Genomic DNA, 72,089 nt, shown 5'->3' with positions numbered 1-72,089 from the left:
AGAATTGTTTCAAAATACAATGAGGGTATATTTGGCATGAAGCTTTTAGGAGCTTTTAGGAGCTTCTAGCTTAAAGCTTTTAAGAAAAAGCTCCTACTTAATAAAAAGTCTTGTTTGTTTGAAGGAGCTTTAAGCTTTTAGGTTCGGAGCTTGAAACTTTTGGTTGAACGCTACTACTAGTAGCGTTTAGAATGAGCTACGCTTTTAGGGAAAAATGACTATTTTAACCTCTCAAAATAAGAAACTTTTTAATGCACCAACTTTCTAAATTTTTAGTTATGTCCATTTTGGTAATTTTATACATTTTATTAAAAGCTTCAGCTACTCTACCAAACACCAAATATATCTAAAAAGCTACAGCTACTAGCTACCAGCTTCCAGCTACCAGCCACCAGCTAGTTTTGCCAAACATACCCTGAATCTTCAATATTTTTCACCCTTTCTATAGCCGTCATCTAACAACAAATAAAGATCATAGAATTTACACAAACTACGTACAGAAAAATGTTTTTGAAACACAGTTCAATTACTACAATGTATGAAAAGGTCAAATGTAACACAAGTTATTTAAACTGAAAGCCAACCGTCATAAGCCTACAAAATCTCGATTTAACTTCAAAAAATAAAGCTAGAAGGACTCGAACCCGCGTCCCCAATATAACGAAAGGCACGCTCAACCATTTGAGTTGCATCTATAATATTGTTTTCTCTTGTTGGGCCCCCAATAATTTTAGACTTTGTGCGGTTGCACACCCTTTAATATGGGCCTGCAGCCTGTTGAGAACAAATGAGTGGGTTGCTTACATTAGAAGTAATGGTTGTGAGTGATTATGAGTGAAAAAGAGATAAAATGTTATTATTCATCTATAAAAAATATATAAGAAATCATTTTTTTAAATTTCGAGCCCTCCGAAAGACTAGGTCTCCGGTTGGTTGCCGGATCCGCCCAGCCTCAAAACCGGCCCTGAAACTCCCTGGAATTCGATGCCTTAAGTTAACCTATTACAAAGACAATACATATTACTTGGGGGTTGAAAGTGATAATGAAGCCGACATATAAATACTCACGAATGGACTTTAGATCCCTCATCCAAATTAGCCCAAGAACTACTACGAAAAGAGAAAAAAGCCCATCTGCAAAATATCCAATTACGTCTTTATTTGGAAAAGATTCACTTTGATCTCCCATTTTATTGGAGTCAATTATTTATTTGTTTGTTTATTATTTATGTCTTCCCGTTTATTCAAATTTTAAAATAAGTACCTTAGGATGCAAGCAGTGGCGGACTTATAGTACAAATAGGGGTAGCACGGGCTACCCCTCAACCCCGTCTCCGTGGTGTAAAAATACCCCTTAACTTCATTTCTGTAGTGTAAAAATCAGAGCTGGCCTTGGGGTGGGCGGGGAGGACCATTGGCCAGGGCCCGATATTTCGGAGGGCACGCTATTTCTAGAAAAAAAAACCCGATATGTATATGTAAAAATTTCTTTTTTAATAGGGTATACCTATACAAACACCAATATACGCTCACTTACAAAATTATTCTTATACTTTAGATTAGTTATTAGCCAATTGACATTAGGTTTAGATCTTTATTGAGTTCAATACCCAATTTCGTTAATGCCTAAGGGCACGTTTTTGAAGCTCGAACAGGGTACACAAATTCTTAGGACCGGCCCTGGTAAAAATACCTCTCAACTCCGTTTCTGTTATATAAAGGATACCCCTGATCATAAAAAAAATTAGAATACCCCTAACTTTTTAGGCTAGTTCCGCCACTGATGCAAGTTACGTTAAATATTAAATATATATATGTAACCTTGTTTAGTTCGATTTGTTCATATTATCCATCACCTTAGCCATCAACAAGAGTCTCTTTCTAGCGATTCCTAACGCGAAAAAGGTTCAATCTCAGTAGTAATATTATTTTACTTCTTTTTTTTTTTATGCATTGGCCATGAGTAAGAGTAAGACATCTGAAACTTGCTACTTGATTCAGGTTGTGTTAAATTTACTGTTTGCGATTTCGAATGATGCAACATCCGTCAAGAACAGTGAATATGACTCGGAAAAAACTAATGGAGCAGGACTTGAGCAAGCTGGATGTAGCCTTGCTACATCCGCTTACTCCGGAGGTTATATCTCGCCAGGCTACCATTAATATTGGTAAATATTTTTGTTGGGTCTAATTTGCTCATCTATCAATGTCTATCTTTGTGTACATGTGAATCTTACATTGTTCGTCTAAGCTTATTAGGCTGGTGGGTGTAGAGGTGTTGGTGATGGAGCATCGCCGAGGAGCCATCACCTCACCCAAGTGATGGCCTAAGGTGTGGGTGATAAGCCTCCCTCGTATTTTTATTAATTAATTTAAATGCTAAAATTAATAAGATAACTTACATTACATTAAAAAAAACCTAAACTTAAAAAAAAACTTAACTTAAAAACTTAAAAACAAAATACAAGATTGCCTAAATTTAAAAAAACTAAGAACTCCATTTTTATGGATGAGTTGGTCTAAACAAATGGGTATGAAAATATGTATATATAGTGATAAAATATAATTTATTAAAAAAAAAAAAAAAAAAAACTATCCGCTGTAACGGCTATATTTAACTAAAGGGGCTTGTCACTTTCGTGGGTGAAGCAATGGAGGGGACCAGGAGGGGGGCGGTGCAGCCGGTCCTTGGCAGGCCTCGACGACGGCTCCCATATCCACCAGCCTGATGTTAACCAACCTTAACCCAAAAAAGTTAACAAAATAAATATTGATCTTTTTGTTGGTTCAGGCCAAGAAAACACACACTATTTGGGACTCTTTTTTGTTTATATGACACTAAATGATTTACACTCACTAAATGTTGAACCGTAACCTGTTGACCCGTTTGACTCTCTGACCTGTGACTGGTGAATAAACCGATTAACCCAACACTTTTAGTTTCATACGAAAATAGACAAAAGCATCTCAGACGGCTAATATTTAACCCACGTTACATGTGGCATCTTTTTATTTGCTTCAAATAATAACAAAATAAACATTGACTTTTAGTTTCATACCAAAGTCGACAAAAGGTCTTAGACAACTAAAATTTAACCCACACTTTATACGTTTCAAGGCTAAAATTTAGCGGACGCTTTTTTACATGACGGGCTAAAAAGTGTGTATTTTGATTGTTTTTTGTGGACCCACTACACTTTTTTAATTAGTATTTTTGTGGACCCGGTCGCACTTTTCAATGTATTTTGTGTTGGCAAAAATTTACCCCACCCTTTACTATCTTAGCCGACGGTGCTTATTTGTTATCTCCTGATTGGTTTTATTAGATACGTTTATTTTTGCAACCGCTAATATTCAATGTTTATTTTCTGTGTGTTTAAAAGGTACTATTGGTCATGTGGCTCATGGCAAGTCAACAGTTGTAAGAGCAATATCTGGTGTACAGGTATGAGAAGCTAGTTGTATAGTATGAAAAGCGTTTAAATAACCTCAACTGTCACCATTTATTTCAGACTGTTCGGTTCAAAAACGAGTTGGAACGTAACATTACTATTAAACTTGGGTACGCCAATGCGAAGATATACAAATGTGAAGACGAAAGGTGCCCTGCACCCGTGTGTTACAAGTAAGCATACAAAGAAAGCTATATTATTGTAGCGTCGCATTTAGTATCACCTAGCAGCTAGCGCGTTATTAATAAAAATGTTTATCGAATTTTCGCAGGGCCTATGGAAGTGAAAAAGAAGATAGCCCTCCTTGTAATGCGCCTGGATTTGAAAACAACAAGATGAAATTGATGCGGCACGTATCGTTTGTTGACTGTCCGGTAAGCATTCAATGAAGAGTTAATCATAATGGTTCGGGTAAAATTGTGGGACGAGATAAACGGAAGGAAAAGATAAAGATAAAGATGGGTGAGATGATAAAGAGAATAAAATAATAAATATTAGTTTGGTGTTTGGAGATCAGGGGCGCAGCTTAAGTAGGGTGGGAGGGGGCGGCTGACCCCCCGAACTTTTCGCTCAGTAGTGGAGAGTATGTAGTTTTCGTATAGAAATTTTTGGGTAAATACGTTTTCGACCCCCCCGGTTCTATAGAAATTTTTTGGTGTATACGTTTTCGAAGCCCCCCCCCCCCCCCGGGTCGGAAATCTCAAGCTTCGCCACTGTTGGAGATAATTATTAGTTTGAATTAATAGGTTTATCTAGTTATTTAATATATTGGTAAATTAAGTGTTAGAGTTCGTATTGGTTTAAGATAGCTTGTTTAGTAAGTAATTAGTTTAGTATAAATAGATGGGTTAGGTTATATAATTATTTGGAAGTTTTGCTTTGTTATTTATAATATATAAAAAGTGTCGTGAGGATTTCTCACAAAACCATTGTGTTGCTGCGTTTTTGATCCGGTTGATTCCAACATTCAACACGTCTTACAAATTATTTTCGAACCATTTTATGTAAGGGTGCAAACGAGCCGAGCCAAGCTTCATTAACTTATGAGAGCTTGAGCTTTGTTTTCGAAGCTCGGGCTCGGCTCATTTGTTATCTATTAGTTAATATAAATAATAGACTCGTTTAGGCTCATGAGCTCAATAAGTGAAGCTTGGGCTCGCCTGGTTTACTAAACAACTTTAAATAAGGGGTAAATTATTAAATATTAACTAAACTAATATTATACTAAGGCTCGACGAGCATGACGATCTTCACATGCCAGGCTTGAGCTCGGGCTCGATTATAAACGAGGTTTGTTTTAAGCTCAAGCTCAGCTTGCTTCGAGCCGATCTAGAGCAGCTCGATTAATATTTCTTTTTGTTGTATTCACAGGGGCATGATTTTCTAATGGCCACTATGCTTAACGGAGCAGCAATCATGGACGGAGCGTTACTTCTGATAGCGGCAAATGAAAGTTCGCTCCAACCGCAAACTTTCAAGCACTTGGCTGCTGTCGAGATTATGAAGCTAAAACATATTATCATTCTTCAAAATTTAAGGTTGATCTTGTTCAAGAAAGTGTCGCCATTAACCAACATGACACGATTCAGAAATTTATCCAGGTTGGTTATTTCTATGATCCCTTTTGTTCATTACATTATTGAAAGTATAAACTAAATATATATGTTTAAGTCTAGTATGTAGATATGTAAAGTCTAGGGGTCTGTATGTACTTATTTCAAAGTCAATCATATTATGACATGACCCGCTAACCTGACCTGAACCCGACGCAAAAAAAAAAAAAAAAGTTTTGGTCGACTAACACGACCCGTTTAAGAAAAACGGGCCGGTTCGGGTTGACCCGTTTAACTGGTTAGAAAAAAAAACTTTTACATTTTTGTTTTTTCCGTTTCTATCAGTCATAACTCATAAGTCATAATAATGTTAGTTTTGACACATTATACTATTTACTTGTCACACTCATACTCATCACTAAACATGTTATCGATAATCCGCCTAAAACCAACAACTCACTTATAAATCGTCAACTTGTATGACTCGTTTAAAAATACGGGTTAAGCGGGTCGGGTTCGGGTTGACCCGAATTTATATGTGTGCAAGTTAGGGTTGAAATCTTTGACCCGAATAATAATATGGGTCGGGTTTGGGTTTAACATTTTAACCCACCAACCCGTAACCCGTCAACCCGACACAGTTGCTACCAATAATGTATGTATTGAACAATTTCACAAATTCATTATTGTTCTTTCACTTTCTTTTATGATTACCAACATACATGTAGTAAATATGAATAGAAAAAAACCCGTTTGACCCGAATCCGTTTTAAACATTACTTTTTTGTATCTAGTAGTTTTTTTAACGAAAGCGTTGATGATATGATATCAGGGAACGGTTGCTGAGGGTGCACCAGTGATCCCGGTCTCAGCTCAGCTCGGGTATAATATCGACGTGGTGTGTGAATACATTATCAAACGGATTCCCGTGCCAAAGAGAAACTTCATTTCACCTCCGAATATGATAATAATTCGTTCATTTGACGTTAACAAGCCCGGATCCGAGGTTGATAAGATTAGAGGTGGTGTCGCTGGTGGAAGTATCCTCCAGGTTTGTTCTTCTTTCATTTCGCATTTATGTTGGTTCTAATATTTTTGTCTCTAACTTTTCAAAAGTACACAGATGGTCCTGTGGTTTGCACTTTGTAACGTATTTAGTCCCCAGATTTTTCAAAAAGTACATGAATGGCCCATGTGGTTTGCAATTTGTAATGCATTTAGTCCCTAACTTGGACATGCTAAAACCTTTAGATTTGTTAGTTGGGGACTAAATGCGTTTAGGGGTGTAAACAAGCCCAGAGGCTCGAGAGCTACTCGTGATCCGCTTGGTTAAAAGCTCGAACGAGCCGAGCCTTAACGAGCCCGAGCCCGAGCTCGAGCCTGAAATATAGCTTGTTTTGTTATCGAGCCCGAGCTCGAGCCTGAAATACAAAGCTTGTTTAGGCTCGCGAGCCTAAACGAGCCCATACAAAATTTTAATTTTTTTTATATATAATATATTAATAATGATGATAACATTGATGAGCCGAGCTCGAGCCGAGCTTGGGCTCGTTTAAGCGATGTTGAAGTGAGCTCGAGCCAAGCTTTTAGCTCGTTTAAGGTTGTTCTCCAAATAGTTCGAGCCGAGTCGAGCCGAACTCGAGCTTTAGGTTTTACTCACAAGCCGAGCTCGAGCTCAAAGAAGCAGGCTCGAACCGAGCCGAGCTCGAGCTTCATAAAAACCTAACGAGCCGAGCTCGAGCCTGGTCAAGCTCGGGCTCGGCCTGGCTCGTTTACACCCCTAAATGCGTTACAAAGTGCAAACTACAGGGGCCATCCGTGTACTTTTGAAAAGTTGGGAGCAAGTACAAAATTTTAATAAACTATAGTGACCATCCGTGTACTTTACTCTAAAATGTAAATAGAAATCTAATATTGCTTTATAAAGGGTGTGTTGAAGGTAAACCAGGATATCGAGGTCCGTCCAGGGATCGTTGTTAAAGATAAAAGTGGTAACATCAAGTGCACCCCGATTTACTCAAGAATAGTGTCGTTGTACGCCGAACAGAATGAACTTCAGTTTGCTGTACCTGGAGGTCTTATCGGGGTTGGAACAACAATGGACCCGATGTTGACCCGTCGTGATCGGTTGGTGGGTCAAGTTCTTGGTGAAGTTGGGTCTCTTCCGGAGGTTTATGTTGAGCTTGAGGTAAGCACAGTTGTACTTGTACGATTTTTCATTCGTTTTTTTGGTCGGGTTGATATTTCATCGTTCTATTTAGAGTGGCGTTTTAACTCATTTACCTGAAAATGAAACGGGTTGATTTTGGGTTGTGTTTAATTATTTTAGAGTACACAACCCAAAATCTAAAGGTTTTAGCATGTCCAAGTTAGGGACTAAATGCGTTAAAAAGTGCAAACCACATGGACTATCTATGTACTTTTGGAAAAAAAAACTAGGGACTAAATGCGTTACAAAGTGCAAACCACAGGGACCATTTGTGTACTTTTGGTAAGCCAGGGACCAAATCCAAAATTTGGTCAACCACAGGGACCATCCGTGTACTTTACTCAAAAATCAGTAAAATATGTTTATAGGTCAACCCAACCCTTTGACCTCATAATGACCGGTTTTGACTTGACCCAAATCCGTTTGCGGCTTTTTGTAGGTGAGGTTTACTCTTATGCGTTGGCTGCTGGGTGTGAAGACAGAAGTAACGGAAAAGAGAGGCGAGGTATCAAAGTTGTTACAAGCGGAAATACTGATGCTGAACATAGGATCAATGTCGATGGGGGCGCGTGTTTTGGAAGTTAAGAAAGGTGTAACAAAACTACAGTTGACATCACCCGTGTGTACGAACATAGGTGAGAAGATTGCTTTGAGCAGGAGAGTGGAGAGGCATTGGCGGTTAATCGGTTGGGGAACAATTCAAGCTGGTTTGACTCTTGAGATCCCATCCCGGCCGATTTAGAGTTTTAGATACGTGTTTGAACAAATATTTTGCATGGTGTTTGTGGTCTGTGGAGAGGATCATAAACATGTACCTTATACATTTAAATGTTTTAATGATTGTCCTTTCAAATGTACTAGTCGGAAACCCGCGCGTTGCCACGGAGGTGACAATATGGGGCGTGAACATACCACCAACTTTCCATCAACACTTACCATCTACAATAACATGGCCGGCCCTGAGGGTGGGCGAGGAGGACCACCGGCCAGGGCCCGATATTTCGAGGGGCACGTTTTTTTTTTTCTGAAAAAAACCCGATATGTATATGTAAAATATTTTTAATAGAGTACACTCATACAAACACCAACATAGGTCCCCTTACAAAACTATTCTTATGGTTTAGATTAGTTATTAACCCCTTTGCCATTAGATTTACACCTTTAGTGAGCCCAATACCCAATTTCGTTAAAGCCTACGGACACATTTTTTCGAGCTATTGATCCCCTTAAATTTTCCATTGATAGAGTTAGCAAAGTATATACAGAAAAATCTATTATAATGTGGCAGTTATTTTTTTTTTTTATTTCATCAACACTTGAAATAACGTATATACACACAAGAAAATCACCAAAACATGTAGACATAATTAAGGACACTGTCCCACGGCAACTGATTTGGGATAGTTTGGAGGGTCGAGGGCTACCTAGGAAGTATATAGACATAATTAAGGACACTTACGATAGAACGGAAACTAGTGTTCGCACGCCTGTAGGGGATACAAACTTCTTTCCTGTGGAGGTAGGACTCCACCAAGGGTCTGCATTGAGCCCTTTTCTTTTTGCGGTGGTCTTGGATGAGTTGTCCAAGTTGATTCAGGAGACAGTTCCGTGGTGCATGCTTTTTGCAGACGATATTGTGTTGATTGCAGAAACCAAACAGTGCCTGAACGCGAGGGTAGAGGAGTGGCGAGTCGCTTTAGAGGGCAAGGGCCTAAGGATAAGTCGATCTAAGACTGAGTATCTCCACTGTGATTTCAGTGGTGTAGCCGATGACAGTGACATCCAAATCACCATTGAGGATCAATTGGTCCCGCAGGCAACTAAATTTAAATATTTGGGCTCGTTTGTACAAAGGGATGGTGACATAGATAGTGATGTTACCCATCGCATACAGGCTGGCTGGTGTAGATGGAGGGCAGCCAGAGGAGTATTGTGCGATAGGAGGTTCCCAACTAAACTAAAGGGGAAATTTTACAGGGTAGCAGTTAGGCCAGCTATGCTATATGGTACAGACTGTTGGGCTATCAAGAAGACGCAGGCACGCAAGATGGAGGTAGCAGAGATGAGGATGCTGAGGTGGATGTGTGGACACACGAGGTTGGATCGGATAAGAAATGAGGTTTTTAGGGAGAGATTAGGAGTGGCTAGTATATCGGACAAGATTAGGGAGGGGAGACTGAGATGGTTTGGGCATGTGAAGCGGAGGCAAACGACAGCACCAGTTAGAGTAGTGGAAACTCTTACTGTGGAGGGGAGGAGAGGAAGAGGCAGACCCAAACTGACATGGGAAGAGCAGATTAGGCATGATTTACTAGAGTTGCATCTTTCTGAGGACATGGTCCAAGATAGGACTTTGTGGAGGCGTAGAATTAGGGTTAAGGACTTCTAGAGGAAATTGCAGTACGGTCTTAGGTGTTTTTTTAGAGACGTAGGTTTTTCTTTTTCTTTAAGTGACTTTACCGGTGATTGACTTCTTATGTATATGCCCGAATGATATTGTATGCTATTATACATTATTTACATTATACTGTGTTACTCAGATCCCTTTCTTAGTATAGGTGAATTCTTTTATCTATATTCTATTTTTCTATATTCTTTGACTTGATGTGTTGGTTTGTTGTTCGTTTTGGAGCTGAGGGTCTCTTCTGGAAGCAGCCTCTCTATCCCTAGGGATAGAGGCAAGGTCTGTCTACATCCCACCCTCCCCAGACCCTATGAGTAGCTTTGCTATTTGTGGGATATACTGGGTAGGTTGTTGTATGTATATGTTATATACCTATATGTAGTACAATTTCATATAAATAGCCACGAAATAATGAGTATGTTATACCTACATGTTATGTAATACAATTTCTTATAAATAGCCATGGAATAAGCAACTTCATAGTCGTGTGTATCTGCTTTTACTCGTGATATGATTGTGTATCTGCTTTTACTCCCAATATGATTTGAAATAGCCGGCCCTGGGGTGGGCGGGGAGGACCACCGGTCAGGGCCCGATATTTCGCGGGGCACGTTTTTTATGAAAAAAACCCGATATATATATGTAAAATATTTTTTTAATAGGGTACATCCATACAAACACCAATATAGGCACCCTTACAAAACTACTCTTATGGTTTAGATTAGTTATTAACCCCTTTGGCATTAGGTTTAGACCTTTAGTGAGCCCAATACCCAATTTCGTGAAGACCCAAGGGCACATTTTTTGAGCTCGAACAGGGTACACGAATTCTCAGGGCCGGCCCTTTGAATACAATGAGCTTAAAGAAGATTAACATAATTGATTCATAGTAATACCCTTAGACCACACGGTGTGGGCGTGGAAAAGTGGCGTAGTGGCCTTTCTATGCCGGGAACACCACCCCTTGTGGTGGCGTGGTGGTGAGGGCGGGGAGTTTTCCACCGGCGTGTGGGGCATTTGGGTTGTGAGGTGGAGGCTCTTGATTGGTGGGGTGGATTTTGAGTGTGTTTTAATTGGTCGATGTTTATTTATAACACGATAAACACTACGATATAAACGCGTTTAACTTATTTTTAATAAAAACGCCACTAACCACGCCCCGTCCCACTCCTCCCGTGTTTGCACCACGCCACTTTTCTAACGCGTGCTGACGTGGCGTCCACATATTGCACAACGCCCCCTTTTCAAGCCCCGCACAGTCTTACTAAGAGTTTAAATAATATTTTGTAATAGACTTTAAATTCATGTATCCATAAAATGCCTTTGTGTCTTCCCGTATTAAACGTCCGGTCGTCCCCCATAACTCGTGACTTAAAAATAGACACATGACTTTTAAACGTATTACGTATAATAGATACTTGTATAGCATTGCGTCTCTACAACCTCAAATTAACATAAGGTAATTCTTGTTATATGCCTTTAACCCCCAAAATCATTTGTTTAGTTTTTATTTTTTAAAATGACAACTTATACACTCTCAAATATTACTATTAAACTACATATTTTTTGTCCACCATGGTTCATGGAGACTGAATCAGTGGCGGATCTAGCCTATTAATCAAGGGATCCAAAAAAAAAATTATCGCATACTCATACAATAAGGAAAAAAAACACGATAATAAATAAATGTAGTTCCACTACTTGATAAACCAAAGGACAAAACTATGTTTGGGTTAATTATTATACAAGTTTGAGGTTGTAAAAGGTTAATTATTATATAAGTTTGAGGTTGTAAAAGGTTTGGGCTTATAAAAAGTTGGGATTTTAATAATGTCAATTATTCTATTTTTCTGTCAAGAATATCATCGTATTTGTTCAGGTGTGTCCTTTATGTAAAACCGAAAAAACTTACACTACGAAGTCGGGGTTGAGCCGTAGCCCGTGCGACCCCTACGAACACATTACCTCTGCCCCTGGACTGAACCCCCGTCACTCCAAAAGAAAAGAAAAAACATCATCTAACACCTTGATACCGCTAGGCTAATGACTCTCTAGTATTTGTTTAAATTTATCTAGTAAATACAATAAAAAAAATCTTATGGGGTGTAATTATGATTTATATATAGTGTAGGGCGACAGTTTCCAAAATCAATAGAAAACTTGACCCTTAGCGGTATATATACACATTGTTTGTCTCTATGCATGCCACATGAAGCATCCGAACAATTTACTCTTTTACTCATGGTTGTAGAAATCTCTAATCGCTAGTCAGTCAGTGGGGTGGGGGCTAACGATTAATCGGGATTAACCGGGGATTAATCGGACATAATCGCGATTAATTGTAATTAATCAGAAATTAATCGAGATTAATCGGCGATTAATCGAGGATTAATTGGCGTCTAGTCGGGATTTTTACAACCATACTTTTACTTAAGAATGTTTCGACATAAACATATCAATATTATCGAAACCGGTATTTATTTTTATGATATTCGCTTTTATTTCAGTAGCTATAACAAGTGTTTGTAACGTAACAAACCAAACCAATACTGATCGAATTTCTACACATGTAGCGCAGGGTAATCCCACAAGTTATGATTTATATATAGCGTAGGGTGACATCTTTCCCCTTCAAAAATCAGTGGGAAACTTGATTCTTAATGGTATACATAATAATATCTGTCTCTATGCATGCCACAAGGAACATGCGAACAATTTACTCTTACTTAGAAACGACATTAACCAATACATGTATTAGTGTTATCGAAACCGATATCAACATTCATCTTTATAGTTTTCAATTCTATTTCAGTTGCTATAACGAGCGTTTATAGCATAACAAACTAAACAGATACCGATCGAATTCCCGCACACATAACGCAGGGTACTCCCACAAGTTATGATTTATACATAGCCTAGGGCGACATCCTTCCCCTACAAAAAATCAATGAGAAACTTGACCCTTAACGGTTAATACAAAAATATTTGTCTCTATGCATGCCACACGGAGCATCCGCATCCAAACAATGTACTCTTTTACTTAAAAGCGTCTCGACATTAACTATCAACATCGGTACCAGTAATCATCTTTGTAGTTTTCAATTTTGTTTAACTTGCTAGAGAAGTGTTTGTAACTTAACAAACTAAACTGATACCGATCGAATTCCCATATAAAAAGAAGTGTTTGTAACGTAACAAACCGAACTGATACCGATCGAATTCTCGCATCCGTCACACTCTAATCCCACAACCTATGATTTACATAAAGTGTAGGGCAACATTTTTCCCCTGCAAAACCGGTGGTAAACTTTCTAGACCCATAACGGTACATACATATAGATACACAACATCTGTCTCTATACACGCTACCAAACAAACTCCACTACACTTGACCTTTAACGTACGCACATTTTTCGGCTAATATCATCATCTAGATCTGCGCTTCTTCATTTTCTCTCATCTCCACAGATTTTCTTTTCTCAATTTTCAGGTTTGTTACATTATTACTTCACATAATCGATTCATATTCTAACTTGTTTCTATTTCAAATCGTAAAGTTTTCGATAGGTTTTGTGTGGATGTGGTAATCGATTGTCGTAGTTTTGTTTGTAGGTGTGAGATTTAGTTTTTTTTGGTTATGTAGAAATGATTGTGCGTTAGGTTTTGGTTTTTGATCTCTGTTTTGTTACTTTATTATGATCCGGATTGATGTATGGATGGAGTTTAACATGTTTTTTGTGAATATTTGGGGAAATGATTATGAACAGATAACCGTTTAGGGTTTTATTTGGGGAAGATTACATACTGTGTGTATTGATGATTCGTGGAATATTTTATTGCTCTTATTTTGTTGAATTTCTTTTGACGGTCGATTTGTTTATTTATTTATTTATTTATTTATTTTTCTTCCGCAACTTTAGATTTTATTTTTATTTTTTTTGGTAATTTTTTTATTTATTTATTTTAACTTTAGATTTATTTATTTATTTATTTATTTATTTATTTTTCTTCCACAACTTTAGATTTTATTTTTATTTTTTTTGGTAATTCTTTTATTTATTTATTTTAACTTTAGATTTTTATTTTATTTTTTGTTTTTGTTTGTAGAACGGCAAGTCAAATTTAGTTTTTATTTAATGTTTTAGCTTTTATTATATTTTTTATTTTTGTCTTTTTTTAGATTGAATCCTGATCGGTTGAAAAGGTAAAAGCTTTACCCAACCTTTGGATGCCAAACGCCATTTGGTAATATGGATTTTGACAGTGTAATATTTCGTTGCATTTAATTTGTTAATAAATTATTTTGGATGATATTTAATTATTTATTTTTTCTTCTGCAAATTTAGATTTTGTTTCGAGTTAAATGCCATTTTAGTACCTGTGGTTTAGGTCATTTTGCCAGTTTAGTCCAAATTGCCTGTAGGTCCAAAAAAGTTTCACCGTTGCCATTTTAGTCCACTGGGTTAACTTCATCCATTTTTTCTGTTAACGAGAATTTCCCTTCTAGTTAACCGTTGTACATATAAAATGACCGAATTGCCCTTCTCGTTAATAGAAAAAATAGATGAAGTTAACCCAGTGGACTAAAATGGCAACGGTGAAACCATTTTGGACCCACAGTCGAAAAATGAAACATTTAAACTAAACAGGCAAAATGGTCCAAGCCACAGGGACTAAAATGACATTTAACTCTTTTATTTATTTACAACCAATTAAGCTCAGGATGCATTCAGAAAAAGCTCAAGAAAAAAGTTAAAAAAACAAAGAAAAGAATATATGAAAATGAAAAAAAACTACAAAAATCATTTAAATAAAAAAAATTGTGCATTAAGGATGCAGTTACTAGCATTTACTGTCCGTAGTCATTTCGTATGCAAAACAGCTGAATATATTTAATACTCAATTCACCTATTAAAAGCCTTACATTTTCTTCTTTCAACTATGCCTCCATGGCAATTTGAACCACCAACATAAGTAGGGATGTTTATTTTATTGTGTGAGTACTGCTACCGTACCAAACCGACACCGATCAACATCATCGGTATTCGTATTCGTTTTTAATGTTTTCGGTTTTGGTATCTTTTGTTTTGGTATTTTTCGGTATTTTGAATGATATCAGTACCAAACCGTATCAAACAGACAAATTGGTACAATATTCTGTTTATACTTTCACTCGTTTTACGGTTTAGTTTACGTATTTTTAATGATATCGGTACCTATATCCATAGTTGTCAAAAGCGCAAAAGGTGCGCGCTCGGGCGCAGCGAGGCGCGCCTATTGCGCCTGGTGGTAGCCTAGGCGCAAAAATGGTTTTTTTTTTTTTTTTGTAAAAACGGTGCTCAGGCGCAAAAGGCGCGCGCCTAGGCGCTCGGGCGCAGCGAGGCGAGCCGAAGCTGAATATCCAATTGATGTTGATGGAAGTTCTGATGACTTTGATGATGGTCTTGATGATTGATGATGAACTATAAGTTTAAATGTTTTAGTAACCGCAAGCGTTTGTATAAGTCCTAGTAACTTTTGGTATCACTACGTGTGTATAAGTCCTAAACTTTTGCTACTAACTATTAGCTACATGATCTTAAATAGCATATATATACTAGTTTTTTTTATTTTATTTTATATGTGGAGTCTTATTTATTTTCAAAGCATAACATATTTTTTATATTTTTTCTCTCTATGTGCGCTTTTCTTAAAAAAGCCCACGCTTTTTTGCGCCTTGCGCCTAGGCTCAGGGCGAGGCCGATGCGCCTCGCCTGCGCCTTGCGTCTTTGACAACATAGCCTATGTCGAACTGACAAAATCGGTACGATAGTTGGTTTATACTTTCACTCGTTTTTTGGTTTTAGGTATTTTCAATGATATTGGTACCTAACTGTATCAAACCGACAAAAATCGTATGATAATCCGTTTCTACTTTCACTCGTTTTCGGTTTCGGTATTTTTCGGTACGGTACCCGATATCATCCCTCTATAAGGTGTTTCATTGGACACACATTGAAATTTGGTTTTTATTTTGTTACAAAATACCTTTCCGCATTCGATGAACTAGTAATGTAGTTAGTATAATGTTATTGTAATCAAGGGTGCACAATTTGGGACACGCGTATTTCCGAATGTTGTCCACCATTGGTTACACATTCAAAAGATAAATTTGAACCGCAGTATGGGTAGAGGTTTGTAACTCGACCCACCTAGACATCCGGTTCCATGTCTGACACCTGTCAACAAGAAAAACATTATGATGTAGCGTTAGAAGCCGTAAGCACTCTATATATTTTCAAACCAATTTCTTGTATAGTTAATAAGAATCTTTTGCTTTATTTGATGTAACATCTCTTAACCATTCAAGATCAAGGGTGCTGTGGAACGAGTTTTTGTATGTGATGTATAAAACACGTAATATTGTAGATCTAGTGTGGTTAAGGGCATAGCTGTTAAAAGCCATCGCCTCTTGCCCCTAGGCCCATTTTTCAGGCGAGGCGAGGCAGTTGTGCCTTAAGTCGAGAAAATTGCGCTTTAATTCTCTAGGTAATGGTTCAGGTGCACATTCCGGCGAGATTCCCAGATTCCGGAGAGTTTCCGGCCAAATTTTCTCAATTCCGGCAAGATTCTAGCCAGATTCGTACTTTTATCTAAGGAAAACTACTTTTCTACACTAATTTTTTAGAACTTTTGGTACTAAATAAATGATATAAAGTGTTATATAATAGATTTTGTTTATTTTATTTAAAGAATAGTATTCTTTTTCTAATACATAATATATTTTTAATTTTTTTTCATTATGCGCTTTATTTTTCTCAGACCCTTGCTTTTTTTTGCGCTTTGCGCCTAGGCCTCAGGCGAGGCCTATGCGCCTTGAGGGCGCCTAGCGTCTTTAATAACTATGGTTAAGGGATATTTCACACAAAATAGTTCTTGTTGAACTTAGGAATCGATTTGAAATATGTGGAGTATGTACGGCTTCTAACGCTAAATCATAATGCTTTTTATGTTAGACACAAATGTTGGTCTGTAGCCACATTTCTAAGGTGGGTCACACTACAACCTCTCATCGATGCGATTCAAATTCATTTTTTGAGTGCGTTATCAGTGGTGGATAACGTTTAGAAAATACATCTGCCCAAAGTTATGCACCTTGATAAAAAAACATTGTACAAGCCACGTTACCGATGGGAAGGTATTTTGTACCTAGATTAAACCAACTCAAAAGTTAGAGCAAAGATATGAAGAAGATTGCAATGTAGAAGGAAGAAGTATTAGAATGCTGAAGCATTGAAAAATGATGAAACGCTTCTCTTGTTTGATTAGACGATTTAATATGCGGAAATTTCTGCAGCCCAAAAGCTATGCAGTTAATATCGGTGATATATCACCGATATATCGGTTTATCGGTCCACATGTTAAATATCGGTGTCAAAGATGGGTTAGAATATTGGTACCAATATTATCGGCGATATTGACCGATATATGACTGATATATCACCGATTTTCCCGATTTAAGTACCTTTCTTCTTACTTTTACCGTCCCTCTTTTTTCTTATTGCTGCTATTAGTGTTTTAAGTCTTAATCAGTTCCTACTTGCTACAATTGTGAATTGTTGTAAGAGGTTAATTTGTTAATGGTAGGAGAGTATACTGAATTGTTAGTGTTAAATTGTTATCTATGTTGTTAATATCGGTGATATATCGATTATATCGGTCCCTTAGTAAAATATCGGTGTCAAATATCGGTCAAAATATCGGTACCGATATTATCGGCGATATTGACCGATATTTGACCTATCACCGATATTTGACCGATATAACCGATATATCACCGACATTTGACCGATATATCACTGATATATCACTGAATTATTGGTGTTAAATTGCTATATATAAAAATTCTGCATTATATTAAAATTACCGATATCCCACCGATATCTCACCGAGATAACCTATATTTCAACTATCGGTCCTTAACCGATATCCGATTTTACCGCATTAACCGCATAGATTGCTATGTATATAAATTCTAATTTGCCGCTTGAGCTTCACGAGTCAGATTACGAGTCGAGTTTTCATTTTTTGTTTCAAGCTAAATGCTACTATAAGTTATGAGTAAAATAGTTGATATTAGAGCAAATGTTATTATATCTAGCAGTTTTATGCTCACTGTTGGTTTTCTTGAATTTAGTGTAGCTCGCAGCGATGACTTCACGTCCTCCGCTTAATGAACGAATACTTTCATCCATGAACAAAAGATCAGTTGCTGCACATCCTTGGCATGATCTTGAAATAGGTATTAAATCTGATTAATTTTTTTCTTAATTTCTTACAACAAGTGTTACCGTCATCTCTAATGATGTATCGATTTTAAGTACATGATCTTTTTAACGATCCAATGCAGGACCTGGTGCGCCAACGATCTTCAACTGTGTAAGATTAATATTTAATACAGATCAAAGTCCAAGGGGGTGTACAGGTCAGCAATGTATGATACCGAAACCGTTTATCTTATATATTTGTTTATTTGTATTTTTAGGTGATTGAAATTAGCAAGGGGAGTAAGGTGAAGTATGAGCTAGACAAAAAAACAGGACTTATTAAGGTAATTGAAAATAGAGTTAAATGCCATTTTAGTCCCTGTGGTTTCGGCTATTTTGCCAGTTTAGTCCAAAGGTTTCATTTTTAACCTGTGGGTCCAAAAAGGTTTCACAGTTGCCATTTTAGTCCACTTGGTTAACTTCATCTATTTTTTCTGTTAACGAGAAGGCCAATTTGGTCATTTTGTATGTAATTCTGTTAACTAAAAGGGCAATTCAATATACTTTGTCATAAGAATCGAAAACATTAATGTTCATACAAGTTTTCAATATACTTTGTCAGGTTGATCGTGTTCTATATTCATCAGTCGTGTACCCTCACAATTACGGTTTTGTCCCTCGTACATTGTGTGAAGACAACGACCCGATTGACGTCTTGGTCATCATGCAGGTACGCAATTTTTTTTTTTTTTTTTTTTTTTAATGTTTGAATGAATTTAACATATTATAACTTATAAGCATCATCAAAACATTTCATAAGCTAGATGTAATTTTAAAGATGGCAATTCTTTATGATTGGGTTGATTCTGGTTATTTTCTAAATCTAATGGGTCAAATGGGTTAAATACCAAAATAGCTTAACAAAAACGGATCATAAGCCCCGAAAGTATATTTTTAATGCATATAATCTCAAACCATTTTATCAAAATTTGGGTAATTACTAAAAGAGTAAAGTACACAAATGGTTCTTATAGTTTACGGAAATTTTGAATTTGGTCCCTAGCTTTCTAAAATTACATGAATGGTCCCTGTTTGCATTTTGTAACGCATTTAGTCCCTATCCAACAAATCTAAAGGTTTCAGCAGGGCCAATTTAAGGACTAAATGTGTAACAAAGTGCAAACCACAAGGACTATCCATGTACTTTTGGAAAAATCTGGGACTATGTGTAGGGGTGTAAATTTCTGACACGACCTGAAAACACGACACGAACCTAACACGAAATTTGCGGGTTTGGGTTTAGTCAAAAGGGGTTCGGGTCAGTTTCAGGTTGAACCCGCCAACCCGTTTAGCTAAACGGGTCAGGTTCGGGTCAACCCGGTCGGGTTGACCCGTTTAACCCATTTCTATAATATTATATTTTTTACAATATGTTTTATGTTATTAATTAAATTCGGTGTGTATTTTTTGCTATACTTATAACTTAAAAATAGAAATTGACATGATTTTATGATCTTAATGTAATTTTATTATCTAATATATGGTTTTTTTTGTAGTAGATGTTTATTTTAATATATTAATTTGCTGAAAAAAGTAAAAAAAATTCGGGTTGAATGGGTCGGGTTCGGGTCAGTCTGCGAATATTCGAGTCAGGTTCGGGTTCATATGTATGAAACGATTTTCATGTTCGGGTCGGGTTGAACCCGCCTACCTGCGAACATGGCCCGTTTAGCACCCCTATGTGTTACAAAATGCAAACCACAGGGACCATTTGTTTACTTTTGAAAAGCTAAGGACCAAATCCCAATATTTGGTAAACCACAGGGATCATCCGTGCACTTTACACTTACCGAAATAATTTACTTTTCTTAATACATATTTAATGTTACCAAGCTTTTTGCACACACATACAGGAACCGATACTGCCAGGTTGTTTTCTACGGGCCAAAGCAATAGGTCTCATGCCCATGATTGATCAGGTATTTATATAATTATATGGTTTAATAATTTACATTTCTAATTTTTTTTTTTGCTCATAATTAGGGAGAGAAAGATGATAAGATAATTGCGGTTTGTGCTGATGATCCCGAGTATAAAGACTATACCGACATCAAGGAGCTCCCGCCACATCGTTTAGCTGAGATCCGCCGTTTCTTTGAAGATTGTATCCTTTAAGAACTAGATTTTTGTATAATTTATTAAAGTGGTAAAATGGTGGGTTGGGTAATGGGTCAAAAGAGGTAACTTTTCGGTATGCGTCAAAACGGATTGGGTTCTTCTAAAACACTTTTTTGTCCAAAATATTTGTGAAATGTCAGTGTCAAATATGATTACAGAATTAGTTTATTACAATAATAATGAATATGTTATAGTAATATAGAGGTTACTAGGGGTGCAAACGAGCCGAGCCGAGCCCGAGCTCGATTAACTTATGAGAGCTCGGGCTCGAGCTCGGCTCGATTCGAACTTTGTTTTCAAAGCTCGAGCTCGGCTCGTTTGTATTTTATCAAGCTCGAGCTTGGCTCGGCTCGGCTCGGCTCGTTTATTATCTATTAATTAGTATATTAAATAAAAATAATATAAATAATAGACTTTTTAGGCTTGCGAGCTCGATAAGTAAAGCTCGGGCTCGTTTACTAAATAAGCTTATTTTTAGGTTCGAGGTCGGCTTGTAAACAAGTTTAAATAAGCTCGGCTCGACTCGGCTCGACGAGCCTAACGAGCTTCACATGTGAGGCTCGAGCTCGGGCTCGATAAACAAACGAGCTTTGTTTTGAGGCTCAAGATCGGCTCGTGCTCGATAAGGCTCGGCTCGTTTCGAGCTTTTTCTCGAGCCGATCTCGAGTAGCTCGCGAGCCGCTCGGCTCGTTTGCACCCCTAGAGGTTACCAAATGTGTGGGTCATGAGGGTTGGGTAACGGGTTAAAATGTGTAACTTTTTCGTTACAGCCTACGGGTCATATCAGGCGGGGTTGGGTTGACCCCGCTTTTGTCCAAAAAGTATTGACTTTTTCTGTAAAAAGTTCAGTTCGTAAAAAATTGATGACATAAGTTTCTTACTTTTATAATAATCTCAGTTTTGAATAAAAATGATGACCCGTTTCCTTTTAAGCTATATATTTTAAATTACTTGTTTGCTTGTTTTGAATAAAACATAACATGAACTGACTCATTGAGTCAAAAGTTTATCGTTTATGGACCACATAATGTTACATAGGTGCAAATTTTGTTTTATCTTAACACAACTGATTAGATAAGAAAAACGAGAATAAGGAGGTCGCTGTTGATGATTTCTTGCCGGCTGACAAGGCAATCGAGGCGGTGAAATATTCGATGTAAGTAAAACTTTAAAATGCTTATGAAACATGTGCTTCGGGGTTGATCATATTCATAGGGCTGTAAACGAACCAAACGTTCGGCGAACAGTTCGTGAACCGTTCGGCGGGAAGTTCGTTTGTGTTCGTTCGTTTAGTTAAATGAACAAACATGAACAGAGGCCGCGTTCGTTTGTTTATGTTCGTGAACGTTCGGTAACATGTTTGCTTGTGTTTGATAGATCATTAGTGTTTTTAGCTTTTATATTTATTTAAATATATCAAAATTCTGACAAATTAAATATTTAATAAGTGTCAGTGTGTTGTATATTATATTCATGAACGATTGTTTGTGTTCGTTTATTTCCATTTGAACATTAGTTTGTGCTCATTTGTGTTTGTCAACTTTCGTTGTCTAAAATTAACAAACAAACACAAACGAACACGAACAAGTTTATTTCCTTAACAAACGAACACAAACATAAAATCCCGTTCGATAAGTGTTCGTGAACGGTTCGATAATTGTTCGTGAACGGTTCGCGAACACATATACTTTTTAACAAACGAACACGAACAAGGTCTTGTTCGTGTTCGTTCGGTTCGTTTACAGCCCTACATTTTCATATCAGCATCTGATTTTTTTGCATGTGAATAGTGAATCCATATGTATGATTATATCAGCCTTTGTTAAATAGGACAGGCTGATTTAAATCTCCTATATCGTTGCATGTGTGGTATTTGATAAGAATTAGATAAACGATGCATTACCGTTAGTTAATAACAGAAGAGATAGTAAACACTACATATAATTTTGTTGAATTTTTTAAAGAACACACCCATAAAATCATTTGAGCATTTAGTTCAATAAGAATTTATATTACTAATTACAGATTACGAGCATTAGATCTTTGAAAGTAGGTCACAGTGTCACCCACATTACACCAATGTTTTAAATACCGGTGCGAACTGGCCGGTTAAACCAGATACCGGACACGAGTCTGGTAGGATAAAACCGGTAACACCTGAATACGGTATGTCTTATACTCTTATGTACCGGCTGTAAATGTAACCTTTCTGATTGACCCTTTTTTAGGCAAATAGGTCAAATTTTTGTGTTTTTTTTTTTATTTTGTATATAATCAATATACTAAATGAGATCATACAAACTATTTACTTAAAACAATAATCTAACCTTTCCGATTAAACAACTCACAATGGGTGACTTTCACTCGTTTGACCCATTTGGTGTGTTTCCATTTTAGCTAAGTTTTATAACTATACCCATTTTTATTTTCGGTTGGAGATAACTACAACCCCAGTTGACTCGTTTTTAGGATGTCGATTTACTATTCATGATTTGTGACATTTGTCCCTTATCTCGACTATGCTTATTTTTTTTTTTTTTTTTTTTTCTGAAGGGATCTGTATGCGGACTACATTGTGGAGGGATTGAGGCGTTAGAGATACAAGAGAACAATTATGCAACTTTTGCTACTTTAAATGTTGGCGAAGACGTTGAAAACTATTATAAAACATATCAAAATTTGATCTGATCATTATGTATTGACTATCGATTTCACAATGTTATGGGAACAAACATGTTTGTTCTATGCACAATGACATCAAGTATGGTCAAGAGAACCAAACCAGTTTCAATCAGTTTGCTTTTCAGTTTTGTAACCTTTTGTTTTCGGGTCCAACATAGTTCTAACGTCGGGCACTCTTACCCTTTAGAATGATCCCAGGTTTTCTTGGAACCCACTCGATTTGTAAAAAAATGAAAAAAAAAAGTTAGAACCTTATATGATGTAAAAAAATAGCGAGAATCTATCAAAAAGATCCCATTAGAAAAAAATTGTTGAATCCATCACAAGTATGGTGCTTGGGTAAACTTTTTATACTTTATACCAGACCAAGATGGAAAGTTTTATATTTAATATTACATCTGTCTTATGGAATACACTGCCCAAAGTCCAAAGCTAAATAAAAGCAACTATGAAAGTTTAGAAACATCAAGTTTTCAAAATCTTCTATGGGTTTGGGTCAACAGATTAGAAGCAAATTGATTATGGTCAAAACTGGTCATTAAAAAAAATCAATTTGGTTTAGTAGCGGCGACAACGTCAATGGTGATCGTGTTGGTGCTAACAACGATCGATAGGTGATGGCAATGAATAATAATTGTGGGTGATGTTTGCCCATTTGGATTTGTTTCAAGTTGAACAAGCTGATTAAAAAATGACATACTTTCACTAGTATAGTTTGAGTAAGAGTAAAATGCACGGATAGTCACTGTGGTTTGGTGAAATTCCATCTTTAGTCCCTAACTTTTCAAAATTACACTCTTAGTCCCTGTGGTTTGACTAATTGTTACTCGGATAGTCCCCAAAGCGGATGGAGGTTAGTTTTTATGGTTAAGTGTGTGTGAAATGACAAAGACTATCCGAGTAACCTTCATACGCTTTAAGGACTATCCGAGTAACAACTTATCAAACCACAGGGACTAAAAGTGTAATTCTGAAAAAGCTGGGGACTAAAGGTGAAATTTCACCAAACCACAGGGACTATCCGTGCATTTTACTCTTTGAGTAAACTCAAATTGATTGTACAATTTATGTTGATACAAATGAATCTATATACACCATCTTTATCCAAATTGTACATTGTAAATCTATATCTTATGTCCACCATGAGACTTGAACCCTCAACCACATAGAGAAGAACACCTTACTAACACCCCTCGCTATTGGCTCGCGACCTTATTTTCTTTTTATATATATGTAGAAGTCCTGTCAATGTCCATGAGTTTATGGTCCAATACCATTTGTAGCACTATCGGATTGGAGGGCGGCATGCCTGGTGCCATGTTGTCATTATCGACTCTCTTTTCCGCCTTCCATGGGCTCTCCTTCCATCTCGCATCCCTTCACTCAAGACCCACCCATCTTTCCAACCCCTTCTACACAAGCATACGCCCCATGGGCAAAGAGCTCCAGGTGGACATCCACTGGACAGGCGATGGAGATGTTCTAAGTATGTACAAAATGTTATCCTCAAAACATAAATAAAATATCATATCATTTCAAAATCCTTTAAAAAACAGCAAACAAATATAGTAACATGCCAAACAAAATTCACATGTGTCGTCTACTAAACTAAGGGCCAAACTATCCACACACCAATTTTGCCTATCTACACACCTAAAAGGTGATTTTTGTCTTTACATGCACACCCTGCAGTGTCGAACTGTGGTCAAAACGGGGCGTTTTGGTCCGATTAACCAGACAAAGACTGACGGGTGTCTGACGGGTCTGTTGTCCGGACCAAAACGCCGAGCTTTGGCCGCGTTTTGGTCCTGTCAACCAGACCGGGTATCAGTCTTTTGTCTGGTTGACAGGACCAAATCGCGGCCAAAGCTCAGCGTTTTGGTCCGGTCAACAGACCCGTCAGACACCCGTCAGTCTTTATCTGGTTAATCGGACCAAAACGTCTCGTTTTGACCACAGTTCGACACTGCAGGGTGTGCATGTAAAGACAAAAATCACCTTTTTGAGTGTGTAGATAGTGAGATGAGTGTGTGGATAGGTACACTCTCTACTAAGGGCCAAATATGAAGAGTTCATGATTTAACTGATGTAAAGCAGGCTTTCATAAAGATCAAATTTTAAACACATTGACAATATTATTCTACTTTCTACCCGTAAAAAGACAATTCAAAATTGAAACTTCAAATCAGTTTTCAAGCCTTCTTCTAACATCTTTTGAGTTATAAATATCACTAGAAATCCTTTTTAGAAAGCAATCATCCACCTAACACCTACACTCTTATTTTTTTATAAATTTATCTTTTTAAGTTATAAATATCACTAGAAATCCTCTTTAGAAAGCAATCATCCGTTCAGTATTACACCAACGTTTCACTTGGTCAATGTATCTTTTTTTTTTGGGTAAAAAAAAAAAAAAAAAAAGAACCCGGAGGGGCCAGGTCTTATCTATATGGGTCTTGGAAGATTTGTCATCTCTCATCTTTTAAAAGATTGACCATCTCGAACCGATATTTAACAACTGACATTGTCAAACATAGCCGTCATCAACATTAGACTACGCGTAGTAAAGTGGCATACACCTCCATTAGACTACGCGTAGTAAAGTGGCACGGCAGCTGGCTGTGCCGGGCTCCAACAAGCGCCTAACACCACCGTGTCTGGTCATTAACCCAACATCACCCCTCATCAACATTAATCCATATGTAATGATGTAAATGAACCGAACGAACACGGATAGGACCTTGTTCGTGTTCGTTCGTTAAGAAAATAAATGTGTTCACAAACGGTTCATAAACACTTAGCGAACGAGATTTTATGTTCGTGTTAGTTCATTAAAGAAATGAACGTGTTCACGAACACAAACGAAATCGGCGAAATCGATGGGGGCTAAAGGTGAATGACGGAGGGAGCAACGTTGGAACTTGAAGCCATAATTGTGGGATGGAGGTCAATATGAATATTGAGAAAGGAAAGGGGAATGATGCGTAAAAACAATAGCAATAAGGTTTCATATTTTAATTAATAAAATATATAAAAAGTTTAGATAAAATAAAAATACAAAAAACTTTGATGAACATAATCAAGGAAACATGAACGAGTGTTCACGAACAATCGGACGAACGAGACCTTTGCTCGTGTTCGTTTATATAACTAATCAAACGAAGTTTTTTGTTCATGTTTGTTCATTTATTAATTAAAGAGTTAAATGTCATTTTACTCCATGTGGTTTGGACCATTTTAGTCCAAATGTTTCATTTTTCGCATATAGGTCCAAAAAGGTTCCACCATTGCCATTTTAGTCCACTGGGTTAACTTCGTCAATTATTTCTGTTAACGAGAAAAACAATTTGGTCAATTTATATGGCCGAATTGCCCTTCTAGTTCACATAATTACATATAAAATGTCCAAATTCCCTTCTCGTTAACAGAAAAATGGATGAAGTTAACCCAGTAGACTAAAATGGCAACGATAAAACTTTTTTTGACCCACAAACGAAAAATGAAACATTTGGAGTAAACTGTCAAAATGTCCTAGACAACAAGAACTAAATTACATTTAACTCTTTATTAAATGAACAAACGTAAACTAAGAGCTTGCCAAAGAGTTCACGACGTTCGATTTGTTTACAGCCCTGTTCGTAAACACAGAAATCCTAAAACCCAATCACACAATAAACAATCAAAGACTCATCACAATAGCCAACTGACTAAAAGTTGAACGGACGAATCATTCAATCCAAAGTGACATAATTTTAAATATGTTTAAACGTTAAAAAGATCACTCAAATTGGAACCGATCAAATGAAAGACTCATCATCTTCAACATCCGATCTAGATCAAGAACATATTTAACCTTCAGAAACACGAAAACGTCGATAAAAAGTAAGTAAAATGTATCGTTGATTGTATGAAATCCATATCTGAAGTAACAAAACGAATAACCACGAAAATCTCAATATCAAAACCGATCAAATAAAACACTCATCATCTTCAACGTCACGTTCGATTAAAAGTAAACAAAATATATCATTGATTATATGAGATTCAGATCTGAAGTAACAAAACGAATAACCGTCACGAAAATCTCAAAATCGAAACCGATCAAATCAAACACTCATCATCTTCAACATCACGTTCGATTAAACGTAAACAAAATGTATCACTGATTATATGAGATTCAGATCTGAAGTAACAAAACAAATAACCGACTCAAAACACAGCATCAGAACCGATCAAAATTCAAATCGAACACTCATCATCTTCAACATCAAAAGTAAACAAAATGTATCATTGATTATATGAGATCCAGATCTGGAGTAACAAAAACGAATAACCGACTCAAAAACTCAACATCAGAACCGATCAAACTTCAATTCGAACACTCATCCGATCTACAGATCCAGATCTAAGAACTCGTAAACTTCGTAACCGCTTTCGTACCTTCAGAAACAGCATGTTTCGCCAATTCACCAGGCAACACAAGCCTAACCGCCGTTTGAATCTCACGAGAAGTAATCGTCGGCTTCTTGTTGTATCTCGCGAGCCGAGACGACTCCTGCGCGAGTTTTTCGAATATATCGTTGATGAAACTGTTCATGATCCCCATAGCTTTGCCTGAGATGCCGATATCAGGATGCACTTGCTTCAACACCTTGAAGAGATAGATTTTGTAGGTTTCGCTGCTCTTTTTTATCTTCTTTTTCTTCTTATCGGTTCCGGATGCGGTTTCTTTTGGAAGCTTTTTCTCGGCTTTGGCTGGCTTCTTATCGGCTGATGATGATGGCTTCTTCTCGGCTTTTGTTGGCGCCATTTTGTTAGGGTTGATTGAATGTAGAGAGTTGAGAGAGTGTGTGACTGTGTTGTGGAAGTTTATGGGTGGGGGTTTGGTTTATATAGGGGTTGAGGGTTGGTTTTGATTGGTTGGTGAGGGTTTCACTTGGATTGTTGACATGGCAAGTTTACACGTGTATATTTTCTGACCCGCACGTGCCATAAAGAATCCAAACACTTATTTTTTTTTAATAAAGTGTCACCCGAAAATATTATTCTTAGAGCATTCACATCCAATCCATCAAATTATACATACATTTCACTAAAAAACAACTCCTATATCAATATATTTGCACTAAAAACAAATACTTTTTCTCTCTCCTTTCAATTAAATAATATTATCATTACATTTTTCTCTAACTTCCACTCACAACCACTTTCAAAATATATTAAAAAATTATAACAGGTGAACAGTGTCCCCCCAAATATACAGATGAACAGTAACATTTTCTCTCTCCTCTACTCACAACCACTTTTTATATCCTTTATAATATAAAAACCCCTCCTCACATAATTTGATGGTTAGGATGTGAATGCTCTTAGGGTGTAAGGGGTGCTCACCTAATAGGTGAGTCCCCCATCTTACACATAGCCAATCAGATCAAGCCACGTCAACTCCCCTAATACACTCCCCTAATACCTTGTTTTGATGGCGGCACTCACCTATTAGGTGAGTTGTTTTTTTTTTTTTTTAATTCTAAAATAATGCATGTTTTATAAATTAAAAAAAGATTAGTAAAAATAAAAATTAAATAAAAGACATTTCATTAAATTAAAAAAAAAACATTCGAACTAGAAAAAAAGATACATTCAACCTAAAAAAATATAAAAACAAACTACTCCTCGTCCGAATCAACTTCAAGGTGAGGCAAATCTAAACTTCCGAGATGCTCAACGAGATCGTGTTTTAGCCTCCAATGCGTGTCTTCGTCAATGAGCTCCGTATAGGCTGTATCATCGAAGACGGGTTCGACTGGAGGATCTTGAATATGAACCGGTGCTATCGCCCTTCCGTCGTCTTTTATAATCATGTTGTGTAAAATAAGGCACGTATACACGATGGACCTTATTTTTTTCACCGTTTTCGAACGCATTGGACGATTTAGTATTCCCCACTTCGACTTTAACACACCAAACGCCCGTTCCACATCTTTTCTTGCGGCCTCGTGTTGCCTCTTGAATTTTTTTTCGTTCGGGTCGTGTGGATATGGAAAAGACTTCACAAACACGGACCAGGTAGGGTAGATCCCATCAGTAAGATAATACCCGCGTTTGTATAAATGGTTGTTCACTTGAAATGGACAATTTGGCGTCGTTCCATTTCGTTGAGCAAGAAATAACGGAGATTGTTGCAGCACGTTGATATCGTTTTGTGAACCCGCTGGCCCACAAAAAGCATGCCAAATCCACAAATCTTGAGACGCTACCGCTTCTAACATAACCGTCGGGTATTGATGATCGCCTCTCATGTATTGTCCACGCAATTCTGTGGGGCACATTCTCCAGACGAAGTGTGTACAATCCAGACTCCCTAACATGCCAGGTAGGTGATGCCTATCCTCATGAGCCTGATACAATAGCGCGATGTCGTGGCTCGTTGGTCTACGTAGGAATTCACCGCCATACCTTTTAAAAATAAAAATTAAATAAAAGACATTTCATTAAATTAAAAAAAAAACATTCGAACTAGAAAAAAAAAATACATTCACCGCCATACCTTTTACATACCGTCTCGCAGAAATATTCAAGGCACTCACGAGAGGTCCTTTCAGACATATTTAAATACTCGTCCCCCTCGTCTGGTGGGTTACCGGTTGCAAGTTGTTTAATTGCCGAAGTAACCTTTTGCAACGGTGTAAAGCTTTTCTTCATTCTCCCGTCTAAGCCTTCTTGAAACCACTCGTCATACGCTTCCACGTCACTAACAATTTTTAGGAACAAAGACTTGGACATACGAAACCTGTGACGAAAAGTATCTTCACTAAATTTTGGATTTTCATCAAAATAATCGGCCATTAGTGTCTCGTGGCCCCCCACACGATCTCGACGGACATATTTTTTTTTACTAGACGATGCCGTGTCTAGTAGCTCCGCTTGTTGGATGAGATTTTGGAAGAAAACTAAGCTACTATCGCTTGACGACGCATCTCCATCGTCGGGAAAGTCGGGTAGGGTAGAAAGAAACGGGAACTTGGAATCCATTTTGTGTTTGAAAGATATAAATTTGAGAATTTTGGTGTTGGTTTGTTGTGAATGTGGTAAAAAATGAATTAAGATTGGTTAGTATATATATTGTTTTAAAAAAAATTGATTTTTTTTTAAAAATTCGACCGTTGGTAAACGGTCAATTCTCGATCCACGCGCAAAATCAATCGGTGAACCCACAATCAAAACCCACCCCGATTCGGGACCCCGCGTTGATGGCGGCGGTGTTCCCGATCGGGGAAATGGCTCACCGATGGCACTCCCCGAGAACGCCCCGTTCACCCTTACACCCTTACATGGGGTTGTATAAAATTATACACATGTAACAGAATAACCTAAGACAAATATTTGGTCATATAATGTTACTAGTTTGGTGCCCGCGCAATGCGGCGGAGCGACACTTTGGATTGCAACACTCGTTTTTGGTAGTTTTCTTATTTATATAATATTTATGATAACAATATTGTGGTGGATAAATATCAAAAGTGTTACAAATATGTAAAGTTTTGTTTTTTTTTATAAAAATTAATAATAAAAGACAAAAAAATATTGTCTTTTATAAAAATTAATAAACAAAAGACAAAAAATAAAAGATAAGTTGTTATAATTGTAAACTATGTTTATTTTATTGGTTAAAGAGTTAATAGCATAGTTAGTCCTTGTGGTTTGCACAAATTAACATATTTAGGTACTAATAGTTTAAAATCACATTTCAGGGTATTAAATTTTAATTTTGTAACGTTTGGAGGTATTAACGTTATTTGTAGGTTTAAAATCACATTCTATTAGTACCTAAGTATGTTATTTTGTACAAACCACATGGACTAACTATGTTAATACCCTATAAGTTAATACCTATAAACGTTACAAAATGAAAAGTTAATACCCTAGAAGGTGATTTTAAACTATTACTACCTAAGTGTGTTATTTTGTACAAACCACATGGACTAACTGTGTAATTAACCCTTGGTTAAATTATAAAGTATAATTTATTTTTTAAAGTTCATAATTTTTTTTTAAAATATCCACATACCACTTATCCAATAAACTTTAAGTTTAGAATTTTTGTTTTTATAAAAATAAAAAATAGTTTTTGACTCGTAAGTATGTTTTAGACCTTTAACCTAAATTGTTAAATTCGTTTTTTATAGATATAAAAAAGAGTTAAATGCCATTTTAGTCCCTGTGGTTTGGGCCATTTTGCCAGTTTAGTACAAAGGTTTCATTTTTAACATGTGTGTCCAAAAAGGTTTCACAGTTGCCATTTTAGTCTACTTGGTTAACTTCATTCATTTTTTCTGTTAACGAGAAAGTCAATTCAGTCATTTTGTATGTAATTCTGTTAACTAAAAGAACAATTTAGCCATATAAAATGACCGAATTGGCATTCTCGTTATCAGAAAAAATGGATGAAGTTAACTCAGTGGACTAAAATGACAACTGTGAAACCTTTTTAGACCCACAGGTTAAAAATGAAACCTTTGGACTAAACTGGCAAAATGGCCCAAACCACAGGGACTAAAATGACATTTAATTCTATAAAAAAATTATATTTTTATAAAATTTCAAGAACCGTTTTTATAAAAAAAATAGGATGTTCAGAGTTTATATCTTTTTAACTTTATATCATACTAAGTTCAAATTTTTAGTTCCTAACTAATCTTATCTATATGAGTCTACTTTTAACTTATAATCTCTAAAAATATGCAACACAATCTACTATGTATCTAGTCAAGTTGGTAAAGAATTTTTTAAAACTGACCAATATTATCTATAACAATATAGTTGAACTTATTATTCTTAAAAATTTGCAACACAATTTAGTATTTATCTAGTAATGATTGTAAATTTCTGGAGTATTTTATTTATATTACTTGTTACAAAAATTGTTTATATAATAATTATTTTTTATAGAAAACAAAATGTTTTGTTTATTAATAAAGTAAAAAAAATGTTTTACACATGTAAAGTTTCGTTTTTAATAAAAAAAAAATAATCAAATGACAAAAAATAAAAGATAAGTTGTTCTAGTTGTAAAGTAAGTTTATTTTGTTTGTTAAATGATAAAGTTTATAACTTTATCCTTTAAAGTTCATAACTTTTTTTTTAATATTCACATGGTACTCATCCAATAAATTTAAAGTTTAAATTTTTTGTTTTTATAAAAATAAAAAATAGTAGTTGACCCGTAAGTACGTTTTACATCTCTAACTTTAATTGTTAAATTTTGTTTTTATATATATATAAAAAAATTTAATTTTATAAAATTTTAAAAATAGTTTTTTTATAAAAAACAGGATGTTAAGAGTTTATATCTTGATTAACTTTATATCATAGTAAGTTCAGTTTTTTAGTTTAGCTTTAAAGTTTATTACTTTATTATTTTTTAATTTAGAAATACAAATTATTAGATTAATATCCAAGAATAACTGCAATATTTTATAATTTCAGCTTGACTATATCTAACTGCAATATCTATTTATTGCAACTTTAAGATATTAACTTATATAAGTTCTGTTGACTTATGTAAACTTAGAATACTAACTTTATTTTGAACTTTATTAATATGGTCCTGCGTTATATTGACACCAAAAATAAATATAAAAAATAAAATAAACTTTATTCGTACGTCTAGATCAAACATAACAACTGAAAATGAAAAAAAAACATAAAACAATTGATGGATTTCATATAGACTGCATGAAATCCGTTCCGCTTCTGAATTGACACTCGAGGTATTTTTAATCGGGTTTTCTGGTTTGTGCTTGAATCAACTGTATCTTCTAATTCCTCTTATTTGTCATTGTTCTCGGAATCGTCTAAATTAATAACCTCACTTCATTTCCATTCAGAGAGCCTCTTGAATCTCTTAATTTGAGTCTCAAAACTTTTGATCCTTAAAAAGGACAAAAATTGAATACAAAAGTAAAAAAAAAAAAAAAAGATTAAATAAACATTAAAACCACCTCTTCACTAAATTCATGTTGAAGATTAAACTTGTATGGACTAAACATTGCACCATAAGAAATAATATCAACACTTTTATCACAATCATCCTGCTATAAAACACACATATAATAACATAACGAACATGTTAATATGAAAGATATACACAAAATTAATACTTTAAAACCAGCAAAATCAATACCTTAGAAACTTGTTCAACAACCGGGTTGTTTAAATTGGCATGTTTATTATGCAACTGAATCTGAAAAATCAAATAAGTTAACATTCACATAAAAGTAAATAAAAGAAAACAATTATTCACTGTTGCGATATAATAGAACTGACCTTAGAATTTTCAATCTCGCATGTTTGTTTTTTCGCAACAATTAAATTCAGAACTGGATCCATTTTTAACTTTGTTTAGCAATAGATGTCTTGCTATGTATTTATAGTAGTAACTATAGAAGTGCATTAGAGTTTAATTTTAGATTTGTCACCCCTTTATTTAGGAAGTTTGTTGTCGTTAGTTGTAAGTTTTATAAGATATATCTAAGTATAGATATTAGACAGTTTTAATAAAATAAAATGTGGCACATAATATCTTCATTTTATGTTACAGGACTTTTAATTCTTTTTGTTTTTGTTTGCATTTGTAGATTAGGCGCATTAGATCACAAGTATTAATTACTTGTACATTAAAGCATTATCGACTTGTACCTTTTAATCCGTGCATCGATATTGAACAAGACAACTATCGAAACGTCGACAAAAATGTGTAGATCGTCATGCTATCTTAGGATTTTTTTTACACAATATAGTTTATAAGATATATCAAGAATTCGTAAAAAAAAATATAAGTCTGTTGTGGATGGTGAATTGTAACTAATTATCTATAATTTTGTTAAAATCTGAGTGATTTAAGTGTAATAAGTTTAGGGGCTAAAAAATAGTGTTTAAAAGACCAAAATACCCTCATTTTAGGGATCTTTCTATAAATAAAGGGGGAAAAGTTCTTATTTTTTTGGGCATCTTAAAATACCACTCCCTCATGCATTATAATATAGTATAGATATGGCTTGTACAGATGAAGAAAATATTAGGTCTCGTATTCTATACGGGCGGTATAACATTATATGTATTTTGGGTCGTCTAACATTATATAAGTCGTATAATATTTTATGAGTTTTGAGTCGTATAACATTATATGGGTCGTATAACATTATATACGGGTCGTGTAATGTTATACGGCTCGTATACATGGAGACAAAAAAACATTCTCTGACATGTTTTTGTGCAAGATTCTCCTATACGCCATGTATAACTCTATATGTGTCGTATAGTTGTAGGGATGTGAAAATAAGATTTTAGGTGTGTGAGAATAGTGAGTTTTTTTACGACGAATTCGTTTTTATTTAACTTAACATAAAACAATCAACACTAGCATGTGGATAGAAACCGATCAATTACATGCACCAATGTTAACAGGGCTGTAAAGGAATCGATAGGACACGAACGCTTGTTCGTATTCGTTCATTAAGGAATGAGCATGTTCATGACCTGTTCACGAACGCTTACCAAAGGAGATAACTTGTTTATGTTCGTTCATTAACGAAATTACTATAGTAGAGTAATTATGTAATTTTGTAGAGTAATAGAGTAATTATAATTTCTATACAAATTACTCTACTTCTACAAAATCATAATTTTTTTTTACATTTTGCAATGAAACATCATTCTTAAGTAGTAGAGAAAAAAAATAAAAAAAACAAAAAAAAAAATCCTCCTTCACTTCTTACGTTAAATTTTGGAGTAATTTACGAAAATGGCCAAGAAAATAGTTGACTTACGAAATTAGCCAACTCATGCATCATTATAATAGGGCATCACCCTCTTATGCGTCCTCCTATCTTAAATGGACATGTGTATGGATCCAGCCAAAAACATATCATTTATTCCTTTTTTTTATTCGGTAGGTTATGTCAGGCTATAAATAGCCATGTTGAACAATAATAAAGTATGCAGCTTTTTCAGTCACTTTTATTATCTTTCTTTCTCCCTTTCGATTGTTCATATACAGTAAGTGTTAATATATATAAAATTCCATGGATGAAGCAGCAACTTCTTCATCTTCACACAGACACATATGTGCAACACAGAGACACAAAGAGAGAAACGAGAGAAACGGAGAAGGCGGAGATAGAGGGTGGCCGGTCGGCCGACCACGACAAATCTCCACTACCATGAACGGCCACCATGTTTTCCAGCCGCCATTGTGTCCACCCTTTAAGGTTTCCGGGAAAACGATCCACAGATCTCCACCCCCAAATCCCAACCGCCGCCATGGTTGCCGGAGACGGAGCTGGAGGCGTCTGCAACTCGCCGGAGATGGAGCCGAAGATGACTGCAACTTTAAGACGCATCCCGACACTTCCAGACGCATCCCGACACTTCAAGACGCATCCAAAGAGTCAGAGGGACGCAAGGGCATTAGACCGGAGGGTCAAAGCCAAGCACATCAAATGAGTCAGAAGGACGCAAGGGCATCCAAAGAGTCTGTAGACGTCTCCCATGCGTCCTTCAGATATTTCCTAATGATTGGGACACGTGTCACTGCTACAATCAAGGACGCCTCAACCAGACCTGCAGACGAGTAAGCTGTCTCGTAAACCGTGATGCGCTGCTCCACAGACGCAGAAGATGGCCATTTTGGTAAGTCAACAATTTTCTTGGCCATTTTCGTAAATTACTCTAAATCATAATATATTAATTTGTTAGTAACTAAGAATAAGCGGTTAATGAGCTCGCCATTAACGCGACACGTTGAATTGTTAACGAGGTTGGCTCGTTAACAGGTGAAGGGGTTGGCGGGGTTGAAGGAAAGTCGTGAATGTGTTGGCGGGGTTGGAAGGAAAGAGACAAATACCAATCACAATTTACCTTCGGTTTCTTTTTCTTTTTTTTTCTTTTTGGTTTAGTTACTGGTATTAAGTTAACCCACAACGTAATGTTAACTGGTATTTAGTTAATGGTCAAGTTGTGACGTTGTGATGATGTGACAATAAGTTAACATATATTTAGTTAACCCACAACATATAGCCTAATTTGAGATATATGACTTCAAATTTTTTTTTCTCAAAGTATTGTTTTATAAGTTTTATAATTCTTAAATCTTTATGTAACACCCCGTGTTTTCCAAAAGTCAAAGTCAAAGTCAAGATGTTGACTGTGATTGGAATTAAAGATCAATAAAGATTAATTTTAATTTAGTTTCATTTTGATTTTCATATTATGTTGAGTAAGTGTTGTATAATTAAACTAATCGACCGATAATCGAACCGCGAATCGACGACCGACTGTGAATAATAGGAAGTAACAATGCAATAAAGCTAATCCATCAATAATCAAGCTAATCGAATCAATCATCGAACTCAAGTGTGGGGATTTTAGTACTTTTATACGTGTGCGTGTGCCTTACGTGTTAATTGTGCATGTTTACTTTTATGTTAAAGTGTGTGGTGAACCAATCAAATCAATCGAGACTCGAAGGATAATCAAACTCAATCGAAACCGACTTTGAAAATAGGTTGTAAGGATGCTTGTATGTTAGATATAGTAGTTGGAACTAAAAGTAATTTGAATAAGAAACTCTATCCTACTCTACTCCTCATCCATCGAAATCGAAATATCAAAAATCGTCGCGAAACGCTCAAAACAGGACAAGCCGATCGAACAGGGCAACCTGATCGAGCAGGCTAGCCGATCGAACAGGCTGTTCGATCGAGCAGCCCACTCGATCAGGGATGCTGTTCGATCAGCTGACCTTTCCTCTTTTGGAAGCCTATAAATAGGGCTGTCTTTGTCAAACTTTCCACTTTTGGAAAAGCTCTGACCGACCAGCCTTCTCTTCTCACTATTTCTCAGATTTCTCTCAAACCGGTAAGTATTTCGCTCTAATCCTTGTACGTTTTTGTTCATCTAGTGATTCTCCATCTTTCTATCTTTCGAAATCTGAACTTCAACCGTGAAATCACCAAGATCTAGGTGTTCTTGGGTGATGTCATCATGGTGTTCTTCAAGAACACTAAGTTTGGCATCAATCCAACATGAATAGCTTAGATCTAACCGATTTCCACACAAATAACCTAAAATCTACCAAAGATCTTAACATTTCACGGTGGAAAAGGGATTAAAAGATGGGTTTTCATCTATCTTTCAACTCTTTTACACTCAAATGGTGAAAACGAAGCTTGAACCGATTTATAAACCATTATAAACAAACACATGGTTCAAGATTCGGGTTCTACCATGAGATTACCGATTTCGGGTTAAACGTTAGACTTAGGTCCTGAAACGCCCACTGACCGGACTTGGGTGATTCCTGCCCGAGTCAGTGAGTCAAGTAAAGACTGAAGTTTTATGGTTCAACTCGTAGTCAAGTTATCTCCAAATCACACCAAATAACGGGAGATAACCAAGTGTTAAGTGATAGGCTAACCAGGTCAGAAGCTGGCCGAACGGTTAGGCTGTTCGATCGAACAGCCCAACCGAACGAACAATACCAGCCGATCGACTGGGCTAACCGATCGACTAGCACTTAGGCCCACAAACTCACAAGTGTAATATTGATAGAGTTCTGTTCGATCGATCGAGCCACTTGATTGTAAACATTACTCATCGAATCATGAGATATTACACTTCAACACTTAACCTTTTCGAAACATTGGAATGTCACCCGATCGAGCATGCCAGCCGATCGAGTGACATCTTGCCAAGTCTTTAATGCTAACCGATCGGTTGGGCCAACCGATCGAACAGACTGTTCGATCGGCCAACTTGAAAGGTAATGCTGCAAAAACTTCAAAAGTTCAAACCATCATACACAAACACATCCTTCTCATCAAAGGAAGAAACAATCCACTCGAAAGAACCAGCCGATCGAGCCAGCCGGCCGATCGAATGGGAAGGTTCGAACGGACTTTCAAACCAATCGAACAGCCCACTCGATCGAACCAGCCGTCCGATCGAATGGCCTACTCGATCCAACATCCACCGTTTACTTTTTCGCGTTACTCATCGTTGTGTTATCGAACTATTCAGGCTAACCTATTCTCAGTGCTCCCTTCAATCCACAATCAACCACTGTGAGTATACTCGATCCCTTTTTGCTTTCAGCACTTTTGGGTGTTACATACGTAAACTATCAAAATCACAAATAACACAAACTATTTGAACGCTAACCTATTTGCATGTGCTACTTGCCTAAATGATTGCTGTTTATTATGTTTACACGTGGAGTGCTATCTACCTGCTTTAGCAACATAGTACTATAGTTTGGACTCAGCACCCGTTCACACGGGGGTTGCTAAGGACAATTACTTGCATGGATTACGGTGGTAATCATGTATTGCGAACTGTCTCGGACAGTCAACCCGAAGTCGTTGGTATCGATGGTCCCTCGTTGATAATTTACATGCATCGTTTGCCCTTGTGTACGTGCTTGGTTATGCGTAAACTATTCAAACTCTATATGCTATAACAAACTTGTGTACTCACCTTTACATTATATGTATTAACTTTATTTTAACGTATGTGACAGGTGTTTAAGCTACTAGCTTGCTAGGGAAGCGAGGCAATAATAAGCTTCTAGGAGCCCGTAACCTATGGCCCTTGTCCATGAACCTGCTCCAGGGTCCTAGTTATCTGTAGATCTTGTACTGGCACCTGTAGTCAGTAGGATCCACATTTAGGGGTCTTAGAAACAGCAAACGATATTTAATTCAGTCTGTAATAATTAAGAATCTGAGTTGTCGGAACAGCTCCTAACTTGTTTAGTTGATTTCTATGATAACTTGTTATTTATTTGGGACACGGTATGGGACGTGTTATATAACTGAATTTGTATGATAGTTGTTGTGGAAACTTCTGAACAATCTGTTTCGCTCAGTGCCGCGCCCCGATGATTCCGCCATCGGTTGGGGTGTGACAGATTGGTATCAGAGCCATAACTATAGGGAATTAGGTTATACACGATCTAGTCCGGATCGCTGTCTTAGAGAACTAGACTATAGCTAAGAACCAAGAGACCAAGTTTATGTGCCTATTCATGTTATCCATTCTATTCTATCACTGCATCCGAACTCCAAGCCAAAAATCTACAGTTTGGACGGGATTAGGTGTGAAAGCCGTAAATTCCTGCCTAAAATGTTGAATTTGTCAATCATTTACATGGGATTTTCTATCTACAAACGGGGAAGATTATACCAAATTAGGGCTGAAACCCGCAATTTGATGCAAATTTTCCTCTAAAATTTTCTTAAAACAAGGAAGAAATTGCTAAGCTAGGGGTGAAACTCTAACCTTGGCAGCTGTTCCAGCTTTATTTCATCTCGCCAAGGCAATCGACGGACTCCAGCGACCTGAACTCACTAGTATGACCTAGGATACGCGTGCGTAATGCCCGAGAACTGAGGCAGAAACACGTCCCCTAGAGTTGAAGGTGACGACAAGTCTACTGTGAATAGTTGAAGTGCCATGGTTAGTCAAAGTCTAGTAGCCGCAGACAATCTACCATCCGATTTTAAGTGTTGCTTCGCTGATTTTATATGTTTTGCCTGTTTACGAGTTTTATGATTTCGTTGGTTACTCAACTTGTTGTCGATATGCGTGACCTTTGTTGCTATTCTACTGCGATTCAATTCCCTGGTGATGTGATCTAGACGAAACCAATATGCTATGCTACACTATACGCTATACGAACGACACTCGATTTGTGACTGATAGGTTTCTGATTTCTGACTACTCTGTGCTAAAATGCGTATGTGTTTAGGAAATTATGTGCATAATTGCTTATGTGCTCTAATTGTTTATGTGCTTGTGTGCCTCTGTGATTACATGGACCTTGTGTAATCTGTGTTTATGTGTTTATATGTGTTACGTAATGTGAAATGCGACGTGATTCTAAGCTTTAGTAATCTAAGAACGTGTGAGACTCGAATTTGTTGTGTTGAGCCTGCGACAATGTCTATTGCAGACTATGTCGTCATCAAGGACTCGCCAACATCTTACCCGTCAGGAAAAGAGAGATCGACGTCTCGCCAAGATCATCTCAAGGTCTGTAGCAAAGGCTGTCAGTGAGGTGTACGAGAACACAAGCAAGTCATCTGAGGAATCCCGAACTCTCACAGAATCCAGCAAAGCTCCATTTAGCTTCAAACAATTTAAGGCATGTGGACCAAAGGAGTTCACTGGTGAAGAAGGCCCTACAGGCTTATTTCATTGGTTTGACTCGGTGGAAGTTACCCTTCGTCAAAGCGGATGCCCAGATCATCTCCGTACTCTCAATGCTACCGGTGTCTTCCAGTCGCGAGCTTTGGACTGGTGGACAGCCGAAAGGAACAAGCGCGGGAACGACGCTGCCTACGAGCTGACGTGGGAGGAACTGAAAGCAATCATGCTGGATGAGTTCTGTCCTCCCCACGAACGCCAAAAGTTGGAGGATGAGTTCTGGACTATCAAGCAGAAGGAGGGCGACAATGCTGGTCTCACTGCCCGTTTCAAGCAGCTGAGCATTATCTGTCCAGACCAGGTCAAGACTCCTGACATGACCATCAAGAAATACATCCGTGCTCTTCCGGATTGTGTTGCAGATTTTGTTCACGCCTCCAAACCCGCATCAATCGAGGAAACCTACCTACTCGCCGCCGAGATTAACGACAAGCGGGTTAAGGCTGGTGTCTGGGATAAGCCATCCAAGTCGCTGCATCAAGTCACTACCGCATCAACCGACAACACCACTGCTCAAGCCTCCAAGTCTTCAAGAAGAAGAAAGAAGAACAAGAGTTGCGCTGCCGCAACCACTGCCGCTCCACTCCAGTCTGTACCAGCACAGCAGCAACAACCACAGCGCACTGCGCCAGTGATCAATGCGCCGCCAGCTAAGCGTGCGTACACCGGCCCCCACCCACTCTGTGCTACATGTTCTTATCATCATCCGGTGGGTGTGGCCTGCCGATTCTGTGCCCACTGCAATGTCTACGGGCATTTCACTGCGAGTTGCCGCTATGGTCCCCGTCAAGCCCAAGCTCAAGCCGCTGTTAACCAAGCTCTACTCCCTGCTCCTCAAGCTCAACAAGCCGCTCAGGCCCCAACAACCAATGTTCGGACCTGCTTTGCATGTGGTGACCCTAACCACTTCGCAAACCGGTGCCCGAACAGGGTGGTAAAGCAAGAAGCCCAACAGCCCCAGCAACAACAACAGCAGCCTCAACAGCAAGCAGCTCACGCCAGAACCTTCAACATCAACGCACGTCAGGCTCAGGCTGACAACAACGTGGTCAATGGTACGTTCCTCGTGAATGGTATATATGCATCATGTTTGTTTGATACTGGAGCCGATAACTGCTTTGTGTCATTTGAATTTGAGAAGCTTCTTAGACGTAAGCGCTCTTATCTTTCGTCGTCATTCGAAGTGGAAGTCGCTACCGGAAGAACCATTGCCGTCAATTCCGTGCTCCGTGATTGTACGCTTGAACTCAACAATCATATTTTCCCAATTAATCTCATTCCAATGCAGCTTGGAAGTTTCGATGTCATAGTAGGTATGGACTTTCTTCGCGAAAACCATGCTGAAGTTGTGTGCTTCGATAAAATGATTCGTTTTGTTCTAGCTAGTGGTGATATTCTATGTGTGTATGGTGAAACTACTGCGAAAAGTCTCAAGCTCATGTCATGTCTTCAAGCTCGCAAATATCTCCGCAAGGAATATCGAGCCTTCTTGGCCAACATTGTTGTAGCAGAAGGGGACAAGAAAAAGAAAGTTGAAGTCAAGGATGTTCCAGTTGTCCGAGAATTTCCTCAGGTGTTCCCTGATGATCTTCCTGGATTACCTCCAAGTCGTGATATCGACTTTCGAATTGACCTTATTCCTGGAGCCAACCCTGTAGCCAAAGCTCCTTACCGACTCGCTCCCTCTGAGATGCGAGAACTCTCAAACCAACTCCAAGAATTACTTGAAAAAGGCTTCATTCGCCCGAGCACTTCTCCTTGGGGCGCGCCAGTCCTTTTCGTCAAAAAGAAGGACGGGTCGTTCCGGATGTGCATCGATTACCGGGAGTTGAACAAGCTGACCATCAAGAACCGATACCCCTTGCCCAGAATCGACGATTTGTTTGACCAGTTACAAGGTGCTCAGTGCTTCTCCAAGATCGATCTGGCTACCACCAGTTGCGGATTCAAGAGGAAGACATACCCAAAACCGCTTTTCGAACCCGATATGGCCATTATGAATTCGTTGTCATGCCTTTTGGTTTGACGAACGCACCCGCGGTCTTCATGGATTTGATGAATCGCGTGTGTAAGCCATTCCTAGACCGTTTCGTCATTGTATTTATCGACGATGTCTTGATCTATTCCAGATCGAGGGCCGAACATGCGCAGCATTTGCGGTTGGTTCTCGAGTTACTTCAGGGAAATCAACTCTACGCCAAGTTCTCCAAGTGTGAATTCTGGTTGGAGGAGGTTCAATTTCTGGGTCACATTGTGAATAGTCAGGGTATACACGTTGATCCTGCAAAGATTGAGGCAGTTAAAGGCTGGATTACGCCCAAGAATCCGTCAGAAGTTCGCTCTTTTCTCGGATTAGCCGGGTACTACCGACGATTCATCGAAGGATTCTCGAAGATTGCTGTGCCGCTTACCTCCCTTACTCATAAAGACAAGCCTTTTGTGTGGGGAACCGCGCAGGAAACTGCTTTCCAAACCCTCAAATACATGCTGTGCCATGCACCGATTCTTACACTGCCGGACGGAAGCGATGATTTCGTTGTCTACTGTGATGCTTCCAACCTTGGTCTTGGCTGCGTCCTCATGCAACGAGACAAGGTTATAGCTTACGCTTCTCGACAGCTCAAAATCCACGAGAAGAACTATACAACCCATGACCTCGAGCTAGGCGCAGTTGTCTTTGCCTTAAAGATTTGGCGACACTACCTGTACGGTACAAAGTGTACGATCTTCACCGATCACAAGAGCCTACAGCACATCTTTAATCAGAGGGAACTCAATATGCGTCAACGCCGATGGGTAGAACTTCTCAACGATTACGACTGCGAGATTCGTTATCACCCAGGCAAGGCGAATGTAGTTGCAGACGCCCTCAGCCGAAAGAATTACGTGATAGGTGTTCGAAACATTCAGGCACAGTATAACCTCGAAGCTCTCATCCGTGAAGCACAACATGCCTGTTTCAACGAGCGTACATTGAAGAGAGAAAGAATCTATCACGATGGAGCTCAGCTCGTAAGTAAAGCCAATGGGATATTCTACTATCTGGACCGAATCTGGGTTCCGAGGAGGACAGATTTGCGAAAGATCATCATGAACGAAGCCCACAAATCCCGATACTCCATTCATCCCGGTGCAGACAAGATGTACCAGGATCTTCGTTACAAATACTGGTGGCCTGGGATGAAGAGGGATATCGCTCTTTACGTTGGTAGCTGTTTAACTTGTGCAAGAGTCAAGGCTGAACATCAAAGACCTTCCGGCTTACTCGAACAACCGCCGATACCCGTATGGAAGTGGGAAAGCATAGCTATGGATTTCATAACTAAGCTTCCGACCACGCCATCAGGTCACGACAGTATTTGGGTTATAGTCGACCGTCTAACCAAATCAGCCCACTTTCTGCCAATACGAGAAGACTATAAGGTGGCCAAACTAGCCCAAATCTACACCGACGAGATCATTAAGAATCATGGTACGCCTCGAGACATCATTTCTGATCGTGACGCTCGGTTTACTTCGATATTGTGGGAAACCTTTCAAGCAGCTCTTGGTACGACGCTGAATTTGAGTACCGCATTCCACCCGCAAACCGACGGACAGACTGAAAGGACGATCCGTACTATTGAAGACATGCTCCGTGCGTGTGTTATCGATTTTGGTGGTAGTTGGAGTAAACACCTGCCATTGGTCGAATTCTCGTACAATAATAGCTATCACTCCAGCATCGAAATGGCACCTTTCGAAGCCTTGTATGGTAGGAGATGTCGCTCGCCTATTGTATGGCACGAGGTCGGTCATTCGCAATTGACTGGGCCCGAGATTCTGCAAGAAACGACCGACAAGATCCACCAGATCAGGGAAAACTTGGTAAAGACCCGGGATAGACAGAAGATGTACGCCGATAAACGACGCAAGCCCCGCGAGTTTGCTGTTGGTGACTATGTACTCCTAAAGGTATCCCCTTGGAAGGGTGTAGTCCGATTCGGCAAAAGAGGGAAACTTGCGCCTCGATTTGTTGGACCTTTCAAGATTCTGGAAAGAATCGGAAAAGTCGCTTACAAACTCGAATTACCGGAGGAACTCAGCAATGTCCACCCGACTTTCCATGTTTCAAACCTTCGGAAATGCGTAGCCGATCACGACGCAATAATACCACTTGACGATCTTCAGGTCAATGAGACACTGCACTTCGTGGAAAAGCCAGTCGAAATCATGGACCGACAAACCAAGCAACTCAGACGCTCCCGCATTCCTATTGTGAAAGTCCGATGGGAAGGTAAACGAGGCGCGGAGTTCACTTGGGAACTCGAGCGTGACATGAAGGCCAAGTACCCGCAGTTGTTCAGATAGATCTGAAGCATCAAATTGGTAAAATCACACGGCGATGTACGGCTCTCAGCCTAATTTCGGGACGAAATTCCCTAAAGGAGGGGAGACTGTAACACCCCGTGTTTTCCAAAAGTCAAAGTCAAAGTCAAGATGTTGACTGTGATTGGAATTAAAGATCAATAAAGATTAATTTTAATTTAGTTTCATTTTGATTTTCATATTATGTTGAGTAAGTGTTGTATAATTAAACTAATCGACCGATAATCGAACCGCGAATCGACGACCGAATGTGAATAATAGGAAGTAACAATGCAATAAAGCTAATCCATCAATAATCAAGCTAATCGAATCAATCATCGAACTCAAGTGTGGGGATTTTAGTACTTTTATACGTGTGCGTGTGCCTTACGTGTTAATTGTGCATGTTTACTTTTATGTTAAAGTGTGTGGTGAACCAATCAAATCAATCGAGACTCGAAGGATAATCAAACTCAATCGAAACCGACTTTGAAAATAGGTTGTAAGGATGCTTGTATGTTAGATATAGTAGTTGGAACTAAAAGTAATTTGAATAAGAAACTCTATCCTACTCTACTCCTCATCCATCGAAATCGAAATATCAAAAATCGTCGCGAAACGCTCAAAACAGGACAAGCCGATCGAACAGGGCAACCTGATCGAGCAGGCTAGCCGATCGAACAGGCTGTTCGATCGAGCAGCCCACTCGATCAGGGATGCTGTTCGATCAGCTGACCTTTCCTCTTTTGGAAGCCTATAAATAGGGCTGTCTTTGTCAAACTTTCCACTTTTGGAAAAGCTCTGACCGACCAGCCTTCTCTTCTCACTATTTCTCAGATTTCTCTCAAACCGGTAAGTATTTCGCTCTAATCCTTGTACGTTTTTGTTCATCTAGTGATTCTCCATCTTTCTATCTTTCGAAATCTGAACTTCAACCGTGAAATCACCAAGATCTAGGTGTTCTTGGGTGATGTCATCATGGTGTTCTTCAAGAACACTAAGTTTGGCATCAATCCAACATGAATAGCTTAGATCTAACCGATTTCCACGAAAATAACCTAAAATCTACCAAAGATCTTAACATTTCACGGTGGAAAAGGGATTAAAAGATGGGTTTTCATCTATCTTTCAACTCTTTTACACTCAAATGGTGAAAACGAAGCTTGAACCGATTTATAAACCATTATAAACAAACACATGGTTCAAGATTCGGGTTCTACCATGAGATTACCGATTTCGGGTTAAACGTTAGACTTAGGTCCTGAAACGCCCACTGACCGGACTTGGGTGATTCCTGCCCGAGTCAGTGAGTCAAGTAAAGACTGAAGTTTTATGGTTCAACTCGTAGTCAAGTTATCTCCAAATCACACCAAATAACGGGAGATAACCAAGTGTTAAGTGATAGGCTAACCAGGTCAGAAGCTGGCCGAACGGTTAGGCTGTTCGATCGAACAGCCCAACCGAACGAACAATACCAGCCGATCGACTGGGCTAACCGATCGACTAGCACTTAGGCCCACAAACTCACAAGTGTAATATTGATAGAGTTCTGTTCGATCGATCGAGCCACTCGATTGTAAACATTACTCATCGAATCATGAGATATTACACTTCAACACTTAACCTTTTCGAAACATTGGAATGTCACCCGATCGAGCATGCCAGCCGATCGAGTGACATCTTGCCAAGTCTTTAATGCTAACCGATCGGTTTGGCCAACCGATCGAACAGACTGTTCGATCGGCCAACTTGAAAGGTAATGCTGCAAAAACTTCAAAAGTTCAAACCATCATACACAAACACATCCTTCTCATCAAAGGAAGAAACAATCCACTCGAAAGAACCAGCCGATCGAGCCAGCCGGCCGATCGAATGGGAAGGTTCGAACGGACTTTCAAACCAATCGAACAGCCCACTCGATCGAACCAGCCGTCCGATCGAATGGCCTACTCGATCCAACATCCACCGTTTACTTTTTCGCGTTACTCATCGTTGTGTTATCGAACTATTCAGGCTAACCTATTCTCAGTGCTCCCTTCAATCCACAATCAACCACTGTGAGTATACTCGATCCCTTTTTGCTTTCAGCACTTTTGGGTGTTACATACGTAAACTATCAAAATCACAAATAACACAAACTATTTGAACGCTAACCTATTTGCATGTGCTACTTGCCTAAATGATTGCTGTTTATTATGTTTACACGTGGAGTGCTATCTACCTGCTTTAGCAACATAGTACTATAGTTTGGACTCAGCACCCGTTCACACGGGGGTTGCTAAGGACAATTACTTGCATGGATTACGGTGGTAATCATGTATTGCGAACTGTCTCGGACAGTCAACCCGAAGTCGTTGGTATCGATGGTCCCTCGTTGATAATTTACATGCATCGTTTGCCCTTGTGTACGTGCTTGGTTATGCGTAAACTATTCAAACTCTATATGCTATAACAAACTTGTGTACTCACCTTTACATTATATGTATTGACTTTATTTTAACGTATGTGACAGGTGTTTAAGCTACTAGCTTGCTAGGGAAGCGAGGCAATAATAAGCTTCTAGGAGCCCGTAACCTATGGCCCTTGTCCATGAACCTGCTCCAGGGTCCTAGTTATCTGTAGATCTTGTACTGGCACCTGTAGTCAGTAGGATCCACATTTAGGGGTCTTAGAAACAGCAAACGATATTTAATTCAGTCTGTAATAATTAAGAATCTGAGTTGTCGGAACAGCTCCTAACTTGTTTAGTTGATTTCTATGATAACTTGTTATTTATTTGGGACACGGTATGGGACGTGTTATATAACTGAATTTGTATGATAGTTGTTGTGGAAACTTCTGAACAATCTGTTTCGCTCAGTGCCGCGCCCCGATGATTCCGCCATCGGTTGGGGTGTGACACTTTATTATTTAGGTAGAGGGTTAAACCATGAATTAAAAGGGTGCAAGACACTGCAAGTGAAGCAGAGAAGTTAAGAGCAGTGGATTCCAAGATAGACGCTCTTCACTCTTGTTTTTTTAATATTTTTTTTATTCAATTCGTGCAATACATAGGTTTTTAAACTAATTTGCAATATAATTTATAAACCGCGCTATGTTATGCATATTTTCAATATATTTTTCTTGTTTGCCATATTTTTAAACTAGATTAATTCCCCGTGTGTTACACGGGTTGAACAATTTAAACTATATAGTATATATATTTCCTGTAAATACAAAACAAAGACATAGACAATTACATACCATATTGAAATAAATGAGTTAATATAAATGTAACCCATCAACTCGTACATGTTAATTAAAAGTAGAGTTCGATAAGACGGTTCTAATGTAAGTTGAATGAGGTTAATTAGAGTCTATTTGATACCCTTTGTACGACTTCTTATTTTTTGAGTCTTTGTATTTGATTCTAAACCTATTATTGATATTATTGATAATAATTTTACTTATATATCAGTAATATATTTAGTCTAACATATTAATATTATTATGAATTTCGAAACTTGTTTAGCTAGGATTTAAGATTCTATTGAAGTTTTAGTTTAACAATAATATAAAATTAATTTTAAGCTATATAATACGTCAAAGTTAAAATATGTTTACACTAGTTAAATTTGAAAAAGAAAGCTAACCCAAAACTTAAATATCGATTTAGTTATGTTTTATGTTTATCCGAACAAAAAGATAATGACGTGTTATATTACAAGTTGATAAGAAAACATAAAAAGAAATAATAATAATAATACTAATAATAATAATAATAATAATAATAATAATAATAATAATAATAATAATAATAATCTCTGTTTTCTCAAAACTATTCTAACGACTTAAAAAGATAATATATTTTATTAACTTAAAAGTGAAAATAAGAGATAATTAGATAGAAGAGAGAAGCGGGAAAACAAAAAATAGACAGCTCCAGTGAATGACATGTGTCTCCCATAGGTTTTTTATTATATAGTATAGATAAGACGATACTTGTTGAATAAAGTCGGTAAAATATGCCTTTTGATTTTTAGGTCTCACGAGAATTGAAATCATATTTGTTGTCAAGTTTCTAAATAACTTTACATGCCAGTCATGAAAACCTCTTATCGATTTTGTTTCCAAGGGTGGCAATGGGACGGTCTTGTAGATATTGATAACTCCAGACTCCAGTCGTATACGTGATTGCAAGTGTGTGACATGTGTCCCATACTCAGTCCAATACACATCGGGTATCTATAATGTAAATGCTGTTCTTTCTGAAAGGCATAGACCCATTAATTTGTTAAATTGATAATGAATTTACAAATACATTTCTAACCATCTTGATTTTTGTAACCCAAAAACAAATTAAAAAAAAAAAAACTAAAAACTAGTGAATCAGTATATGATTATATTACTTAGTGACAAGGGAAAATTAAAAGAAAATGTTTATATATGTAGTTCAGGTAAACGGATTTATATGTTTCAGTTTCAGCCTGTCGGGTATCACCTAATACCCAGTCCTATACCCGTTCGGGTTCAGCTCTCAGGTTTGTTTGTCATCCAATGCTAGTATTTAGCATCAATTAAAAAACCGTATCCTTTGCCACAGTATCTCACATCCATTGAAAAATCACAATCATGTAAAAAATCTTCATTAAGCATATCCGGCAAGTAAAATATGCACACAAATCTGCGAAAATATATAGTAACCACGGGTATTGAAAGACTTCAAAAAAAAAAAAAAAAAACTCAATCATGTAAAAAATCTTCATCAGGCATATCCAACGGCTAAAACATAAACGCAGATCTGCGAAAATATATAGCAACCGCGGTATAGAAAGACTTGCAAAAACCACAATCATGCAAAAAATAAAGCATATCCACCGGCTAAAATATACACGCAAATCCGTGAAAATATTAAGTAACCGCGGTATAGAAAGACTTATCCTCTTCAGAAACCAAGTTTCCACACACAGACCAAATGAACTTGATCTCTTTTCTTTATATATACAACCTTAACCAAGGATGACGTACCGAAATTCTGACATGGAACTCCATGACAGCTGGCGGAAACTCTTAAGTAACTAAACACCTCCTATTTTTCCCGCCAATTTGTGTTTGTTTTTATTTCCACGTGATGACTTGCTTCCGTTTTTGTGCTTTGACTTGGAGTTCTTCTTGCTCTGCCTTTCTGGCTTGTTTTTTGTTACTGCATGGGAAACTGAGGTTGGAACTGGATCATAGACTTCTGGGGCCCACTTCACGGTCAGCTTTTGAGGTGGGCCCGCTCGGCTACCTTTCATGGCAGATACGGGCTTTGGAGTCGTCTGTGGGGAAACAAAGTGTGAAGGGGCAATAATGGAACAAAAAGTGATAAGCACAGTACAATATACTAACAAGTAGAACTAGGGGTGTTCAATGAATCGAATAATGAATTTTCGAATTAAACGAATCCAATTTTTCGAACTTCGATTTTTTTTATCTGAATTCGAATTCGATTAAAATTTGAATTATTCGATTCGAATTTTAAGCCCAATTCGAAATTCGATTTGATTCATATTTGAAACTCGATTTCGAATAAATTCGATCTAATTCAAATTCACCCAAAATAACAAATTATCTCTTTTTTTTAAAACTACTACAAACTAACTGTGAGGGCTTTTAGAGTTTGACCTTAGTTTAGAAGGTTTTTTCATATGTGTGTGTATTCATGTATATATAAATAGAAAAAATATATGTATAATTTGAATTCGGAGTAAACTTCCGTTTTGCTCCCTGTGGTTTGGTCACTTTAACGGTTTTGCCCCAAACCTTTAAAAATAGCCATTTTCCTCCAATAGTTTGCTATGGCTTTTCCATTTTGCTCCCTGCGGGGAGCAAAATGGAAAAACAGACAATTTGGATGGAGTTATGGCGGGAGCAAAATGGAAAAAACCATAGCAAACTATTGGAGGAAAATGGCTATTTTTAAGGTTTGGGGCAAAACCGTTAAAGTGACCAAACCACAGGGAGCAAAACGGAAGTTTACTCTTTGAATTCGAATTTCGAATCGAATCGAATTGAAAATCATAAATTGGTATTCGATTCGAATTTGATTACTTGACTCAAATTCGAATATTTGAAAACCAAATTCGAATCAAGTCGAATTTCGAATTTTCGAATCCGAATCGAATATTGAACACCACTAAGCAGAACTGGGAATACGGGTCAGGTGTGTGTTCAGTAACGGGTACCACTACTGCAAATAAACACAATGCTTACAGGCAGAGATGTTGAAGATGAGCAGGATGGATCGGTGGCTTTGTCTTCATTTCGAAAATCGTAATCATCATATGGTTGTTTGGAACCTGTAACCCCGTGTATGTCAATATTCAGAGACTCGGTTACATCACTCCTGAGATTATTCACAGAAAGATCTTCGGTGTCGGCATTGGTAGATTCAAGTGTAGACAACCCATGGCTTTTGTTTACATCAATAGAGGCTGACACGTCTATATCCATTGCCACCAGATGGCAGCTGAAAGACTGAAATGTAATCAATTTTGTGAATCAATAATAAAGTGCACAGCAAAGGGTCACAAACTGACAATCATACCATAAGTGGTCAGAATTAAACTACACAGCTCAATGCCTCAAGTCATGTCAATGGTTTGTAACTTAGGTGTTTGCAGTTAAGAGGATTTTTGTTGGATAATATAACATTTGTCGAAGGTCACCGTGGAGTCCAGAAAACTACAAATGTGTGTGTTGACACGCTTTCAGTGTTCAGCCCCATTAATAACACTGTATATAACACAACACGAAACTCTTTCTTCAAACCATAGTTAGGCGCATAGGCCTCGCCTGGGGCCTAGGCGCAAGGCGCAAAAAAAACGCGGGCCTGAGAAAAAAAAGCGTACCACAAAAAAAAAAACTTAAAATATTTTTATATAATAGAAAATTGATACTATTATTCAAATAAAACAAACTAAAGCTATTATATAACATTTAAAATCGTCTATTTAGTACCAAAAGTTATAAAATGCTAGTTTATTAGTGTAGAATAGTAGTTTCGTTAGATAAAAGTAGAAATCTAGCTAGAATCTTGCCAGAATTTAGAGAATTTGGCCGAAAACTCTCAAGAATCTAGGAATTTCGTCAAAATTTGCGCATGAACCATCGCCTGGAGAATTAAAGTGCAATTGCCTTGACTTAAGGCGCAATTGCCTCGCCTAGCTAGGAAATTGGGCCTAGGCGCAAGAGGCGATGGCTTTTAACAACTATGGTTCAAACCATCTACATTATTAATTTTTTATACTAAAATTATGTTCAATCAATGGGTGTGAGATTGTCATTCATACGCTAAGAGATTAACATTCCAGCATGATATGTGGACTTGCATTCATGCCCATGTCAACATACGTGCAACTATATATGATGAAGTGGTGTTGGATTTGTTAAGACCTAGGATTCGACATCACACGAATACACATGGTACACAGGAGTACATGACAAGATTGTCAAATCTAAAACGATAATAAAGGTGTTTGCATGACACACACTACTAGCGAAAGTTAATGGCATATACAGTCAGTATATAGATTAAATGATAAAATACCATGAGTTTGGTTTTAGTCTTAGTTCAATTTTGATTATCTCAAAGTAATGTTACCCTATAGTTCCCAAAATATTCAGCATCGAAGATTCAAATTCAATGTCGTGACTGAATGCATCTATTTGCAACTTAATTCATCGACCAAAAAATGAAAGCTATCATCACACAAGCAGATAACACAAAAAACAAACTACCATTTAGACAACACTGGGGATCAACAGTTGCTTATTATCATATGCCAACATAAAAACGAACTACCGTTCAGAAAACACTTACTCGATGAACTCAACAACAAACCTTGGTTTTAAAATAGCGCAAGGCGCACAAAAGCGACAGGGTCTAAAACTGAGGCGCGCAAAAGCGATAAGAGTCTAATGTCTAAAAATGAGGCGCGAAACGCAAAAGTGCACCACTTTTCGTACGCGAGGCGCATCTTGTTATAAAATTTATTATATATTTCCTATACATTTCTAGCATCTTATAGCCAATATTTAGACAGAAATAAGCTTTATATATGTTTTAATGTGTGTATGTGTATACTACCTACATGCACACTCTTCTTAGCTATATGCCTATATGTATAACATTTTGAAGAACAAAAGGTTGCCCCATACAAGAGGCGCGTGCCTCAGCTGTGTTTTAATCCCACAAAATCGTGCCTCAGCTGCGCTTCACAATTTCACATACTACTCGCGCCTTATGCCACATAAAGCGCAGACGTGCGCTTCGCCTAGCAACAAACTCAATTTTTCTTGAAGGTAAGAAGTAAGGGTGTACACGGTTCGGTTCGATTATTAGCATTAACCGTAACCATAACCGAAGTCATCGGTTAATCAGTTCGGTTAATAACCAAATCAAACAAGGGGTAAATTTTTTGCTTAGAAACACATGTAATGAAGGTATAAATACACGAAATGGATGTATAAATAAATGAAATAGATGTATAAATAAATGAAATGGAGGTATAAAATATAAATAAATGAAATGTAGGTATAAATACATGAAATGAAAAAAGTATAAAACATGAAATACATGAAATGAAATTATAAAAGCTAGAAATATATGAAAATATAAATGATTCGGTTCGGTTAATTTCGGTTAACCAATGGTACAAAAAATAACTGATAACCGGCTTTCGGTTCGGTTTCGGTTAACGGTTTGGTTATTGCACACCCCTAGAGAAGCACTTGAAACATATACACTTGTAATTAAACCGGATAGATAACAGAAATTATGAATCCACTGTAGTAGTACATGAAGTAAATCTAACAGGAAAGCAACATATACGATTATGATTCGACTACCAGCCCAATGTTACAATTTAAAACAGAAATTATGCAAAATATATATCCAAAATGTACCTTCAGAGTCAAATCAGAGTTGTTTACACCAAACTTCAACACAGATCTGAATCCAGACAATCCAGAACGTCTAATAGCGGTTTCTACTTATCAATCGCGAGATTAAACTCCGATTTACACTTACGAGACCTAAATTCCAGTCTCAAACACAGGATACAGTGATAAAAAAGCAGAAAACAACAGAGATAGAACAGATTACACCAGAATAAAGGCTATAGATGCTGATTATAACTAAAAAAGGACGAATAATAGGCTGAGTGTTAACTAAGATTACCACGACGATCGCCTTTCTCGATACAACGTTTCAAACGATGCGAACAACACGAACTGTTACAATTAAACGATGCAGTGAAATAAGTGAAGAAGAATTGGAGTGAAGGCACCATTGTTGATGCTCTTCAAACCCTAATTCTTCGAAAACGACTACCAAAACGGAATTGAAACGAAATCGATTTTGATTGAGAAGATGAAAGGTTGTTTATGCTTGATTGAGAAGATGAAATCTGATCAGATTAGTTTGGAGATGGAGAGAATACGATCGGAATCGAAGAATGTGGGTATGAAATTGAGAGAAACTGGGAATAGTGACGGAGTTCTTCAGCTGAATTTGTAAAGGTGTGATGAACCCGGTTTGGGTCAACGCTATCGGATTACACCGACCGGATGATGTTGTGCCTCGTTTATACACGTGTGAGGTGTGACATAAAAGATTAAATTGTTTTTTGATGAAAATGACAAATATGTCCGAACCTCAAACCTCTAACACGATTCTGACAATTTACTCCATATTTTATTTTAAAATAATGGATTGGTCCTTGGGATAATAAGGGTGTCACGAAGTCTCTTTAGAGCACAATCTATAATACTATATTAAGAGAACTTGGTTTTTTACTTTTTTTGTAGTTTTGCTATAAGTACAAATCTAGAAGCACCATGTAGAAATGAAGCAAGCTATTTAGAGGGAAGAAAGTACACTTTAAGGTATTTCAGGAATTTCGCATAGGGTTAACATGGAGATTTCGCATTGTGCTATTGAAGGGCCCGGCTTTCCCTTTATCTAGCATCTAGTGCATCAGTTTTCATACGTCGAAGGGTTTTTTTAAACCCCTAAGGCCATGTGTAGTCATAAAGCCCCTTGTGGGGCGTTATGCGACACGTGTCGTGCCACGTCATACGGGGGCTTTATGGGGCGTTATATCATTAGAGTCCGTAGTCATAAAGCCCCTACCCATCATTACCTATTTAATAATTTTCAATTTTATTAATTAATTATAAAAAAACCCTGCTTAAATTTGATTGGTCCAAATTTTGAAAACTTCCCCCATACCACGCTATATAGATCGTGCTCTCCCACTTTTTTTACCTCATAACGCTGCCCGTAATGGTGTGCCAGGCGTTATAAGAGAAAAGGGCGCCATATAAAGCCCCACTACGCATTACCAAATCGACTTCAGATCTTGATACGATGAAACAAAGACAGAACGGCAAAGAGAGAGACCCTCATCAATTGCAGGTTAGTGAATGTAGTTTTAATTCTTGATTGAATGTTGCAACTAAAGAGTCCTGTGTTTCCATTCTCTTATTTGTTTGATTTCTTCAATTTCATCTCATCAATCTGACCACCTGCTAAGTACATCATGGCGATGGAATCAGGTACGCTTTTTCGAATTCCGTTCTCAAATTCCTTTACTCTAACATGTAACCCTATTCCCTAATGATGGTTAGTGTGTATATATTTATTAGTGTTTATATGTATAGTGCGAATATTTGTTGATTTAATATCTTTTTAGAATTGCAATCTGTTGAATGTTAAGGTTATAAGTCTCGCTAATCTTCAATCGTGTTCGTGATTCGATACTCGTGAGTTTTCAACCAACAATTCAGCATTCACAATTCGTGTTCTTGATTCGTTAGTCGTGTTCGTGATTCGTTACTCGTGTTTGTGTCTCGTGATTTGTTTTGTAAACCACATGGTTTTTAAAGTTCGTTAGTTCTGTGAATTTGTTGGGGGTTCGGTAAGTTTATTGGTTGATTTTGATTCTGTTTTAGGTTTATTGTAACATGGATTCTTTTAGTACAAATAAATACTTGGGGGTTTGATTTCAATAAAAAATGGTCTTTGGTTTTAGTCTAATGGGAAGTGTTTCTAGGTAGTCCGCTAACTGATTAAGCGGACTTAAAGTCCGCTTGTGGAATTGAAAATTGAGGTTCATTTATATATCGTATACAAACTCATCTTGATACAAGTCTTGTTTGGTGTTTTGCTTTTCAGGGGTGGAGGTAGAAGAGGAAAGGGATGGCATGAAAATGGTCGAGGTACTAAAAAACGTAATTCAGTTAACGATTATATCTTCAGATAGAGGCGTTTAAGCATCGTGTGGTGGTGGATCCGAAGTATGCTGATCCGAGTCTGTTTTGAAGAAACAGAAAAGAAATGAAGAATGGTAACAACTTGAAACTCGAAATTTTGATGTTCTAACTTCAAACAATGAGACAGTAGGTTTGATTTGCTTATGATGTCTTATAAAAAGCATCGAAAGATGTTTATCTCATCTGGGTTTGGATATTCTGTTGTCATATAATTTGGCTTATTTAGTTTACTGATTGTTTCAGGTCTTTAAATTAAAACAAGCCAGGGATGGGAAAAATTGAGTCTGACCTTGAGCTTGTTGAATTTAAAAAGCTTCTTCCTCATGTCTCTAACCAAAGGTAATTTAATTTCTTTAATATATATGATTAAAAATTATTTATACTTCCTTATTCAAACTAAGCCTAAGAGTTGTTATTTCAATTTTCTTATACTTCCTTACTCAGACTAAAGGATGCTGTTATTAAGGTGGCTCCTGGAAGCATGGAGTTAATTGGATTAGAGAAACTTAAAAAACTTCTGCGAGAAAACCCGTACACATCTGCTGAGATGCCTGATTGTGGTTTGTATCGATGGGATGACCTAAAGCGCAAGATTGGAGCTACTGACGAGGGACTAGAATCCGCTCTTCGGGCTCTTTCAGCCGTAGAGATTAAAGTATGTGTTTAACCCGTACTCAACCCGGACCCGTTTTAACCCGACAAAATTGCCCCTTGATGTACAATCACTTTAAAAAAAAATTAACCAACCCGACCCGGACCCGTTCTGATCCGAACCCGTTTCGACACGAACCAAAACAACCCTTTTTTAATTGACCTGTTTTGACCCGAATCCATTTTGACCCATGACCCGACCCGACCCGTTGTTATACATATGTGTTTCCCCAATCCGTTGATTTGCTTGTGCATTTATTGATGCATTTTTTATTGTTAAAGTGTAGTTTAATGGAGTTTTGCAACCCATGATCTTTGCTTTTGTGAATTTGTGATATTTTTTTTGGTTGTTTTGCTATTAAAATAGTTTTTTTTATTGTAATTTATTGTTATTTTTTGTATTTATATGCATTTGAAAATTTGTTTATTTAACTGCAACCTTTGTTGATCAACTTATAACTGCGACAATTCTTTTTCACATATATAAATTGGAATTTTAGATTCTTGTGTTATACGTAGAACCCTTTGACTGGTGGCTGTTATTTAAATTGGTGCATTTGTTATGTCTCTACTATATTCTTGTAGCACATAGTTGGGTTGCAAGTTGTTTGTGCCTTATACTTATACGTGTTTTACAGCTGCAAGGGCTATTGACGTACTCAATTTCACTGCAGTAAATGGGAAAGCTATTCATATCATGTACTTTCATAGAGACCCAAGCGTTCGTAAAAGTGGAATTGCAAATATATTCATCAAGGTATAACCATCGTTAATATGTCTCTAAGGCTTACTTTCGTGGAGTATGTTCTTTCTGTTTTTAATTTCATTCGTTTTTGTGTGCAGAATTTGGATAAGTCAATTGACAGCAAGGCATTGCACAACACATTTTGTAGCTTCAGTAACATACTCTCTTGCAAGATAGCTACAGACGGTACAGGCCAGTCAAAAGGGTTACAGGTTTGTGCAGTTTGAAACCGAAGAAGCTGCACAAACCACAATTGATAATCTTAACGGTATGCTGATCAACGAAAGCAAGTTTACGTCGGTCACTTTCTTCGTAAGCAAGAACGTGACTCATCATTAAGCAACACAAAGTTTAACAATGTCTACGTGAAAAATGTTGGAAATCTTTGAAACTTGAATAGGGTTCTGCAGATTTTCTAAATGATATTGTTCATGTGTAAAATGAATTGATGGATTACAAATGTGATAATACAGTGATATATATATATATATATATGCGTACATACGAAGGGGTATATCTTGTAACTGCGCTATAAGTATAACTTAATAATAATAATAATTATATCTAGCTTATCTATATATATATATATGCAAATGCCGGACATATATATCTAACACCCTCCCGTAAGCTAGATTACTTCGGGTGACATGCGAAGAAGCTTCTTAAGTCGAATGAAATCCTTTGGTTGCAGTGCTTTTGTCATAATATCAGCTAACTGATCTTTTATTGCACAAAAGATAACAGTCAATTCTCTTTTCTTGATAAGATCTCTGATAAAATGATACTTAACCCTTATATGTTTGCTTTTTCCATGATAAACAGGATCCCTAGCCAAACATATAGTAGACTTATTGTCGCAGTATAAAGGAATTGAGGAATCGTTCTTTTCTTGTAGGTCATCTAAAATTCCCTTAATCCATAAAGCTTGACAACCTGCCAACGATAATGCCATGTATTCTGCTTCCGTTGAAGATAAAGCTACTACCTTTTGTTTCTTTGACTGCCATGAAATGGGACCTGAACCTAAGTGAAAAATATACCCGGAGGTGCTTTTGCTATCATCCATATCTCCTGCGTAGTCACTATCACTAAAACCTACAAGAATTTTCTTTCCTCCTTTGGAGTATGTAACTCCTTGGTTTTGTGTTCCTTTGATGTATCTAAGTATTCGTTTAGCTGCTTCCCAGTGACTCCTCCTTGGATTTTCCATAAATCTACTGACTTTGCTTACTGCAAACATTATGTTTGGTCTCGTGTTGGTTAGATACATCAGACTCCCTACTAGACTTCGATATACACCTTCATCTACAAATTCTTCTGAGTCATCCTTTGACAACTTTAATCCATATTCCATAGGTGTGGATACAGTGTTGCATTGTGTTATTTTATACTTATCTAACAAATTTCTCATGTACTTTCTTTGAGACAGTATGATGTTTCCATTCTCATAAAGTACTTCCATACCCAGGAAATAATGCAATCTTCCCATATCTGTCATTTCAAACTCCTTATTCATAGACTCTTTGAATTCCGTAATTAAGTGCATAGAACTACTTGCAATGATTAAATCATCGACATATAAGCATATCACTAATTTTCCTTTATTAGTGTCTTTTATGTACAAAGTGTGCTCATATGCACATTTTCTAAACTCATGTTGCATGAAGTATGAGTCTATGCGACTGTACCATGCTCTTGGTGCTTGTTTAAGACCATAGAGAGCTCGTTTGAGATGACATACCTTTCGTTCCTCTCATTGTTTAATGTATCCTTGAGGTTGCTCTATGTAGACTTGCTCGTTCAGTTTTCCATTCAGAAAGGCTGTCTTAACATCCATTTGATGAAGATACCATCCATAATGTGCAGCTAGAGCTAACACTATTCGAACTGTTTCAAACCTTATTACTGGTGCAAATACCTCTTGATAATCTATACCATATTTCTGCCTGTATCCTTTCACTACTAACCTGGCTTTGTATTTGTCTACATTTCCCTTTTCATCATATTTTGTTTTATAAATCCATTTTACTCCTATTGGCTTCTGATGCTTTGGTGGATCCACTAGTACCCAAGTTTGATTTTTGTTGATGGAATCCATTTCCTTGTCCATTGCTTCTATCCATCTCGTATCTTTACTTGCTTCTTCATAACTCGTCGGATCTGTACTTGCATAGAGAACAAAATTCACCACTTGATTTTGGTTGTATTTCTGTAACACCTCTGCATTTGAGAGTTTTCTAGTATTGCGATATACATTGCTGATGCTTTTAGTTTTAATGACTTCATTTTCTGAGTCTGTAGATGAAGTGTCATCGTTGTGTTGTTGATCTTGATCAGTATTTTGCTGTTGTGCTTCATCTGTCCCTGAGTCACTAAAAACTTGTTGATCATTATTGGTTGTTTCTTGATTTTGTTCTCCATTTATTGTATCGGCTGTGGAGTTATCAACTCCCTGTTCTCGGTCCTTGTTATTCTTACTATCATCTTGAGTTGGTATCTCCTCTCCATCAGTGATAACAAATGGTACGTTTGATCCTTCACCTTCGAAAACCCATCTTTTATTTTCATCAAAGATCACATCACGACTGACGATAATCTTGTTAGTTTGAGGGTTATATAGCTTGTAACCCTTGCTAGCTTCACTGTATCCAACAAATATTGTTTTTTCTGTCTTGTTGGATAATTTGTCTCTGTGTTGTTTGGGTACAAGTGTTGGTTCAGTTCTGTTTATGCATGAAGAAAACAATATAAATCATACCTGTCACAGCAGATAGTGCAGAGGAGAATCCAGTAATGGAGTTCGACATGCCTGTCATCTTGATCTGGTTCCTCCTTAGGGTGCTGACTGATGATGGGGACTTAGAGAACCGAAAAGGGGTATCGGTTATGGAGAGGAGGTTTTGTGATGATGTTATGGCTAATGGGGTGTGTGAATTATATATCTGAGTAACCCCTAAACCTCCACATAACTCTCCTTATATAAGCACCCAGGAGGAAACCTAATTAGTTACTAAGGGTAATATGGTCCATCAACAATTACCAACTAATTAAATAATAGGTTCTAATATATTTTGATCTCTATAATGTAAATGATTATGATGGCTATAGATTAAATATTAATACGTAATATATTTAATCTTACATTCTCCCACTTAGCCGAGTAATCATTTACTATGAGTATTAGATAAGCCTGATCAGGAGTTAACACTCATTTTAGCCTTAAACAAGTACTATAGCAGAAAAATACAGCCGTTGAATCATTATGCGACTCAGGACCCCCATTAATCATACTATAGCCTTAATTTAAAACCTAATCATCATGATCAAAATACGCGTAAGCCCTTTGTTTGATTTGTAACTTTTATTTGTCTATATGCCATTATACCGGTTGAACATATTCTAACAGACATACAAAATCAAACTTGAGGAAAATTAACTAATACTTAGTCATTCATAGTACGATATGCAATTGCGCATGACTATTAATTAATACCCGTCTATGAGCTCTCTTAATAAGACTTATGGGTAATAGCCCTTCAGTTATAGGATCCTTAAGCATATCATGAATGTATTCGATACAAAACTTAGTTTCCTCAATTCGTTCATAAACGAATAATTAATTGCGTATCGAAACTTAATGCAGCACCTCTTGAACTGTTACTGTTCAAGGAGTTATGGTAGCTGACTTTATCACACTAATTCTTCAAAACATTATATGGAGTTAATAAACTTATGAGTCCACTGATTAAATTTCCAACAACATTTAGTGACCATGTTATGTCGTTATAACTCAGGTTGTTTAATATCAGTGCATTATGACTCCTCCATGAAATAGGTTTTGTCTGCTGACATAAAGATATACCCGAAACTGCATTTTATAATCTTCGAATATCTCAAAGTTAGAGTAATAAACCGGTTTTAATTCTCACTTCTTCTTTAAATTGTAGTCTCTCGTTTCTTTTAAAGATATTGTAATACTCCATTAGATGCTACACATTAATCTAGACATATCTAGTGTGTTGCAATATGAGTAATATCTAAACGAGTATAGACTTAAACTTACATAAGGCTTCTAATTAATGAAGCATAAATAAATAATCTCATTTATCCTATTGTCCTCTAAAGGAGAGCAATATTGATTGTTACATATGTAAGGACCCATTTAATGTTAAACTTATGGAACGAAACTAATATCCCATTGGGTCTATCTCAGTATGTTATGATATCAATCACGTAAGAGATATCTCTGAGTTTTATTATATCAAAGTTTGTGTTAACAATGCTTTGACTTATGTAACATATGCTTGTCAAAGAATGTCATCTATATAGACAAGTTTATTTTGGTTGCTCCCACTCATCTTGAGGTAGGTACATTAATCCACTTGATTCTTGATGAAAATAATTACGTTAACTTTTCATCACATTATGATGTTTGCATTAACCCATACATGGATATTATTGGCTTACAAATAAAGTGTTCTTTAACCTTCAGTTTGAAACTTTAAGTTGTTATCTAATGAACATGTAAATGTGTCAGCCATTTATTAGGGAAAATCGTTTTAATGTTCATCTAATGTAGCTTAAAACTTTTATAAATTACTAGAACAGTGATGATCCTCAAAGAAATCTTTTGTTAGATATGCAATAAAGATTCTTTAATAATTTATCTCTTCCTGAACAACCTTTGACAACCAATCATGCTTTTGAGTGTCTTAACGCTTATATTAGGATTTGGTTTAGTTATGAACACTCTAAGGTAATTCAATCAAATCCCAAATGTTACACAAACACATAAAATCAGTTTTACTAGAAAACTGTTTTATTCCATTCATATGATTGATTTACACTAATGGCTTAATTTGAAGAGATAGGATCAGTAAACATTTCCAAAATCCATTTCAACTTCAATTAGGGAGGTTATGTAATCATCAAAGTTAGTAGGCTTTTAAACCTAGATGACCTCCTGAGTTGATTATTGGGTTCATTAGAAGTTTCAATTTTATGGATTAGCTCTTGGTTAGGTTGCTATCATTTTCATTCTAAGTTTGTAAGAGTTGGTGCAGTATAGTGTACAAGAGGTGTAATCGGAGTTAAATTCGGAGTGAAATTTAATGACACTCTTCCCCCCGCCTCTTGTATTCCTTGCAAATCATGATAAGGACTTTGACTGCTCCCACCGAACTTAGAAATCTTTAGGAACTCAGCATGCGTAGGGTCAATGTGAAACGACCAACAAATTCTAATAGAGAAACAAGTTAATGACGTTAGTTGTTGTAGTTTCTCTTGTTGAGGATTATGTTAGTTTAGGTAAGAAATCTAAGTGTGCCCACAATTAAGAAACAATGAAACTTTTGTAAGAGTAGCATTAGATTTGAGGAGACAAGTATTGATGATAGAACAGTGTCATGATGGAGCGGTGTCTTGTACAAGAGGTGCAAACTTATAAGGTAATGTAAAATTTTCACTCCCCACCTCTTGCAACTATTGCAAGTTATTATTAAGACACTTAATGCTCCCATTGATCTTTAATATCTCTAAAATGCTACAAGAAAAGTTTCAATGAGCTACGTGACGCGGGAACCTATCACATATACGTTAGACTTTATTTGATTTCTTTAATGTCCAGATATCATAAGAAACTTTAGGAACATATTTAATAGAAATCTTATAAAGTATATGTATGAATAAATTTCTTCTAAGACCGTGGGCCATATGTGACAAAATTTAGATACAAGTTGATAGTCTGTTAAATGATAAATGAATTATGTCTGAATATTCCATTTGGAATAAGTTCCACAAATGTCAATGAATGACTTATGATGGACCCATGCTTATTCCCTAAGCCAAGTCATATTTTAGGGCTTTAACGTCATGATTTAAAATCACTTAAAATGAGATTAGATGAATAATCATCCTCATTAACCATGTCATGATTTCTCATGAATTTTGGTTCTAATGGATGAAATTTATAAGTCTCATTTTCCTTTTGTCAAATTCTCATTTGCATAATGACAAAAGTTGTGAAAAAAAAATAAGGAATCATCTAGTTTCATCTTAGTAATGTTTTTATCCAGATATTTAGAACAAATAAGAGGAGAGTTTAAGATAAGTGTGACTTTATGATGACCATGCAAACCTCATAACCTTCATAACATTGCTTAATCATGATACTATATTCTGATTAATCAGAATATATAAGGTATCGAAAAGCGTTGTTGGAAGACTGTTCATTATGGTTCTTATAGTCTTAACATTTAATTTTGTCACTAACTCTCATGTTAGTTATTTGTCGAGTTCTGGTAAGGAAACGTATGGAACTAGAGTCAACTAATCATGTGTTAATTGGAATATTAAAATTATCAGACTTAAATATCATTAGTAAGTTTCTATCTAATTAATTTATCCAACTGTTCTTTAGAATAATGGATAGTCTCGTTGCTTATGCCTAGTCTAATGACATAATTATGCAGTGAGATTTTCCCTTGAAGAACCTTAACGTTGGGATTAGCACTTGTAATTTGTCTATGGACTTTAGAACAATCCTCTCTTAAGGTTTTAGTGGTTGTAAGGTGAATAACATCTTATTTTCCAGTTTCAAACATTTATTTCTATGTACATATGTTGCTTATCAACACACTCGTTATACTTTGGTACTTTTGAGTGTTATAGCTGATTTATAATGCATCAAATCGTACAAATGAAAACTTAGTATGTAATGTACTGGAAAATGTACTTATTTCCATGCGTAAGCCCTTAACTTTATGGGTCATGGTATTGTACATTATAATATATTCACATATACCACTTAACCTTATAATTTATAATTTTAAATGAAGACATGCGCCTTAGAAGTTCTTGTGATTATTCCACAATTATAGATTAGTCTTAGGAAAAACTGAATCTGGAATAACTTTAGTGATAGCAATTATGTTAGAGAGTTCTTGATTATCATAAGAGACATCATGTTCGATTTACCCTAATCATCATGCTCTACTTTTCTTCTGTAGTGCCTTATCAGAAGAGAGCAATAGGGTTACCGTGTCTTAAGAGATAATCAAGGATTTAATTTAAGAGCTAATTCTTATAGAAACTTTAAATAAAGCAAAACATTTTAGGCTTAGGAATTAGAGTGGATGAGATATAGATTTATAGAAGAAAATTATAGTGAGTAAAAAATATGGGTACTAAGAATAAGGCAGACAAAATGATCACAAAATTAATTGAGGATCATTAATATAAGGATCATTATGTGAAGAGGTTGTGATATGTCTATTACTAACATCAAAATAATAGACTACTTAAAGTTCTACTTAAACGAAGACAAAACAGCTTTGGCCAGAAGTGTAATCATTTAAGCATATGTGCAAAGTGGTTGTAACAAATCAGCTTTGGCCAGAAATTGAGACAAACACTTTAGTTATGCACTTGTTGAGTATGCCATCTATGAATGAATTAAATCAGCTTTGGCCAGAAATTAAGACATTCATGCTTATGATGCACACACAACATAGCTTTCGTAATACTTGGATGATAAGTAGATGCATCAAGTCAGCTTTGGCCAGAAATGATGCATCAGAAGCTCATTCAAGTAAAGCCATTTTGGTTTTGTAAAACATTATTTGATCCTCATTAATTAACTAAATAATTACAAAAACCAATCATTTAATAGCAAACCACCTGTTAGCGCGGATCGAACAGCTTAAAATAATGAGATTTCGAGTCGCAACTACGGTCTCGACTAATGACGTTATGGTTGCGAGTCGCAACTACGGTCTCGACTAATCACGTTATGGTTGCGAGTCGCAACTACGGTCTCGACTAATGACGTTATGGTTGCGAGTCGCAATTACGGTCTCGACTAATCACGTTATGGTTGCGAGTCGCAACCTCATGGTTGCGAGTGATGACGTTATGGTTGCGAGTAGCAACCTCATGGTTGCGAGTGATGACGTTATGGTTGCGAGTAGCAACCTCATGGTTGCGAGTAGCAACCTCATGGTCTCGAGTAGCAACCTCGCTAACAGCTGTTAATTGTGATATCATAACCGAAAATTCGAAATCTAAGGGATTAAGAGATATTCTTTCCTGTTTTAAGCTGATCTAATTTTGTCAACAGATTTCGAAATTGCAATCTCTTTATCTTTTTAACAGTTTTTCTAAAAAATTTAGAGGACAAAAATAGATCAAAACCAGGAAAAACACTTAATAATCCAAATCATATTCCAAATCATAACAGAATACTTCGAATTTTCTCAAGGACATGATGAACCCTAAAACATAAAACATAAATTCTGGAACCCGAAACCTGAATTTTAATAGTTTTTTCTAAACAGATTTCGGCTAAACATAAACAAGTTAATTCCGAATGAGCATATCATTAATCTTTTTCCAAAAATCATGATTTCGAGTCGATCTTCATGACTCGAAACCGGCTGTGACGGTTTTGAAATTATAAAAAAAAATAACCCGTTTTCCAAGTTTCAATCCCAGAATTATGGATACGAAAACAGAACTGACTAATCAACATATGCTCTGATACCACATGTTGGTTCAGTTCTGTTTATGCATGAAGAAAACAATATAAATCATACCTGTCACAGCAGATAGTGCAGAGGAGAATCCAGTAATGGAGTTCGACATGCCTGTCATCTTGATCTGGTTCCTCCTTAGGGTGCTGACTGATGATGGGGACTTAGAGAACCGAAAAGGGGTATCGGTTATGGAGAGGAGGTTTCGTGATGATGTTATGGCTAATGGGGTGTGTGAATTATATATCTGAGTAACCCCTAAACCTCCACATAACTCTCCTTATATAAGCACCCAGGAGGAAACCTAATTAGTTACTAAGGGTAATATGGTCCATCAACAATTACCAACTAATTAAATAATAGGTTCTAATATATTTTGATCTCTATAATGTAAATGATTATGATGGCTATAGATTAAATATTAATACGTAATATATTTAATCTTACAACAAGAGCATAAGCTAGACAACCAAACACTTTCAGATGTTCTACGTTTGGTTTCTGTCCATTCCAGGCTTCAAAAGGAGTAATGTTTGGTCTAGTCTTCGTGATTGTTCGATTTAGAATGTAAGTAGTGCATGCTACAGCTTCCGCCCAGTAACAATTTGGTAATTGCTTAATATTCATCATGCTCCTACTTAACTCCATTAAAGTCCTATTTTTCCGTTCGGCTACTCCGTTTTGTTGAGGAGTATAGCTGTTAGTAAGTTGATGCCGAATTCCATTGAGTCTCAGATAATCTTGAAATGATTTACTGCAATATTCTCCTCCGCGATCCGTCCTTAATGTTTTGATTACATGATTTGACTGCTTCTCATTCAAGACTTTAAAATTCTTGAAGTGATGTAGTGCTTCGGATTTAAATTTGAGAAAATATACCCATGTCTTTCGAGTGTAATCATCGATGAATGTGATAAAGTATCTACATCCACCTATGGATGCTGTTCTCATTGGAGCACATATGTCAGAGTGAACTAATTGTAGTGGTTCAGTTGCTTGCCAGGTCATTTTCTTTTGAAAAGGTTTCCTAGCATGTTTTCCGGATATGCATCCTTCACATACACTATCGTCCTTCTTCATCTTTGGTAATCCAAATACTAGTTCCTTGTTTCCCATATCAATCAGAGTATCCATGTTCACATGTCCATAGCGTTTGTGCCATAGATGTGAGGAGTCGTAGATAGTTATATTCATGGCACATTGCAGATCGCTTTCGGGATGTAAGGGAAACATCTTATTGTTGGTCATCTTGACAATACCAAGAAATTCATTATGAATCTTTGATAATGCATTTATCTTCTTTGAATGTAACTTCATACCCTTTCCTTATGAGTTGACCTACGCTTAACAGGTTATGTTTCAAACCCTTTACATAAAATACATCTGGTATCTTCCTTTCTCTCCCTCTAACAGTAATAGAGACATCTCCGCTGCCTAATACTTCCAACCGTTTATCATCTCCTGTTCTCACCTCCTTTTTTAATGATTCATCAAGGTGAGAGAAGAATTCTCGGTTACCACTCATGTGGTTACTGCAGCCACTGTCAAGATACCAACAATCACTTTTGACTGTATCCTCCATATTGAATATCATGAACATAGTGTCATCTTGTTCATCGGCTTCGTCTTCTTTATGAATTAATACGTTATCCGTTCTCTCACGTTCATCCTTCTGTTGACAAAACTTGGCTGTATGCCCAAGTTTATGACAATTAAAGCATCTTATCGAACTCATATTGAAATTCTTGCCCCTGTTTTTGTTTCGTCCCCTTCCTGCAGAGTCAGTCTTAGACGTCTGCCTATATCGGTCTTGACTTGCATTCGTTACTTGAAATGCATGTTCTACCGGATTATCTTCATATCTTTTTAATCTTAATTCGTGTGACTGAAGTATCCCCATTAATTCTTCGGTGGATACTTCTCCCAAATTTTTTGTTTCTTCTATCGTTATAACAACCGATTCATAATTCCTAGTCAGACTACGTAAGATTTTCTCTACAATCCTCTGTTCATCTATTTTTTCTTCATTCATTCGCAATTGATTCACTATATGGATCATTCTGTTGAAGTATTCCTCAACAGATTCACCATCTTTGATATTTAAATAATCAAATTCACATCGGAGAGATTGGAGTCTTACAGTTTTTACCCGGGTTTCACCCTTGTATGATTTATGAAGAATACTCCATGCTTCCTTCGCTGAACTTGCCTGCGAAATTCTTCCGAATACTGTATCGATTACAGACTGAAATATAATGTGCAGTGCCCGTTTATCCTTTTTAATTGATTCTCGGTATGCAGCGGTTCTTTCTTCAGACGGATTCGGTCCCAGTTCTTGATATCCTTCATCGACAACCGTCCACAATTCTTGTGATTCAAGCAATACCTTCATTTGAATATGCCAATGATAATAATTTTGTCCAGACAGTTTGGGGATCTGTGTTTGAATTCCTTGTGTTTGATTCATGATCTTGAATTCGAGAGTGAAGTATAACTGTTAACGTAATCGGATGTCTGTTTCTTGCATCGGATGTTGTGGCTCTGATACCACTTTGTTGGAAATCTTTGAAACTTGAATAGGGTTCTGCAGATTTTCTAAATGATATTGTTCATGTGTAAAATGAATTGATGGATTACAAATGTGATAATACAGTGATATATATATGTGTGCATACGAAGGGGTATATCTTGTAACTGCCCTATAAGTATAACTTAATAATAATAATAATAATTATATCTAGCTTATCTATATATATATATATATGCAAATGCCGGACATATATATCTAAAAAAAACCTATCTGAATCAACCACCAACGAAGATTTAAAAAAGATCTTTGGTGAGTATGGAACGATAACGAGTGCGGTTGTTATGAGGGATGCAGATGGGAAATTGAAATGTTTTGGGTTCGTTAACTTTGAAAATCCAGATGACGCTGCTAATGCTGTTGAAGTGTTGTTGGAAAGGCTAAGAAGAAATCGGAACGAGAACTTGAGTTGAAAAGTCGGTACGTTAAGAATTTGGACGATTCAGTTAGTGATGATAAACTTAAGGAACTTTTCTCCGAGTATGGAACAATCACTTCATGCTAGAAATTCTGAATCAGTTGTGGTATGAAATAGACATCATAACTGAATATGATATTAGTTGGGACACCCGCCGCAACGCGAGGGCATTCCCACTATCTAACTCAAAAAGCTTTAAACACCTATTAAAGCTTTAAACACCCATTATATTTGGATATGATTTTATCATTATTATTCGAATATTAATGTTTTCTGGAAGCAGCGATAGAGCCAAGGTCTGACTACATCACACCCTCCTCAGACCCTATAAGTAGCTTTGATATTTGTGAGATTTATTGGGTATGGTTGTTGTTGTTGATTATTTAGTTAATACCCAATTTAAATATTATTTAGTTATTAAAAGTTATAAACAATCAATGTAATTTAAACTATTATAAATAAAATAATACTTAACGTAGTGAACTGAATATAATGAAGTCTTATTAAATATCAATAATAAGCGAAGAGCACTTATATTATACGTAACAAATTTATACTAAGCATCTTAAAGTTGAGTTACAAGTCTACCATTTGCAAATCTATTATATAGTGTTATAGATGATATTTCATAAAATATTAATAAAGTTTTAGTGATATTCTATCTATAGGTCATTCATACAAATTTTGTTCCAACCAGGTTATTTAAATTTATTTTGATGTTTTAATCATATATATATTTTACCTGAATAGCGTATCACAACCCCTACATATCATTTTATATATATTTTGGTATGGCTTAAAAGTGTAAACATGAATTAAAAAATTACAAAATATTTTGCAGTTTTTAATTTATTATTTTATTATTTACAATTTGTTAATCCATAATGGCATTTTTCAGCTACGTCTTCATGTAATAAAAAAAGAAAATAAAAGAAATGTCATGTAAGATTAACTGCATGCTATTTAGGTAAAATATATGGATTTGAACATAAAAGTAAACTTGAGTCTGACTAGAACAACAAATTTTATGAGTGGCCTGATTAGTTTTAGTGGATATAAACCCAACCACATATTTTCTTCTGTTCCGTTTATCCCACTGCACCGCCTCACTACTCTGTCGTTGTTGCCTCTGGTCCAGACGTTGTCGTCTTTCTTTTTTCGATCGCTGGTTAAACCCCTTGGGGTTTCAAGATTTGCTTTCATGTTGTCTTTTCATAATTTTGGATCGTACGTTGAGGGTTTGTTGGATTTTGATTGTGGTTTCATGGTTGGTGCTTTTAGCCGTTGTTTTGGGCATTAATTATTACAATGATGACGGGTGTTGTCTCATATGGGAAACCATATGCATGCATTGATCATTGACATTTTGTTGGTTTTGTGTAATTCATTGTCCTTTTACGTTTTAAAGTTTGTTAGTTTCTTTGTTTGGTTTTGATTTGGTTTAATTATGATGATGACAATGAGTGACCTGTTGTGGTTTGGGACTTTTGTGACGGTGATACTTTTTGTTTGTTTTTGTGGTTCGTTTGACCCTTTAAGCTTTGAATTATGTTGGTTTGATTATGATGATGACGATGAGTGAGTTGTTGTGGTTTGGGGCTTTCGTTTGACCCTTTATGTTTTGAAGTTTGTTGGTTTGATGATGATGACGACGACGACGATGAGTGGCATGTTATGGTTAGGGGCTTTTATGATGGCGGTATTGTTTGTTCGATTTTGTTGTTATGATGTTTGGTGTTATGCACTTAATATGTTTGATGGTTTTTTTATCAGGATGGGGTAGAACTATTGTGGATTAGGGCTTTAGTGATGTTGGTACTGTTTGTTTAATTGTGTTGTTACGATGTTTAATGTTTTGCTTTTATGCTGTTTGATGAGTATTTTTTATGAGGATGAGGTTGTCGTTTTGGATCTATATGAAGATGGTTATGGCTTCACTAGAGAGACCCACTTGCATGATGAAGATGACGATACGCTCATCCGAGAGTTTTGACCATTTCATGTTTACATTGGCTATGTTGTTGTTTCGTCATTTGGTGTGACAACCATGGTTGCAACAATGGCTAAAATCTAAGCCACAAACCTTTGATGTATAAAGTTTATTTATACATTCTTTTACTAATAGCATTTCTATTAATCCATTAGATTTTAAAAAAAGTTATAAGATAATAGACTCATTTAAAATGTATGTGACAAATTTCTCATGATTTGTATTGAAAAAGCAATTTCTCGTTACCAACTTATTTCAGGTGAATACTTCATAAAGATGGATCTTTGAACCCTATGGCAAGCTGGATCACTACAAAACATACCGATGTTATCCTTGTCACAAAGAGGAGATATCTCCCGGTGACCCCGGCATGAGAATAAGAATTGTTTTGTAAGACAACTACCAGAGAAAGTAAATTAGTATTGTGATAGTCTGATAGAGTACATAACATGAAATCCATATGCCATATGGTATTTATATTAGATGTGGTTACCTTTCGTTGTTAAGGAGTTACGGGCCCACAAATGGTCCATGATGAAAGGAATAATCGTTAAAATCGTAGCAACAAACTGAATACACCATAAGACAGACATGACACGACTCTATCACTGTGTCACATATGAAACGACTCCTCTACCGCTGTACCATGTATTGAGCCGACCCATTTTGGCTCCGTTTTTGTACCATATCATTTCTATATTTTGATTATTTTGGACGATGATTTTTTTTTTCAAAAATAACATAGCTACCAAAGAATTTCGAAAACGAGGGTAAAATAGGCATTTCAAAAGTTGCTAGCTACCAAATTTAGGTATCTATTGAGGCTCGTAGGGCATGTTTGGCTAAGCTTATTAGAGTTAAAAAGGACTTTTGGGAAAATGACTTTTTGAAAAGGAGTTTTTAAAAAAAGTGTTTGGATTAGCTTATGGGGTGGGAAAAATCAATAAGTCAATAAGTTGTTTTTTAAAAAGTATTTGGCTTAGCTTATTGATGTAAAATGACTAAAATGGTAATTTGAGGTTTGAAAAGTTATAAGCTGGCCAAGAAGTCACAATATACTAACTTCTTGAAAACTCATTTTCCTTCAACTCAAAAAGTCATTTTAAAAAGCACTTTTCCATTTGCCAAACACTAAAATGACTTAGGGTATGTTTGGCATGAAGCTTTTAGGAGCTTCTAGCTTTAAGCTTTTAAGAAAAAACTCCTACTCAATAAAAAGTCTTGTTTGGTTGAAGGAGCTTTAAGCTTTTAGGTTAGGAGCTTGAAGCTTTTGGCTGAACGCTACTACTAGTAGCGTTTAGAAGGAGCTACAAGCTTTTAGCGAAAATGACTATTTTAACCTCTAAAAATAAGGAACTTTTCAATGCACCAACTTTCTAAATTTTTAGTTATGTCCATTTTGGTAATTTTATACATTTTATTAAAAGCTCCAACTACTCTACCAAATACCAAATATATTTAAAAAGCTACCAGCTTCCAGCCACCAGCTTTCAGCTACTAGCCACCAGCTAATTTTACCAAACATACCCTTATTGG

General features: G+C 36.8%; 5 protein-coding genes and 1 pseudogene across 16 annotated transcripts; 3 read left to right on the top strand and 3 right to left on the bottom strand.

Moving 5' to 3' along the window:
* Positions 1-2,056: 2,056 nt before the first annotated feature.
* LOC110887389 lies at positions 2,057-8,067 on the top strand (annotated as a pseudogene).
* Positions 8,068-12,937: 4,870 nt separating this feature from the next.
* On the top strand, positions 12,938-22,852 carry LOC110891197 (soluble inorganic pyrophosphatase 1). Of its 3 annotated transcripts, XM_035980115.1 has the most exons (10): positions 12,938-13,108; positions 13,799-13,822; positions 17,795-17,899; positions 18,008-18,036; positions 18,143-18,208; positions 18,487-18,594; positions 19,778-19,843; positions 19,908-20,028; positions 21,117-21,198; positions 22,596-22,836. In XM_035980115.1, the coding sequence occupies exons 3-10, from the start codon at positions 17,809-17,811 to the stop codon at positions 22,636-22,638; spliced, it is 606 nt and encodes a 201-aa protein (XP_035836008.1). In that variant the 5' UTR covers positions 12,938-13,108; positions 13,799-13,822; positions 17,795-17,808; the 3' UTR covers positions 22,639-22,836. The 3 variants fall into 3 exon arrangements, with proteins under 3 accessions (XP_035836008.1, XP_021994569.1, XP_021994570.1); XM_022138877.2 differs by lacking the exon at positions 13,799-13,822 and having other exon boundaries at positions 22,596-22,852; XM_022138878.2 differs by lacking the exon at positions 13,799-13,822 and having other exon boundaries at positions 17,800-17,899.
* A 4,011-nt stretch (positions 22,853-26,863) lies between these two features.
* Positions 26,864-27,595, bottom strand: LOC110891196 (histone H2B.5-like). The gene has a single exon (XM_022138876.2). The coding sequence runs from the start codon at positions 27,532-27,534 to the stop codon at positions 27,130-27,132; it is 405 nt and encodes a 134-aa protein (XP_021994568.1). The 5' UTR covers positions 27,535-27,595; the 3' UTR covers positions 26,864-27,129.
* Positions 27,596-49,047: 21,452 nt separating this feature from the next.
* LOC110891194 lies at positions 49,048-53,906 on the bottom strand. 3 transcript variants are annotated; one of them, XM_022138873.2, is made up of 4 exons: positions 53,265-53,906; positions 50,905-51,189; positions 50,571-50,834; positions 49,048-49,636 (listed from the first exon to the last, which is right to left on the bottom strand). In XM_022138873.2, exons 2-4 carry the CDS (start codon positions 50,905-50,907, stop codon positions 49,394-49,396), a joined length of 510 nt encoding a protein of 169 aa, XP_021994565.1. In that variant the 5' UTR covers positions 50,908-51,189; positions 53,265-53,906; the 3' UTR covers positions 49,048-49,393. The 3 variants fall into 3 exon arrangements, with proteins under 3 accessions (XP_021994565.1, XP_021994567.1, XP_021994566.1); XM_022138875.2 differs by lacking the exon at positions 50,905-51,189 and having other exon boundaries at positions 50,571-50,826; XM_022138874.2 differs by lacking the exon at positions 50,905-51,189 and having other exon boundaries at positions 53,265-53,904.
* Positions 53,907-54,669: 763 nt separating this feature from the next.
* On the top strand, positions 54,670-57,518 carry LOC110891193. Of its 8 annotated transcripts, XM_022138868.2 has the most exons (7): positions 54,688-54,777; positions 54,896-54,917; positions 55,537-55,708; positions 55,901-55,973; positions 56,079-56,289; positions 56,924-57,042; positions 57,129-57,518. In XM_022138868.2, exons 3-6 carry the CDS (start codon positions 55,699-55,701, stop codon positions 56,960-56,962), a joined length of 333 nt encoding a protein of 110 aa, XP_021994560.1. In that variant the 5' UTR covers positions 54,688-54,777; positions 54,896-54,917; positions 55,537-55,698; the 3' UTR covers positions 56,963-57,042; positions 57,129-57,518. The 8 variants fall into 8 exon arrangements, 5 of the variants coding, with proteins under 5 accessions (XP_021994561.1, XP_021994560.1, XP_021994564.1 ...); XR_004873007.1 differs by lacking the exon at positions 54,896-54,917 and having other exon boundaries at positions 54,670-54,777; positions 55,878-55,973; XM_022138869.2 differs by lacking the exon at positions 54,896-54,917 and having other exon boundaries at positions 54,670-54,777.
* A 9,310-nt stretch (positions 57,519-66,828) lies between these two features.
* On the bottom strand, positions 66,829-67,950 carry LOC110888860. The gene has a single exon (XM_022136360.1). The coding sequence runs from the start codon at positions 67,948-67,950 to the stop codon at positions 66,829-66,831; it is 1,122 nt and encodes a 373-aa protein (XP_021992052.1).
* Between the last annotated feature and the right edge of the window lie 4,139 nt (positions 67,951-72,089).

This window comes from Helianthus annuus, chromosome 11, assembly GCF_002127325.2.
Source record: "Helianthus annuus cultivar XRQ/B chromosome 11, HanXRQr2.0-SUNRISE, whole genome shotgun sequence".
Taxonomy (NCBI): domain Eukaryota; kingdom Viridiplantae; phylum Streptophyta; class Magnoliopsida; order Asterales; family Asteraceae; genus Helianthus; species Helianthus annuus.
Note: the sequence above shows the minus strand (reverse complement) of the source record. Positions and strands in the feature narration are given on the sequence as shown.

Bases quoted from the DNA above. Each gene is read 5' to 3' on its own strand.
- LOC110891197 (XM_022138877.2), top strand. From the start codon at position 17,809: ATGACTTCACGTCCTCCGCTTAATGAACGAATACTTTCATCCATGAAC. The intron at 18,209-18,486 runs GTAATTGAAAAT...ATACTTTGTCAG, and splicing joins AAAAAACAGGACTTATTAAG to GTTGATCGTGTTCTATATTC. The intron at 18,595-19,777 runs GTACGCAATTTT...ACACACATACAG, and splicing joins ACGTCTTGGTCATCATGCAG to GAACCGATACTGCCAGGTTG.
- LOC110891196 (XM_022138876.2), bottom strand. From the start codon at position 27,534: ATGGCGCCAACAAAAGCCGAGAAGAAGCCATCATCATCAGCCGATAAG.
- LOC110891194 (XM_022138873.2), bottom strand. The intron at 49,637-50,570 runs GTAAGCATTGTG...GTTTCCCCACAG, and splicing joins CATCTTCAACATCTCTGCCT to ACGACTCCAAAGCCCGTATC.
- LOC110891193 (XM_022138869.2), top strand. The intron at 55,974-56,078 runs GTAATTTAATTT...TTCCTTACTCAG, and splicing joins CCTCATGTCTCTAACCAAAG to ACTAAAGGATGCTGTTATTA. The intron at 56,290-56,923 runs GTATGTGTTTAA...CGTGTTTTACAG, and splicing joins TTTCAGCCGTAGAGATTAAA to CTGCAAGGGCTATTGACGTA.
- LOC110888860 (XM_022136360.1), bottom strand. From the start codon at position 67,950: ATGAAGGTATTGCTTGAATCACAAGAATTGTGGACGGTTGTCGATGAA.